The sequence below is a fragment of the Gossypium raimondii genome, chromosome 1, assembly GCF_025698545.1.
Source record: "Gossypium raimondii isolate GPD5lz chromosome 1, ASM2569854v1, whole genome shotgun sequence".
Taxonomy (NCBI): Eukaryota; Viridiplantae; Streptophyta; class Magnoliopsida; order Malvales; family Malvaceae; genus Gossypium; species Gossypium raimondii.
This window is the reverse complement of record NC_068565.1, coordinates 4,113,511-4,177,073: the sequence shown is the minus strand read 5'-3', so window position 1 is coordinate 4,177,073 and position 63,563 is coordinate 4,113,511. Positions and strand designations below refer to the sequence as shown.

The 63,563-nt window shown below is 33.5% G+C and overlaps 2 protein-coding genes and 2 long non-coding RNA genes across 9 annotated transcripts; 3 read left to right on the top strand and 1 right to left on the bottom strand.

The window, feature by feature from the left end:
- Window positions 1-13,692: 13,692 nt before the first annotated feature.
- Window positions 13,693-21,835, top strand: LOC105776882 (probable leucine-rich repeat receptor-like serine/threonine-protein kinase At3g14840). Of its 6 annotated transcripts, none has more exons than XM_012599830.2 (24): window positions 13,693-14,067; window positions 14,137-14,308; window positions 15,422-15,493; window positions 15,702-15,773; window positions 15,901-15,972; window positions 16,240-16,311; window positions 16,471-16,542; window positions 16,661-16,735; window positions 16,822-16,890; window positions 17,000-17,071; window positions 17,168-17,239; window positions 17,418-17,480; window positions 17,614-17,679; window positions 17,772-17,834; window positions 17,944-17,979; window positions 18,081-18,124; window positions 18,235-18,608; window positions 18,694-18,892; window positions 19,134-19,283; window positions 19,468-19,586; window positions 19,672-19,882; window positions 20,006-20,243; window positions 20,314-20,467; window positions 20,653-21,835. In XM_012599830.2, the coding sequence occupies exons 1-24, from the start codon at window positions 13,977-13,979 to the stop codon at window positions 21,082-21,084; spliced, it is 3,060 nt and encodes a 1,019-aa protein (XP_012455284.1). In that variant the 5' UTR covers window positions 13,693-13,976; the 3' UTR covers window positions 21,085-21,835. The 6 variants fall into 6 exon arrangements, with proteins under 6 accessions (XP_012455284.1, XP_052486184.1, XP_052486194.1 ...); XM_052630224.1 differs by having other exon boundaries at window positions 15,690-15,773; XM_052630234.1 differs by lacking the exon at window positions 13,693-14,067 and having other exon boundaries at window positions 14,170-14,308; window positions 15,448-15,493; window positions 15,927-15,972.
- Window positions 20,875-34,879, bottom strand: LOC105776920 (uncharacterized). The gene is made up of 3 exons (XR_001128133.2): window positions 34,625-34,879; window positions 21,507-21,656; window positions 20,875-21,208 (listed from the first exon to the last, which is right to left on the bottom strand). It is a non-coding gene; the product is annotated as an uncharacterized LOC105776920 (long non-coding RNA).
- Window positions 34,880-41,786: 6,907 nt separating this feature from the next.
- On the top strand, window positions 41,787-44,757 carry LOC105776849 (protein trichome birefringence-like 41). The gene is made up of 5 exons (XM_012599790.2): window positions 41,787-42,097; window positions 42,990-43,161; window positions 43,278-43,462; window positions 44,046-44,204; window positions 44,314-44,757. The coding sequence occupies exons 1-5, from the start codon at window positions 41,826-41,828 to the stop codon at window positions 44,624-44,626; spliced, it is 1,101 nt and encodes a 366-aa protein (XP_012455244.1). The 5' UTR covers window positions 41,787-41,825; the 3' UTR covers window positions 44,627-44,757.
- A 6,910-nt stretch (window positions 44,758-51,667) lies between these two features.
- Window positions 51,668-53,149, top strand: LOC128039247 (uncharacterized). Its single transcript, XR_008193744.1, has 3 exons — window positions 51,668-51,729; window positions 52,193-52,279; window positions 52,979-53,149. It is a non-coding gene; the product is annotated as an uncharacterized LOC128039247 (long non-coding RNA).
- The last annotated feature ends 10,414 nt before the right edge of the window (window positions 53,150-63,563 follow it).

Here is a 63,563-nt window from a genome sequence, read left to right as displayed (position 1 = left end):
CCTTGTGGAAAAAGTTAGAAACTCTTTATGCAACTAAGTCTCTGGCTAACCGTTTAGTGTTGAAACGTCTATTTACGTTTCGCATGAACGAATGTGGGCTTCTTAGAGATCACATCAGTCAATTCATTACTCTTTTAAATGATTTAAAGAATGTTGAGGTTCATATTGATGATGATGAAGATCAAGCTATACTATTATTGTGCTCTTTACCCCCTTCAGGGAGACCATGATTTATGGCAGAGACAAACTCTCGTTCGAAGATGTGAAGGGTCATTTGTTGAGTAGAGGCAAACTCGACAATGAGCTTCATTTGGATAGTAAGGCAAATAGGCAAGCTTCTATTTTGATAGCATCAAAGAAACGAGACAAAAGGTGCCGCTATTGTAAAAAGTTAGGTCATGTCAAAGCAGATTGTTATAAACTGCGAAATAAAAGAGCTGTTGAGAGTAATGAGGAAGATGTAGCTAGTGCTAATTTGACCAATGAAAGCGGTAATGATTTCTTATTAGTGTCAACGAACGATAACTCCAAGCTCACGTCCGAGTGGATCCTAGATTCGGGGTGTTCTTTCTACATGTGTCCCAATAGAGAACAGTTCTTCACATACAATTCGGTTGAATGTGGAGTTGTGCGCATGGGAAACGATTCATCTAGTAAGGTAATTGGTATTGGTACTGTTAAAATTAGGATACACGATGGGACGATTAGGGCACTCTCAGATGTCAGGTATGTACCTGATTTACGAAAGAATCTCATCTCATTGAGTATTTTAGACTTGAAAGGATGCAGAATCAACATCGAGTCGAGCGACATTAAAGTATCTCGTGGAGATCTCGTTTTGTTAAAAGGTAAAATAACTGGCAGTCTTTATATTCTGGAAGGTTCTACAGTGACCAGTGAAATGGGACGTCCCTCGTCTATTACAGAGTCGAAGTCAACTCGTTTGGAGCGGAGGCAACTTGGTCATAGGAGGGAAAAATGTATGATCATTTCGTTGAAGAGAGGTTCTCTTTTAGATGCAGGTTTTGAAAAGTTAGGGCACTGTATTCATGAAAATCAGACCCGGGTTAGTTTTGATTTGGCAATGTACAAGTCAAAGGCTAGGATTCTTCCAATTTCTAAGCACAGATTCGACTCAGTTAATTCTCTGCATAGTTCAAGATAGGCTCGTGGTAGGCTTTGGCAAATATGGCATTATAGAAATATGAGTCAATGTGAAGATTTGTTAAGTATGACTCATATTTCAGTCAAAATTGAGAAATAATCTTCTAGTTAAACTTTGTTTATTTGTTTCAATCAAACACTGATTAGTTTAGATTATTTTATTATTAATTGACATATGAATTTAGCCTATAAATAGGCTCTTTTACAACCTTAGAAAATACACTCATTAGAGATTAGAACTCATAACACATTTAGAGAATTTTGTGTTTACGTTTTGAGGGTTCTTTGTGTTCGGGTTTTTGGGGTTTAGTTTTATCTCCATCTTTTGTACTCTTCGTTCTTTTGTCATTATAGTAAAATTATCTTTGGCCGTGATTTTTTATCCTCTTTGGAGGGGTTTTTCCACGTTAAATTTGTGTGTTCAATTTCTCAATTTTATTCCGCTATTTTTGTTACTTGTTGCTTAATCGGGTTGATCCCTGACACAGACATATGATGATTTTTTAGGTGAAGATAAAAAAATTAGTGAATAAGAAAGATTGGTTGAAAGAGGAACCATGTCTATCACAATTAACCACCACTTAAGGCCACCATAAATCGACCTTCAACCACCATTAATGGAGCCTCAAGAGTGAGTTCGTCGCCTATCTCATTCAAGGTAATGAATTTAAATCCTATTGGATTATAACAGTTTCTTTTTCATGCAACCACTATTTGTTGTCTAAATAGTGTTGTATTATATTTTCTTTTATCTCCACTAGCATGAAAACAAATTTTTTCTCAAATAAATAGAACCACTAATTTAATTTAAATTTTTTTTTTGCGTATGAGTGATTCTTTCATTGATATCACCATTCTAGTTGAATTAACAATGTTTTGAAAAGTTGTCATATTATAAGGTGGAGTCTCGTAAGCATTATCTTAGTCAACTTGAATTTTATATAGTCCAAATGTGTTCATGGCTCCAACTATTCAAACCAACTCAATATCCAATCACATATTTGCTTAAGCAACCTTTCTTTCATTCCATTCACTTGAAACTCAAGAAGAAATTGCTTTCTTGAGATTCTCCTTATAATGATGCTTTTCAAGTTCTCATTTTTTAAAATTATTTTATTAACTTGAAACAACTGCAAAGTAACAAGCTAAATAATAACAAAAGTGTCATTGCCTGCCTAACACCCGTACTCGACGATCCCGATCGTCGAGTTCAAATTACGGGATGTCACATTCGTTGTTGGAGTAACTACAATTAAATAAAATTCAATTTAACCTTGTATACAAGCTATTAATTATATTACTCATTTGAATTATATTATATAATAATTTCCAGGTCTTATACAACTTCAGGGGTTCCTTGCTGCAATGCAACTCATTGTCAATTTCCTCATTACAATGACTAAGGTCTGACGTTGCAACGTGACCATCTATTTTGAAATGGTTCAATTGGTACCAATTTTGCAACACCTAAACAATCAAACTTATGTCTCAATTCAGCCGTTTCAGCAAGAATATCTTTCAAATATGCTTACTTAATTTAGCATCTTATATACATATGCATCACATAAAATTTGTCATTTCAACTTAAACATAAATGCCAAGTTCCATAAGTCTAACCATTTGATAGAAATATACACATATGCCACAAGTTATACAACGTCTCATTTAATTCAACCATATACCAATCTCAATTATATAAATCAACCATTTGGCCATATCGAAATATCTCATTTCTAGCTTTAAATATCAACATGACCACATATTATGTAAAACTGACTCAAACCCTAAGTACATGCCATATGTTAAAATGAAAAGGGACTATACAAACTTTGTTGAGTCAAAACTACGAATTGGATTTTGAGTTACTTCTCAGGACTTCGAGGTCCATCTACACTTGACCACGAAATAAACAAATTGTATGCTAAGCAATAAAGTTCAGTGGTACTTCCATTATTCAAGTTATAATCATAAACATTAATATGATAAGAATGAGAATAAGCATGTTTAAGTTGCAACCATTCTAATATCACCTATCCATATCACATGTATATATACACATATATGAGTTATATATTCTCAAAATCAACAATTTCATAGAACATGTCATTTAAACACATTTAAACACATATCAATGTAACATATCATACTTTCCTTTCTATTAGCATTAATGCATTTGATTTCATTTCAATTCAAACCATTTAAACACATCATTATCCCGTTTCCGTATTAAATCTATTGATTCTCTATATTTCCATATCGGTTCTCTAGGCTCGTATAACTAGTTTGCATGGTCTTTTACATGCTATGAATATTCACATATCACATATATGCATTTGTAATACTATTTTGTGCTATCAAATCACTTCAAATATCATTTAACTAATTAACATTTTATAATCCCTATTAACTTAACTCGGACTCGAATGGTTACACGGATTATCCAACCAACACACTAATACGACACCTAACGCTTCATCAGAACGTTCAAAGTAAATATTGCACTATACGTCTCATCGATATAATCGAAGTAAAATGTGATTCGCGCCTTATTAGACGTTCGAAGTATAATGCGTTCCATGCCTCATCGGTAAAATCAAAGTATAAATCCGTACACAAATCTAACCTTATGGCATGCCAACTATATTCAACTCTACCCAAACAGTTAAATATCCAATTACACATCATTATATATTCAATATCAAATTCAAAATTCATTTCATCAATTCGTAATTACTTGATATTATCAAACTCGTTTATACTCATTTACGATATATTCACATCTCAATTCAATTCTCAACATATCAAAATTTCATACCATATTCTTTTCATCTCAATTCACTATGTCTCATCATTAATTCATATATGTATCCAATATCATATAGCATAATTCACATAATTTTTGTATAAAATGTCATATACCAATAGTATCACACTCTTTTATATTATATACAATTCAATCCAAATTCTCAATATTCATTATCATTCCATATCCGTCAATATGAATCACTTCACGGAACAAGTTATAATCTTACCTTAATAGAAAGCATGCAATCAACATACATAGTTATATATGTTCAATGATCTCGAAACATAGAAATATAAATTGAATTTCTTTCGTCACTCATCAACGACTCTCACTTTTTATTTCTCTCGTGACAGCTCGTCATCGCCTTTAGTTACGATCAAGAATTCAATAAACAAAATAATATCAGATTTCATTCAATTTACATTTAAATACAAAGTCAAACATACTTTTTATTTTATTCAATTTAGTCCTTATACTCGAGATATGCATATCTTTTGATATCTAGAATCAGATCAAAATCTAATTTCACATTCTTTCATTAGGGACACTATACTTTCTATTCATAACATAATTTCATGAAAAATTTTAATTTATTCAATTTAGTCCCTAATGTTCCAAAGTTATCTAACAAGCTTAATTGGCTTTACAATTTAGTCATTTTCATGATCTAAGCTTAATATCTATCAAATTCAAGCCTAATTCACTCATTTCTCTACAATGACAACATGTTAAAAACTTAAAAATTAAACAATTTCATACATGAGCTAACTAAATCAAGCTTCCATGATAATGAAATTAGCTTAATTTTCCTTATGAATTTTTAATGGCCGAATGTACTTAGTTGTGGCATTTTCTTCTATTTTTTTCTTCTTTAGTGGACGGTGGTTGCTTGGGAAAGCTGACAACTTTGTTGTCATCCCAATTACATTATTTCTTATTATTAATTTAGCTTCAATTAAATTGCTTAATTATTTTAATTAAGGTTTAATTACAATTAATTAATTAAACTAAGTGTAATCATCATCAACATTCACCATCTCATGCTAAAATTTAGTTTATTTATCATTTTGATCCTTTCGATAATTGCTATCCAAGTCCTCAAGCATTTTCTAAACTAAAACTCAATAGCAATTGAACTTTTACAATTTAGTCATTAAGTTTTAATTAACTATTTTTTGGCTAAATTACTTGATTGATCTTCATTATAATTTCATGTTAACCCTGTAAATATTCCAATTCTATATTTGAGAACTCGGTTTACGAGAATGTGGTTCTAAAACCATATTTTCTAACACCACTAGAAACCGAGTCGCTACAACCTACGGAGGTTAGCACTTTCCCAAACATTGTGAAAAAAAAAAAAGAAAACAAGCGACAACAGAGTTGGTTTACACATGATGGATGTCGAATCCACCAAAAATAAAGTTCATACACCTAAAAAAATATAAATAGTAGTATAGGGAGTGGGGTCAATTTCATAGGGATTGAGATATCTAAAATTATTATTCGTTTTAACCAGGTTGCGCGGCAAGCATCTGTCGTGCCCATAACATGCGTCGATCTATACAAAAAATAGAAAAGGGGATTAAATTTGATTAAAATAAAAAATCAAAATTGCATTAAAATAAACAAAACAAAATAAAGATTGAATAAATCGATGAGACAACGTTCTAATTTCAGGGACAACTTAGGCTCATGTTTCAAATTGATCATTGACAACAAATATTCTCCTCTAACCGATAAGTCAATTATAGTGATCGAGGAAATGACTTAGACCACCAGTTCTTCCGTGTGTAAATTAACTGTGGGAATGCTCAACAATTAACTTTTACTAAAAGAACATCCCTGAAATCAACTTTCACAATTTAACTCCTTTGTAGCCTTAAGAACTAGAAGGACCTGACTCAAATCAATGGTCTCAATCACGCAAGATGTTTAAACTCGACCGTTATTTCCCTTGATGGATCCAATCACTCACTCAATTGGTCACATCAATTTTTTCTTTAGTAGATCGATTATAACATTTATAGATTGTATCAATTCTTCTAATTGTACGCCGCACAACACCAAATTAACGGACCGTTTTTTACTTACGAATTTGTGAGACAACTATATCTATCTTCTAAACCAGAGAAATAACGAATACCAAAATAGAGGATTTTGATATGATTTTGAGTCTCATTGATTTTCTCCCGGATCGATTATCTGCGTAAAGCTAAAATGGGAGTTTAGTTGCTTACGAAAAAGAATCTACGCAACAAAAGAAGGAATGTAATTTAAATTAAGGGTGTGTTTGTTTGGTGGAAAATGATTTCCATAGGAAAACATTTTACAAACACGGGTAAAATCCAAAGTAAAATTTTGGAAATTGTCTTACCGATTTCTAATCCGTAAGACATTTTCCCTTTCTCCTTTCTCTTCTAAGCAATCTCTTTTCTCTTCTAAGCAAATTTTCTTCCACATCCTCTGCCTCCTCATCTCCGTTTGTCACCTCACCTCACCATCTCCGTCGACCGTCGGCCTTACTTGTATTTTGAAGAAACCCTAAAAAATTAGCAGCCACAGTAAAAAAAAGAAGACTCAGAAACAGTGGTTCTCTCTCTGTCATCAACAAGTATTTTTTCTGTTTAATTCTTTTAAAAATCCAAATTGTTTGTTGAAGATTCCACAAAATATTTTTTCTGTTTAATTTTCACTGATTTGATTGGTGGATCGGGTCTGGTTCCAGAAAATAAATTCTTAGCCTAGTAACAACCCATGATCGATGACAGTTTTTGTTGCTGCATCTAGAGAAACCAAAAGGTGGATCAGAGAGCTAGGTAAATTTGTTTACTCAAAGTTTGAAATTTGTGGTATCTTTGACTTTTTTAAAACTGAGAAAAAGCTAAGTGTATCTTTGTCCGTATGTTAGTAGGAATAAATTGAACTGTTAATTCCAATAAGTTCAGGTTAGGAGTGAGAGATATATGAATAATGGGAAGTTAATTCAGGTTGTAGGGCGTAGAAAATTTGAAGGTTGAAATAGTTTTAGTACTTTTGGGATGATAGAGAGCTGCAAATTTGGTATAAATTCTTGTTGTGACCGTGACACACATTTGTTTTGACTTATCTATTCATGGAAACTGTTAATTTTTTTTTGTTGGTAAGCGGTTCTGGTTCAACACTTTGTTAGTTTACCGTTAAATGATATATATTTGAAGAGTTGTTCATATTGTCGTAGTGGATTTGAGATTTATAATTGGCCTTTTGGAGTAAGGCTTCCTATTTTATTTTGGACTAAATTTGTAATTTTGTATGATGAGCCTAGGATGGGAATGAAGTTTTCTTTAAGATCAAAAGAAGCACTCAACTGAAGAAGCTCATGAATGCATATTATGATCGACAATCTATGGATTTCAACTCGATTGCCTTCTTGTTCAATGGCCGCCGCCTGCGAGGCGAGCAAACTCCTAATGAGGTATCATTCTATTTTCTCTATTAGATGAGTGACCACTCGTGCTAATGTGCACATTGCGGAAGGGGAATGTGTTCTAATGCATATTTTCTCTTTTGTTTCAGCTGGAAATGGAGGATGGTGATGAGATCGATGCTATGCTTCACCAAACTAGTGGCACAAGCGCTTGATGTTATCAACTGTGTGAAGGCAAGTTCTAGCTTACTGTTTTTAGCAGTTGAAAGTAGACTTACTGTCTGATTGTGTAGATGTTATTATATACAGACTTATTGCTATGGAATCTTTATTTACCTATTTGGTTCTAAAATATCTAGCTTTTCTTTATGAGTTATAATGGCTTCAGTTTAAAATGAGATGGGATTCAGAGCTTGTTTTTTTCATTATGCCTTTGGTTTGATGGTTGTTTGGCAATTGCTAGCTATTTGTAAGTTAGTGATTTCTTGGTTCTCAAATATTTATACTGCGTGCATAGTGTATTCACTATATTATGATCCAAATTTGGACGAGGTTTTATTATGGATTGGATTTTATTCGTTGAAAGAAAAAAATATGTAAAAAGGTTAAATTTTGCTATTGGTCCCTATATGTAAAAAGATTGTATCACCTCCGGATGTGTTGAACACGAATATAGCACATGAGTACTTCAATTGAACCTAAAAGTAAGTAAAAAGGGATTGTATCTTACTCCAGATGTGAAGAATGTAAGTTCCTCCTCAATCTGAAGCAGTAGCGTTGTAAATCTTTTAGTTGCCTTTTTATGTACTGACATTAGTATGATGTTATTAGGCTAAGTAGAACTACTCTTTTCTATCAGATTCAATATCTGCAACTTTTACCCATTATCTCTTTGTTTTTAATAGAAGGGACATTAGTATTGGAGCATAAGGATGAGCGCGATTTGGGGCTCCATTTGTCTGCAGCTTCTTTGAGGTAAGAACTTAAGGAAAAAAAGAACAATCTATTTATTGTTTCTTGACTCAGGCTCGGTCTGACAAATTTTTATCTTGCTTTCAGGTTGTTGAGTAGGCTTGTACCAATTTGTTACCGAATGTTGTATGTGACTACCTCTATAATTTATCCGAAATTTTCTCCAAATTTTACAGCAACCTAAGTGCAAGGTATGATCAACAATCTAATTATATGGTTTCTTGGTAAAATAAACCTTGTTATTGCTTGTCACCTTGCCCTTACAAGGTCGTTCACCTAGTGTTGAAACTAGGAAAGTTGTAATGGCGGAGTGAATTCTAGGTAAAAGATGTTGCAATGAAACTTTAAGATGACATGTGGCATATATTGATGAAATGAGCAGGTTATCGGGTCAGATAAGGAAACAAGTAGACTACTATTATGTGAAGCAACCACAATGGTTATGAGAAAATGCTTCAATCTCCTGGGAATCACACCTTTTTACAAGATATGATTGTACTTTGAAAGCTTTACATATAACCTATTCTTGAGAAGGGTGGGTTATATATTACTTCATATAAAATCCTATGTACCGTGACAATTGTATTCAGATCTTATTACTTTATTTATTTGGACAGTTTTGATTGTGCTTATGTGTTTTAGCTATGAATTTATTCATACCTGCAGCAAGGCCTAATTAATTAATTTATCTACCTATTTAAAACACTAATCGCTTTCAGCTGTTGAAGGATTGTCATGAAATTTAAAGTAGACAATTAATAAATAATTTATATAACAAACAAATTAAAGAAAAATAAAAGACAATTTCTAAAAGCTTCACAAACACAACTTTATGTGTGTTTTATTAAACTTTCATTTTATAGATTTTTAAAATGATTTTGTGGATAATTTTGTTTTTAATTGTGGTTTGGAAGCTAATTTATAATTATTCAATCCTTGTTTTTTTATTTTTAACACAATTACAAATATTTATTTGACATTGGTTGTTTTCAATTTCTGACGGTTAATATTGTAGCTTAATAATTAAGTATTATTATATATTTAATTTGATTTATTTATTTATAAATAAATCATTGCCATATATGTAAAAATAATTTAAAATATAAAAATTTATTAATATGTATATAAATTTATTAATATATGTAAAATAACTTTTCCGGAAAATATTTTCGAAAATCGCCAAACAATGTAAAATATTTTACATAGATTCATCCAAACACAAAAAAATATTTTTAGTAAATCATTTTTCAAAAAAGTAAAATATTTTACAAAAATCATTTTCCAGTCAAACAAACAGTCCCTAAAAGAAAATAAAAGAAATTGAAATGACTTTCCTTCAGGAACAAAGAAGCAAATGGAAGAAAAATTGAAAGTTGGTTAATTTCAAAGCCAAAAGTGGAGGGACTAGGCGCACCCCTTTTTGTTTTTATAAAATAAAAAATAAAAAAATTATCTTTACAGATAAAATTCCAAAATAAAATTATCGAAAGTCTTTGTACATCCTTCAGTTTGCTTTCATCCCTAAAAAGACTTTCAGCAACCCATGTTTTTTACGTTTTTGACTTTCCTAGGTTTGCGCCGCAGCTAATTAAAAACTAGTAATAAGCACTATCTTCAAACATTAAAATCAGTGAACCTAGACATCATTCCCCTCATTAAATTCTCTCAAGAACATAATTTGCAAAAGCACAACACAAATATTTTACAATTAAATGTATTCTCACAAATAAAGTTCATCACAATAGGTTAAGTGCTCTTAATATTCGTTATAGTAATTTGTACAAGTCTCTCAATTAAATAGAGATTTTGAAAGTTGATATCATAGTGAAGTTCAATCATGATCCCTTCTAAATAGCAGCTAAAATAGCTAAAAATAATATAATAATAATCAAGGTAATATGGACTAATGATAGGTAAGATACTAAAGTTTCAATCTGATCTAACTTCCATGATCCAAGGAATTCGATAGACATAATCTGATCTAATCCGATTCTCCAAATATAATTTTTTTATGACATATGGTCTTCATTGATGGATTAGATATAATCCACGATCATAGCTTTGCCCAAAGATATCATTCGATAAATTGTCAATCTCTCATATATAGTAAGTTGTTGTCTGTGATAGTGGAGAATGATGTAGGCACTCCCTCAAGCGCATCTCAACAATTCCAAATATTCCAACAATTGCCCCCCTTTTAACAATTTGTTGAACAAAACACACACAAAGCAAAATGCTTGAATGTTAATTAACCTTAGCTCCCTCTTAGCATATTCCCCTTAAATACAAAAACTTAAGAAAATAAATAAGTCATGAAATAATTTATAAGATCGATAAAATTGAAGGCCACTGGATACTAAAGGAAGTTGAATCAAGAAGTATGACATGACAAATTAATTTAAGGTAGGGACTAAATTGTAAAAATATGAAAAAAGTTGTGACCTTAGTATAAATACTCAAAATTCATGAGGTCAAAATATAAATATGAAAATTTTGAAAGAGAAAAAGTGTAAATATCCAAAAGGAGGAAGGGACTAAAAGGGTAAAATAAATTGATGAGTGGGGATCAAATTGAATAAGTAAAAAATGAGAGGGACTAAATTACAATTTTACCAAAAGTGAGAATGACACAAAAGTGAATATTGAGATTAAAAAGGGGGCAAAATTAAATGTAACATATCCTTTACTTGAGCTAGTACCTAAACCCGAGTAAGGAGTGCTACATTTCAGAACAAATACTTTATTAAATAACTAAATTTATTATTCAAGTTCTTCTCTATCTTTTAGATCATTTTAAAGTCATTTAAGGCTTTATGGATCATTTCTAGGCTTTTTTTAAAGTTTGATTATATTCGGGGTTCGTTTGAGACTCTTTTAGATAAAAAATAATAAGTAGAGGAAAATAGGGATAATGTGGCGACATCATAGCCAGTGTCCTGACACTAGGTTCTTTGATTGTTCATGTCACGATATCTTGTGGCCAATTTCGTGACCTTGAGTCTACTTCATTTTTCCTCTTGCGTGCCTATAGAAATTCTCTTTTGGAGTAAATAATGAGATTTTCTGACAAAGGAACAAATTATAAGAAAGAAAAAGTTTCTTCCTGGCGTTGGTGGCTTCCATAAAAATATATCCACTTAATAAATTGATAAAATATTAAAATATAATATAAAAATCTATTAATAAAATAATAATAAAACATTTCACTAATCATATTTCAACTTGAAATATTCATCATGGCAATTCATGATAATTATCTATTATCTCAACATTCACTTTTGTGCCATTTTTCACTTTTGATAATATTGTACTTTAGTTCCTCTCATTTTTTTCACTTATTCAATTTGAGCCCCATTCACCAATTTATTTCACCCCTTTAGTCTCTTCCTCATTTGGGGTACTTGCACTTTTGGTCCTTCAACTTTTTCATATTAATATTTTGACCTCATGAATTTTAAATATTTACACTAAGGCTACAACTCTTTTCACTTTTTATGATTTAGTCTCTATCTTAAATTAATGTGTCATGTCATACTTCTTGATTCAACTTCTTTTAGTATCCAACGACCTTCACTTTCATCTATATTATATATTATTTTACTAAAAATATATTCCATATTGTTTACAATCAAGGAATTTTTGGATGTTACATAATCAATATCCATCCACCAAACAAAATCCAACATAAGTAGCCATTTATACAGTACAGTCCTTTAAAACCAGAGTTCCCAAAATCAATAAATGTTTCAAAAGAAAAGAAAAAAACATCAGTTGATCATTGCCATAGCAGAACAGTACTAGAAGCGTGTGTCTCCCCCTCAGCAGATGCATCACCCCTCAGCACTATCACTCCCCCTTTTTGGTCAACACATGGACAAGCTATACATCACCAGGAAGAGTTAACAGATCGCAATGCCTTAAATTTGTCTCGAATTTTCTTCACCACCTTGGCCTCCGCAATATGCCTATCATTAATCCGTTTTAGGATTCCAGTAGGGATGGCCTTGGGGCCTCAACTTAATTTTAACTTGCATTTAGAAAAATGGATCAATGAAGGCTTTCTATTTTTTAACTTAATTTTATTCTTCTAAGTTCAATATTTTAAGTCAAATTTCATCGGCTAAAAGTTGGGTAATAAACAAATCTTCTCAAATTTAAGCTTGCTTTCGCCTTCGTTTCCTTTCACTAAAAATTCCATTTACTTCACTGACCATATTTTTTTAATGCATTCAGGATGTTCTTTCCCTCAACTTTATTTGGCTTTAAATAATCATTGACTTTCAATAATGGCTGCTCCCCTACCACTTTTTTCAACATTATGTAAATTCAAAACTTTAAAAATTATGTTCTAATCCTGTAGTAACTTTTATATCAATTATGATTCACATGTGAGAAAAAATCATATAAAAATAAATATAATTTTAATTGAAATGAAAAATTACGATGTATTAAGTATCTTTTTTTTTTCTAAAATTTATATAAAATAAAAAACTCTCAAAATAATACTTTGTAAAAATAATGAAGTATTTTTAGTAATTTTACAACTGGATTAGAATTTAATTAATGTTTGACACTAACTCAGTCAAACTCTTCATAACAAGATAGATACAAACTTTTATTATCTATATACTATCTATTAAGCTCTTAACTGGGTTGGTATTATGAGTTAATTGAGCACCAACTTAATTTGAAGGGTAAACTACAAAAATAGTCACTTTTGTTTGTCTCAGATTACATTTTAGTCACTTATGTTTGAAATATTACATTTTAGTCACTTACGTTATCGTTTTGTTACGAAGTGATCACTCTATCGTTAAGCTCTGTTACCTCCCTAACGGCGGTCCTACGTGGCAGTCCAAATGAGTTTTAATTGTCAACTTGGATGTCCTACGTGACAGTCCAAATTGAATTTTATTTAATTAAAAACCTATTTTCATCCCAACAACTAGACATCCAAGTTGGCATTTAAAACCCATTTGGACTGCCACGTAGGACTTCCGTTAGGGAGGTAACGGATTTTAACAGTAGTGTGACCGCTTCATAACAAAACGATAACATAAGTGACTAAAATGTAATTTGAGGTAAACAAAAGTGACTATTTTTGTAGTTTACCCTAATTTGAATATGAATAAAATATTATATTATTATGAAAATATTTTAAACGTTTATTACTGAAAACTTTTAATAATTTAAACTTTAATTATAGACCGTGCATGGGACCAGATCACTTTTTTTTGTCGTTTTTTCTTTTGCCTGGTTTTCATTGGATGGAACTTCCCTCTTCCGTATTTAAACATCTTCATTAACATCCCATCTTTGTGTCCATTTTCTTTTCTTTTTTCCCTCTTCCATATTTAAACATCTTCATTAACATCCAAAAACATTGTTACAGGTCTGAAACAGTCTTTGTAATCAAAGAAAAAATAAAGCATCGCTGACAACAACATCAAGCAGTTCACTACGACACATCAAAATCCACAATCTCACCACCATCCCCAGCACATATTTGATCAATCGATCTTCGCTTTCGCCATTGCTTCACGCCTTCACCCATACCCTGGGCTTTGTGTCCATTTTCTATTTCTATTTTATTTTTTTAAGTTAAAATCTTTTCAACAATCCAAGATGTTTTCTCCCGTACTTGTTTTTGCTTCCATATTCAGTGCTTGCTGTCTTGCAACTTCAACTTTTGGAGCTACACTTGCAATAGACGAAGGTATACAATTATAATTTCGACCCTTTTCCCATTTGTAAATGCCTAATACTTTATATAATATGTGTATAGTGGAAGCTTTGAAAAGCATAGGTAGAACATTGGGGAAGACAAACTGGAACTTTAGCGTGGATCCATGCAGTAGCGGAGACGAGAGTTGGGCAAATTTTGCAGAATCAAATGCTTATTATGTTAATAATGTTACCTGTGTTTGCAGTTCCATCATCTGTCATGTTGTCCGCATGTAAGCATCTCTCTCTTTCTTTCTCAAAATTAAAAATTTTTCGATTCATCAAGTGCTTTATCATTTATCAAATTTCATAAATAAATAACATGCATGCATGAAGATTCAATTTCAAGATTAATGAATTACCTACCCTAGATACTTGTACATTTTTTTGGGGTCAAAACAGTATATACTTGTAACTGAATGCTACTTCCAATTACTTGAGAGTCATGGAGTCGATGGTTGGCATAGACATGTGGTCCAACTTAAATACAATTGTAATAATAACATGGTAAGACTGATAGCTACTTTTTGATCGGCAGACTAATATTTTTTTACAAAAATGATTAATTTACTCTTTGATCTAAGATATAAGGATTAATTTATCTATTTTTTAGTAAAAGGACAAAATATAATATAACTCTTAGTACGAAGCCTCCATAATACTTTTACTATGATAAATCAAATCACAAACCAAATTTAATCCCTAATCTTAAATATAATTGTAATACAAAGGGTCTAAATATTTGTTGCAAATTTTCATAAATAAAATTTTAAGAATGACATATTTAGAATATAATAAAATTAAAATTAAAACAAATTGTGATAGTATCTTAACTAATAGTTCATAAGAATCATTGTTAGTGAATAAGATAATAGCCCATAGTAAAACTTTTTACATTTTAAACAAAAATTAACTTTTACTTTTTTAGTTAAATATTTATTTAGATAAAATAAATTAAACTTTAAAATTTTTACATATAAATAGCAAAATGGTTGAATAAAAATAACTATCTTACTCACCACAAACTCTACAAGTTGATTTAAGATAATGCTATTTATTTATATAATATATTAAAGTGATAATAGAATAATTAGGATAAATTATCCAATTGATCATCCGATTTTTAAGATACTTCATTTTTAGTAACCAAAAATCCAGACAATTTTGTTTTTTCTTTTGGTGCAAAAAAATTGTTATTTTAATAAATGAGTAAATTTCCCAAATAAATTAAATAGGACACTTGAGATAATCTTGACCTGCTTGCTGTAATAATAATTGTTGAGTAACCTGATATTAAAAATAAGGACTAAACATAAAACACCTTTCTAAAATGTTGAAATAATCAGAGCGCTGAAGGGACAAAATCTATCAGGTACTCTCCCACCACAGTTGACCAGACTCCCTTACCTCCAAGACATGTAAGTACTTCCCTTAATTTCCATTTTCATATAATTTATATTTCTTTTTATGCCATCATCTTTGCCTCAAATTAATTAAGGTTCATATGTGAGTTTTATTTAATTCTTTTTGAAGTAATTTTATTTTGTACGATTTTTCACCCTATAAATTGATTCTACATTTTAATTGATGAGACATATTTACTGTAATATATAGCACTTTTTACAGTGATCTCACTCGCAACTATCTTAGTGGCTCCATTCCTCCTCAATGGGGTTCTATGCAGCAACTCGTCCAAATGTAAGATTTTTTTTTCCTTTCATATTTCTATGGTTAAAATAATAAAATAATCTATTCATTGTTCAATTTACAAAGTTTGGATTAATTCCTTCCCTGTTTTATTGGACAAATAAATACAATATTGCAGTTCCCTTCTTGGGAATCGTTTAACAGGTTTAATCCCAGAGGAGCTGGCAAACATGAGCAGTCTTACTAGCTTGTGAGTTGCTTTATATATCGCGAGTTTTAGCCTAGTATTCCCAGTTTCATTCTATAAGATCAAATTTTCACTAGATTATTTTTATTAACGTTATTACAGCATCGTACCGATAAAACAAAAGTATTGTTTTCTATGTATTCATAGGGAACCACCTAGATCCTCCTCATAGCAGCGAGTGAGACAACATCTTTAGCGGCATCTAAAGAGCACATTACCTTTGCTTTATCAATATAATGCTCTCATTAATTGTTTTGAAAAATTGTGTAGAGTCCTTGAGCACAATAGCTTCTCAGGAAATTTGCCTGCTGCACTGGGGAATCTACCAAAAATTGAGAGACTGTGAGAGGCTCATCTTTCTAAATTTGTTATATAAAGTGATAGAATTTTTTTATGAAATCTTCCATTTATTTCCATCTTTTCATACCCGAGTTTATTTCTTAGGTTTGTTTAATATCTTTCTCCTCTTGGTATTGCTAATTGTTATTGCTTAATTTGCAGGTTTCTTAATTCCAACAATTTTACTGGTGAATTGCCTGAAACATTTGCTAGGCTGACTACATTGAAGATTTTGTAAGCTTCATATTCACCTATTCTATATATTTCATCCAGAATTGATTCATGGTCTTAACTTCATGCCCATCCCTAAATTGTTTACATTCTAATTATGATTATTATGTTTATTCAACAGCCGGATCGGTGATAATAACTTCACAGGAAAGATTCCCGGTTTTATTTTCCAGAATTGGACAAACCTTAAGGAAATGTGAGAACTTCAATTAAATTTTTTTTTCATTAGAAATATTGTGCCTTTATCAATGATTTAAATGAATCCAACTTTGATAATGACAGACGTACTCTCGCAAGTGGTTTGAGTGGACCAATTCCAGACATTGGTTCTTCAGGAAACTTAGAATTTCTGTAAGTAATGAATCTTACCTTTCGAAGATTTCAACTATGCATATATATATATATATATATATATGGTATAAACACTTAGGATATTGTTCGTTGAATATTTTGTTTACAGAATGATTACGGACTTGAATGGAGTTGAATCAACTTTTCCACGACTTAGTAATTTGTCTAAATTGGAATATCTGTAAGTAAAGCTCTGCTATAAGGATGAGATTGATTAAATTTAAGAGCATTATATTTGCTGACTTAAATAATGGAGTGTTGTTTGATTGTATTATAGGATATTGAGGAGCTGCAATCTCGTTGGAAAGCTACCTACTTCTCTTGAAAATATGCCGAAGTTGGAGACCTTGTGAGTAATAGACCAATAGGTTTCATTTCCTAAGAAGAAAATTATCTCTTTCAATTTGTTTCAACCTATATCAGCATATATGCTTTATCATGCATGCATATATGTTGGTGCATTGAAATGACTATACAAATATTGTTGTTGTTCTAAGTTCTAATTGTACTTAAATATTTTCTTGCAGAGATCTCAGCTTCAACAAACTCAGCGGAGAAATTAAAATCTCTCTTCCAGATGTGAAACAATTGTGAGATATATATATATATATATATATATTTACACAGATAATTATCTGAGTTGTAAAAAAGGTTTCATTTTAACTAATACTCTTCCTATAGGACATCATCTCATTATAGAAACTTCATGATGCTCTTTCTCAGGTTTTTAACTGGAAACATGTTTACTGGAGCAGTCCCTCAATGGATTCTTAATACAAATAGAAAAATGTGAAATTCTCTTCCAAATGTTCAGTGACAACAACTTATATGCTCAAGAAGCTTGATCATCACACTAATATTCTGAACTATTCTGTTTGCAGAGATCTTTCATATAACAAGTTCACAAGTACAGGTGGTGTTGATGACTGTCAGAAAAGTGGCCTGTAAGAAAAACCTAAGCTATGTTTTTGAGATTTTTTTTTCTTTCTTATTCACAAGTGGATCTTCGATACACTAGCTATGGTTTATGTAATATGTCCTCATCATTTATAGGAACTTGTTTGCAAGCACTTCAAGGATCAATAATTCGTAAGTGCTAAAAAACTATCATTTTCTTTGATCCACCTACAATTTTGCTCTTATAAATACAATGCCTAACAATTTTTTGGGGCCTATAATTATTTTAATAGCGGAGTTGTTTCATGTTTGGGAAACCTTAACTGTCCAGTGGAACGTAAGTGGAAATTTCATATAATGCTTAACGATGTTAAGTTCTAATGGCTATTTCACTTTGGTTGAATTTTCCTGCAATACTTATTGAATTATGGTTTCATTATACCTCAGCTTTGCACTCTTTTTATATAAACTGTGGTGGAAAAGAAGAAACTATTAATAATATCACCTATGAAGCTGATCCTGATAAAGTTGGGACTTCAACATTTTATCGGAGTACTACTCATTGGGCATTTAGCAGCAGTGGTATCTTTTTGGATGATCACACAGAGGAGGATGTATTAGTTTTGGAAAATAAACAACTTTCTTCCAGTATTGGTCAAATTTACAGCAACGCACGTCTTTCACCAAGCTCTTTGACTTATTATGCGTTCTGTCTGCACAATGCAACATACAGCGTGAGCCTCCATTTTACGGAGATACAGTTCACTGATGGTAAAAATTATGGCAGCTTAGGAAGGCGGATATTTGACGTTTACATTCAGGTATTTCTGTTCATATCTTCTTAGCTTTCCTTGCGTGTGAATGCATATATGGGAAGTTTGGTCAAATGGAATGGATAATTTGCAGGGAAAGCTGGAGCTGAAGGATTTCAATATTAAGGATGAAGCAGGAGGGGCTGGCAAACCAATTCTAAAGAATTTCACTGCAAATGTTTCGGATGGTACTTTGGAGATCCGTTTGCAGTGGACTGGAAAAGGGACAACAGTTATTCCCATGAGAGGAGTTTATGGTCCACTTATCTCTGCAATATCTGTCTTTGATCCTGGTAGGTTGATAGCTAGAGTCTAAATCTCTCATATTATTGGAAACTACCTATTCTTGTTCAACACCCTACTACTTTAGTGGCTTTATCACATATACTGTTATGTGTGACTGTATGAACTAATTCAATGTTTACTATACTTATGCCATCTCAAGCTTGTAACTAACCCTTTATATAGTTTTCTTCAATTAGAGTGTTATCTCATGTTCATTGATAACATTTATATAGTTTTCTTCGATTTTAGTTTATAAACCTCAATCAGAAAGTAGGGGAGGTATCAGCGCAGTTGCGAAGGTTGCTATTGTGGCTGCAGCAGCATTTGCTACTTTCTTGCTTGTGGTTGGAATCCTTTGGTGGAGTGGATGCTTAAGACGGAGGAGTACATTGGAACGATGTATGTATAGAGAAATTAATTATGTCCGAAATTCGTGAGACATGTAATGACAATAAAATATACCTATCCCCTGCCTATTTTACCATTTATGCACCAAATAAGATTAGGAAAACAGAGATGTTAATTAGAAGCTATATTATATAATTAAATGTTTCTTATGTATTTGGCTTTGGTTTTTCGACAGATCTAAAAGGTATAGAATTGCAGACTGGTTCCTTCACCTTAAGGCAAATTAAAGACGCAACAAACAACTTTGATGCTGCTAATAAGGTTGGAGAAGGCGGTTTCGGTCCTGTTTATAAGGTATCTATCCTGTTCTAGCTACACATTCATTTACTGGTCACTTTTTTTTATCACTGAACCTGGTGTAATGCTTTTCAAAATGTAGGGCATTCTAGCAGATGGCAAAGAAATCGCTGTCAAGCAGTTATCGGCTAGATCAAACCAAGGAAATCGAGAGTTCGTGACGGAGATTGGCATGATTTCAGCTGTACAACATCCTCATCTAGTAAAGCTATATGGATGTTGCATTGAAGGAAATCAACTGATGCTTATATATGAGTACTTGGAAAACAACAGCCTTGCTCGTGCATTATTTGGTACATCTCGTTCACCTGATTTACTTTAACTCCCTTTGGTATTATCGACACTCACAGATATATAAGGACAAGTATGTTAGCATATCTGAGCTTTAATCTCTTTTATATTATGGTTATTGAAAGGTCCAGAAGAATTTCAGTTGACATTAGACTGGCCAACCAGACGGAAGATCTGCATTGGTATAGCGAGAGGTTTAGCTTATCTCCATGAAGAATCAAGGTTGAAGATTGTCCATAGAGACATTAAGGCAACCAATGTGTTGCTTGATAAGAATCTAGACCCTAAAATATCTGACTTTGGTTTGGCCAAGCTCGATGAAGAAGACAATACCCACATTAGCACCCGAATTGCCGGAACTTAGTAAGTTCCACTTCAGAGTCACTGTTTGCATTTTAGAAGCTAGATTTGATTTATCTTCTTAACTTTGCAGTGGCTATATGGCTCCAGAATATGCAATGCATGGACGTTTAACTGATAAAGCAGATGTATATAGTTTCGGAATTGTGGCCCTTGAAATTGTTAGTGGCACATGCAACACTAAACACAACCGCGTAAAGACAGAATATTTCTATCTTCTTGATGTGGTAACAGAACTCTCTTTCCTAATTCCATTATATATATCCATGTTGATAATTATGTTGTCTTAGCAAAATATACTGAAAGAGGCATGTTAAATAACAAATCTGACAATGATGTTACAGTTGTTATTTTGCAATTTCGGTTGATTTTCATAACTTTTGTTTGTGGCACTTAAATTTTTTGTTTCTAGGCTCATAGGTTGAAGCAAGAGGGGAATTTGTTGGATTTAATTGATCCAAGGGTAGCCTCTCATTGTAACGCAGGAGAGGCAATGGTGATGGTCGATGTAGCTCTCTCATGCACAAATCCTACTGCAGCGGCAAGGCCTTCCATGTCTATGGTGGTGAGCGTGCTCGAAGGCAGGGCATCTGTTTCTGACATACTCACGGATTCAAGTATTTATGCAAGCAAGTTTGATGCAAAAAAGTTGTACGGAAGAGTAGAAGGAAATGATGCGGAAAACAATAGCCAGGTAAAGAGTATGTTAAGAGATGGGTGTACAGACCAATTTATGCCAGGGCCCAACAACCAGAGACCCAAAACTCAAATTAATCATACCCCAAAACTAACCCAAATGGCCCAATACAACTGGCCCAAACAACCCAATGACCCAATAACCTAAAGCTATCAGAAAACCCTAATCCCCCTAACCCCATGTGCGCCGTACTCTGCCACCACCTACCACCGCCATTCGCCTTGTCACCTCAACTCTCTGCCACCGACCCACCACCATGCCCATTAAATGCCTGCAAAATCCAGAGAAAAGAGAGGATAGCAAGAAAAGAGCAAAAATAGAAACAAAATATGGTGAAAATCAGCTATAAAGAGCCGAATACCAACATTGTAACGCTCTCTCTTTTTTTTTAAAAAAAACACCAGTGAATAAAAAATAGATCAAAAATTAAAAAAAGGTTGATTCCGGTTCCTTTTTTGTTCTTGCGTTTTTGTATTTTCTTTATTTTCCTTTCCTTTCCTTTTATTTTTGTTTTTGTTTGTTCCTCTACAATCTTTCTTAACGAAAAACGAAACTAAAAAAGAAAATACCTGTTGGTTTCGAAGGCCATAACCTAAAGCTATCAGAAAACCCTAATCCCCCTAACCCCATGTACGCCGTACTCTGCCACCACCTACCACCGCCATTCGCCTTGTCACCTCAATCTCTGCCACCGACCCACCACCATGCCCATTAAATGCCTGCAAAATCCAGAGAAAAGAGAGGATAGCAAGAAAAGAGCAAAAATAGAAACAAAATATGGTGAAAATCAGCTATAAAGAGCCGAATACCAACATTGTAACGCTCTCTCTTTTTTTTTAAAAAAAACACCAGTGAATAAAAAATAGATCAAAAATTAAAAAAAGGTTGATTCCGGTTCCTTTTTTGTTCTTGCGTTTTTGTATTTTCTTTATTTTCCTTTCCTTTCCTTTTATTTTTGTTTTTGTTTGTTCCTCTACAATCTTTCTTAACGAAAAACGAAACTAAAAAAGAAAATACCTGTTGGTTTCGAAGGCCGGAGTCGGAGCCCTCCTTCGCCGTCATCGAAATCGAAGGGAGGGCGTCTCTTCCTTTTCTCTTGGTCCCATGATCGAGAGGGCCTAGCCTTCGAGGATGCCTGAAGGGAAGGCCGAGAGGCCCTTCTCATGGCAACTCCGCCACCGCCAAGGTGGCGGCGACGGTGGTCTAAACTTGGGGGCTGAGTGGGGAAAAAGGAGAGAAAAGGAAGCTTAGGGTTTTATTTCAGATTTAAAAAAAAAAAGGGGCTGAAAATGGATAAAAAATGTTTTGGGTTTAAATAATAAAAGGAGAACGGCGCCGTTTTGAGGCCCTTTACCAAGACGCCGACCCGACCCGCTCCTGGGGTCCAGCGTTCATGAATGGGTTATTTACAACCCTAGTCCTTCCGCGTTTATGGTTCTCTTAATTTACTCCCTTTTCGTTTGTTTCATTTTTTTAATTTGGCCCCATAATTTTTTTTTTTCAATTTGGTCCACTACAACGCAGCATTTTAGAGCTTTGGTTTATTTACCCTGTTGGTCCCCCTCTTTCAGCGCGCGTTACAATTTGGTCCCTCTTATCTTCTTTATTTCGATTTAGCCCCGTTTTTTTATTTTTATTTAAATTTAGTCCGGGTTTTAGCAATCTTATTATTTTGTTAATTATTTTAATGTATTATCATTTATTATTATTATTATTATTATTATTATTATTACTATTATTATCATTATTAATTATTATTAGTTTTATTTTCCTTTTATTTATTTGGTACTATTATATTAATATATTAATTAGTTTTATATTATTTTCTAACTTTATTTTATTCCATATGAATACATATATACATTATGCATGTACATATTTTTATAATTCATTTAATATATACATACATACTCATATTTTTCATATTTTATAATTTATCTACATATATATATATATATATATATATATATATATCCATATACATTTTTCTTTCACGAATACATATATATATATATATATATCTTTTTATTTTATTTATTTATTTATTTATTTACATGTCTATTTTGATACTTTAGTTTTTATTTGTTTATTTATTTATTATTGTGTATACATGATTGACTTGTCTTTTATATTTATTTATTTCATTTTGATGATCGTTCGTATTATTCGTACTTACATTACCGAATTCATTATATTAACATCGTGTTTTATTTTTACTATTTTGCGTTAAATTGTCTTCGTTCAATGTATAAATTATGACTTTTTGAATAAACAAAATTTCGTGTTTAGATTTGAGAAAGTCGTACCCTAACTTACTGGGTTTCGATTTTCGCAATAAATCTAAATGCCCGAATCTTTTCAAACTCAAGTTTTTAAACGATCTCGGGAATTAAGAAAAGATCGTGTCCTAACTCACTGGGCATGATCTCTTTTCTAAACCCGAGATAATTAAAAGTCTTTTTAAATAAGTAAATTTTTCGGCATGTATTCTCGTATCGGGAATTCGATACGTTGTGTCCTAACGCATTGGATATGACATGTCGTTTTCTCGAGATGAGGATTTTTTCTAAAAAATAATAAAGGTAATGTTTTGCATTTGGAAATTCGAGAAAATGTGCCCTAATGTGCTGGGTTTTGATTTCTCGTTTGACTAAATAGCCAAATATCCTCTTAAATCTTAATCCATGTTATTCAAGTGTTTTTTAGGATCGTATTTTAAATTTCTTTAAAGTTCTCAATTTTCGACACCTAGACATTAAGTAATCAATTAGGTACCAATTTTGGGCGTATCGAGGGTCCTAATCCTTCCTCGTGTGTAACCGACTCCCAAACCCATTTTTCTGAATTTCGTAGACCAAAATCGTTGTTTTAATAAAAATTGGTGGCCCGATCACACTTCATCAAAAAAAGATTGGTGGCGACTCCTACATTTGATTTCATTTTTCAAAACCCAAGTCGGCCCCGTTTTTATCAAAAAATGGTGTCAACATCTTGGCGACTCCACTGGGGAACAAACACGAGAGTCAAGCCACGAGTTGATTAATTTTTGTCTTTTGTTAAAAATTGAAAATTTAGTTTAAAAGTATGATCCTTTCGTTGCATTTTGTCTATCATTTTTTTGGTCTTCAATATGTTTACTTTTTTGTTTAAGCCTTTTGATAGTATTGCACATTGCATTGCATGACCACGGGTCACACCCTTTTAAGTGGGAGTGAGAAACTACGCCTTCATGAGGTTTTCACCTCCGCATGGGATAGTGAATTGCTTCCGAGATACATCCGTACCTATATCTTCATGAGATTTTCATCTCCGCATGGCCATAGGGAAATGTATTCCCCTGAACTGAACTCGGTCCATATGAGCCTATAATGGGTGAGGATCGAGGAATCTGCTGGTTCAGGTACCCTTACTTTAGAACCGAACCGCATATAATGAGCCTTAAGAGCCTACCCTAGGTAGAACCACACCGAATGCCTAGAGGTCACCCGAAAGCTTGGTTCAAATCTACGGTCATTTTGTTGTATGTTTGTCCGTTTTTGTTACGATTATCATTACTTCGGTTTGTAATTGCTCTATTGGTTTGAATTTTGATATATTTCTGTATATTGCATTACATAATCGCTCGATTATCCCCTTTTAAGTGGGAGTGAGAAACTAGTCCTTCGTGAGGTTTTAATCTCCGTGCAGAATAGTGGATCGCTTCCGGAATACATCTGTACCTATGTCTTCGTGAGATTTTCATCTCCGTGCAGCCATAGGGAAATGTATTCCCCTGAACCAAACTCGATCTGTATAAGCTTATAATGGGTGAAGATCGAGGAATCTGCTGGTTCGGGTACCTTGACCTTAGAACCAGCCCTTATATAGTAGACTTAGGAACTTAACCTACGTAGAGCCACTCCAAACCCCTAGTATCTACCTGATTAGGTACTTTTTGTTTTCTGTTTTCCTTGTTTATTTTTGTACTAACCCCTCTTATTGTGCTTTGATTATGATTACATCGCATCTGCATCTTAGGAAAGAGATATTAATTCAAGTTCGATTACTAAATTAGAAAGCTTGTCATGGAATATGAATTCCTTGATAAAGTGAAAAACAATACGACTTCCCGAATATATTCTGAGAAAGACGAGAATGGCGATGGAAGAGTTCGTGACCCTGCTTCGTGGCCTGAGAATTCAAGGCAATTGTCTAAGAGCCTTCGACGTTCCAACTCCCTTAAAGAAGCTGACAAGCTTCAGGAAGATGGGCAGATGATGGATTGCGACCAAGACCAGGAAAGTGAGCTAGCAGTGGCATCTATTGGAAATTTGTGAGATTATCTCAAACATGCGCATGAAGAAGAAGATAGATATTGTTTCTTGGAATATGAGGGTGAGGCCGTACATGTATCCGTTTTATGTAAAGGAATTTACTTTCTAGAAAAGTTTCCTAAATGTAATTGAATCAAAATCAATGTCTCTTTAGGCATGCATTTCATACATCTACATCGTATGCATTTAAATCCATCGAAAGAGTCTAAACGAGTAAATTTCTTTCAGCTAACCTGGAAAACCAACCAACCAAACACCCTTACGATATCCAAGCAAAGGCTAGAGAAATGGAACGAAGGTTGGAAAAATTAGAGCGAATGCAGATCCAGATGCAGGAGCAATTGATTAAATTTCAACAGGAGATGAGAGATCAAATGCTAGAATTATGGAGATCTATGATAAACCAGTTCAACCAATTGCTAGTTGGAAAGTCAAAAGAAGTGCAAGACCCGGTGGTTTACTTTGGGGTTAAAAATGAGGATCTTGTCTATTCCTTAGATTGTACTCCGACAAGTGCCCAGATCCAGCCAGATGGGCGCCCACAAGGGGTACTCTTTACTATCGGATCCCAATATTATCAGACTAGTACATCGACACTAGTGAATTGCCTGACAGACGTAGGATCCAATTTGAGGAACGATTTAGTTAATCTTGTTGCTAATCTAGCCTAAATAAAGCAGATAAGGGTAGAGTACCCAGATACTATAAAGGCCCCAAGGAAGAAGAGGAATAAAAAGGATAACGCAGGCGGATATAACAAGGGCCACTCAAAACCAATCACTTTGGGCAGACCAAAGACGGAGACCACTAGCCATCAGAGTCCTTTAAAGTAAGAATCTGGAGTGAAACCAGGTACTGAGAAGTCTTAATTTGCACCAATCCCAATGTCATACCAGGAGTTGTATCAGAATTTATTTGACACACATGTTGTCTCCCCTTTCTACTTGAAGCCTTTACAACCTTAGTATCCCAAATGGTACGACACAAATGCGCAATGTGACTATCATGCGAGAATTATGGGGCATTCTATAGAAAACTGCACTGCCTTTAAAAAGCTAGTCGAAAGGTTTATCAATATGGGCATTGTTAAATTTGAGGATTCAATCAGTACAGAAAACCCGCTGCTCAATCATACGGATAATGAAGGGAATTCGATGAATGAAGAAATGTTGGGAAATGTTCACATCAGTGCCAAATATGAAGAAACAACTGGAGAAGAGATCTTATTAGATGTTCGCCCTTCTAAACTTGAGAGTGTTCTGAATAATTAGACTGCAGAAGAGACACCTGTAGTATTTAGAGCTTACTCAGAGTAATATTCAGAACACACTTGTTGCTTTTAGCCTAGAGGCAATAAGAACTCTTTTGTGAAATAGGCTTATGTCTGAACGTCATTATGGAATGCATCTTTGCGATCTTTTTGAACAAATATTCTTTCATTTCTTATCAATGATTATTTTTATTCTTTTATTCTTCTTCCAAATTACCATTGCATTCATAAACATATTGTACAACTTCATATATTCTTTGTATATTCTTTTGTACTTACAATGAGTCCCCAGATATCAATGACATGGGTGACACTGCTACAGACTTAGAATCTCCTTTTGAGCGAGATATGTGTTTAGATGGATCTCATGATTTTGGAAATGACATAGATCGTAGCTTATCTCCGGACTTAGTGAGGAGGTTAGAACAAGAAGATAGACAAATCCTACCTCATAAGGAATCGTTAAGAATTGTGGGCTTAGAGAATATTAGAATTAACCTGACCGCAAAGACGAAGCAACACCTTATTGAGTGACCTCTAGGGTTCAAAGATGTCTTCGTATGATCATACCAGGATATGCCCCGGGTTAAACACCGATAATAAAACCTGCACAACAGTACGATGTCAGAAACTTGCAGTATGAATGATGTAATTCTTTGCCGAGGCAACGCCTTTCTCGTGGAGTCAGCATAGCTTTGCCCATTTGAAGTCGAATTTCCACCTCTTCAAGTTGTTGTTGGGTCCATCTTGATTAAATAGGAAGATCCAAAGTTTTTTTGTCAAAGTTGTGGCCCAAAAGGCTCAGATCAAAAAGGGAAGAAAAAGAAAAATCAAAATCAAAGTCAAAATGAAAATGAAAAAAAATAAAAAAACAAAAAGAAGAAAAAAAATCAAAATCAAGATCAAAATGAAAATGAGAAAAAAGAAAGAAGAATGAAAAAAGAGAAATCTAGATGAAAAATCATGATGAAAAAGAAAAAGAAAAAGAAAAGGAAAGGCCAAAGCGAAAACCTGCAAAGGGCCTTTGTGACCAAATGAGGTTTTGAGTTGAAAACCTGAGAAGGGTGACTCAAATTTCGAGCACAATGGGGCATGAACATCACCATTATCGAAGACTTCTAATGGGCATTGCTTCACTATTGAGATCATTAATTACTTCATCAAATGGATAAAGGCTACTGCATGCGTCAATGTCATCATATGCTGATATAGAATTCCAGAGTGGATGGTATTGAAAATTGCATTGAACATGAATGTCAGGACGATAGCTGAGGGCTGTAATCAGTTCAAAATCAGACACCACGATTTTTCACTGTACTGCAAGACAATGGATTTCAAAAAAAATGAAAAATGATGAAAAATGAAAAATGAAAATAGAAAATGAAAAATGGAGAGGCTAAGGGGAAAACCCGCAAAGGGCGCCTTAAGCCAAAGGGGATTTGAGCTGAAAACCCGAAAAGGGCGGCTCAAGTACTGATCGGAATGGGGTATGAGGTGATTTAAGCTGCCCAAATTTTGATCATATTGGGGCATGTGGTGATCTTGCTATACTTGAATCAACAGGAAAGGATAGGCGACATCTTGGGGCATGGACAGACCACTGTAGATCTCTTAAACACATATCTAACTCAAAGCGGTCTTCAGAAAGTTTGTACAGAGAAGTTCAAGCTGCGATATCTGGGGCTCCTGATTCTCATATTATTTGTTATTCTTGGAATACCTTTTTCTTTTCCAAGATATTACATTCCCAATCAATTTCTTTGTCATCATTCTTTACTATTTTCGATAATTTGTTCTTTCGAGCTATGCTCAAAACCAACTTTATTCTTATCCATTGTTATGACCTTTTTGCAAACATGTTGCATTGGAATAATGATTAATGGACTAATAAAACTTTCACAAAGGAAGTTTTGTATATTACTCTGAAAAGTTTCTAAATAATATAGGAGCCTGAAACAGGACCATTGTTTAGAGCACACCAAATTTAAAGGTTGGAAATTTGAGAAGAAATAGTCTAAATTTAAACTTTTTCTTTGGATTTTTGTTGCCAAATGCGTTGATTGATAAGACGCCATGTTGGCAACAAAGCTTACATAAGCAAGCAAGCAATGATCACCAGGCAAGAGGAAGAGGTTACCTCGGAGAAGAGAGCCCTCATCTGTGCATAAGTTTTTGGTACGACACCTTAAGAATGGTGTAAGAAACCAGAATGATTCAAATCCTGCATCCTTGAATTGTGATAAGAGAGGATTGAGGAAAAGCCATATTTTTACCCTTGGATTATAGTGGGAGAATGATGGTATAAGTTTTGCGCCCCAATGAATCAAACTTGGAGGTTTACAATGGGGGCAACCTGGCTAAATATTTCTTTAGAAAAGCCAGTCGAGCAAGAAGGTGTTGTAACAACGTAGTCAAAAAACCTTAATAAACTTCGAGTAATGACAACCAAAGCGGGATCATTCTCGGAAAAATAAAATTTTGCATTCATGCAAACACCATTCACACATGTCTAGTTAGGAGCATTTGATTCATTTTGATCATGCCATCCTAATCATTAGGTATAATTAGGTTCATTGTACATGCCATGTTCCCCAGAGAATAGATCAATGAAGTAGCAGATCTTGCCTTCCTACATTAATAGCGAAGCAGATCAAAAACAAAGTCTTGCCTCCATCGGTTGCAGTGGAGCTGGTTAAAGAAGCAGATCTTGCCTTCCTGCGTTAACAGCGAAGCAGATCGAAAACAAAGCCTTACCTCCATCGGTTGCAGTGGAGCTGGTTAAAGAAGCAGATCTTGCCTTCCTGCGTTAACAACGAAGCAGATCAAAAACAAAGCCTTGCCTCCATCGGTTGCAGTGGAGCTAGTTAAAGATAACAGATCTTGCCTTCCTACGTTAACAGCGAAGCAGTCGCAAAAACAAAGCCTTACCTCCATCGGTTGCAGTGGAGCTGGTTAAAGATAGCAGATCTTGCCTTCCTACGTTAACAGCGAAGCCCAGCGAAGCAGATCGAAAACAAAGCCTTGCCTCCATCGATTGCAGTGGAGCTGGTTCAAGATAGCAGATCTTGCCTTCCTACGTTAACAGCGAAGCAGATCGAAAACAAAGCCTTGCCTCCACCAGTTGCAGTGGAGCTGGTTAAAGATAGCAGACCTTGCCTTCCTGCGTTAACAGCGAAGCAGACCGAAAACAAAGCCTTGCCTTCATCGGTTGCAGTAGAGCTGGTTAAAGATAGCAAATCTTGCCTTCTTAAGTACTAGCGGAGCAGATCGAAGACGGCGAATCTTATCTTCCTAAGCAGTAGTGAAGCAGATTTAAACCACTAGTCCTATCTCCCTAAGCAGTAGTGGAGCAGGTCGAAGATGGTAGATCCTATCTCCCTAAGCAGTAGTGGAGCAGGTCAAAGATGTTAGATCCTATCTCCCTAAGCAGTAGTGGAGCAGATCGAAGACGGCAAATCTTATCTTCCTAAGCAGTAGTGAAGCAGATTTAAACCACTAGTCTTATCTCCCTAAGCAGTAGTGGAGCAAGTCGAAGATAGTAGATCCTATCTCCCTAAGCAGTAGTGGAGCAGGTCAAAGATGTTAGATCCTATCTCCCTAAGCAGTAGTGGAGCAGATCGAAGACGGCGAATCTTATCTTCCTAAGCAGTAGTGAAGCAGATTTAAACCACTAGTCCTATCTCCCTAAGCAGTAGTGGATCAGGTCGAAGATGGTAGATCTTATCTCCCTAAGCAGTAGTGGAGCAGGTCAAAGATGTTAGATCCTATCTCCCTAAGCAGTAGTGGAGCAGATCGAAGATGGCAAATCTTATCTTCCTAAGCAGTAGTGAAGCAGATTTAAGCCACCAGTCCTATCTCCCTAAGCAGTAGTGGAGCAGGTCGAAGATGGTAGATCCTATCTCCCTAAGCCGTAGTGGAGCATGTAACACCCCTTACCCGAGACCGTTTTCGGAGTCGAGTACGAGGCATTACTTAGCTTATACATCACCTAGGTACATGCCACATTATCAAACAAAGGTACATCACTAAAATTTCTCTGAGGTCGGGACTACTTTGGATGCTGGACCGAACACTGGATTTCTACTAACTGCAAGCGGAAACAATCAGATACCGAGCATGGGAATACTCAGTGGTATTACCATAATTCAAATTAATAACTTTAATCGATAATTTATATACATTTAATTTATGTCTACAATTATTCGTTAATTGCCTCATACTTTAAATCAACTTGATCATTAATAACAATAAGCAATATTTCAATCTTATATTTAATTGTATTCATACCTTGTTTCACTATCTAAATTTTATTGGATTTTTCAACATCTCATTCTAATAACTCATTCCAATCCATACAAACTCAATCATTTCATCAACTCATTCATTATCATTTCTATTTATATTCAATTTTACACTTATAATCTTTTAACACTCAATTTACACATTAAATCCATAAATAAAATTCAATAACTTGTATTCAATTAAATTCACATATTATTTCACTATTTCAAATCATTTTATTTTCACTTGTCATTTTTACATCATTTCATATTACCAAAAACTATTTCATAAAATTTATCATTATTTGTTTCTTGAACCATAATTCTCACATTCCATTTTCACATCTCAATTCAATGTCTTATTTCAAATCAATTTACTTCAATTCAAATTGCTTTTAATTTCCAATCCATATACCTTCAAATATTCACATAATTCATAATTCAATATCATTTCTTTCTTCAATTCTTTTATTTTCCCCCTATTAACATGACTCGGACTTTGGCGGATACACGGATCCAACCAAACACACCAGTACGGCACCCAGTGCCTCATCGGATAGTTCGAAGCAATAGTTGACACCCAGTGTCTCATCGGCAAAGCCGAAGTAAGTTGGTACCCAGTACCTCATCGAATCTATCCGAAGTAACAGTATGACACCCAGTGTCTCATCGACTCAAGGTCGAAGTATCCCTGAACACTTCCAATCCTATGGCATGCCAACTATATCCGACTCATTAACTAGTTAATAGGGTTTCCGAATCACATTTCAATTCAATCACTTTCTCATACTTTCAATTCAAATCATTATACAATTTAATCACCATTTGATTCAATATATTTTTCTATTTCAAATTCACTTCCCACTTTCAAATCAATATACAATTCAGCACCAATACATATTTCACAAATCATACCTCGATTCAATCAAACCACTTTTCAGGTCAATACTCAATTCACGTATTCACACTTATTCATAATTTAATTCACTTTTATTCAATTCATATTTTTAATTCATTCAATTAAATATCGATATTCTCCTTATTTTTATTTACTAAACATATTATTCAAAATTCAACAATTACTATCAATAAATTCAATATCAATATGTATATATATATATATATTTTCATTCGATTCAATCATGATACTCACCTCAATTTTCTTATCATGTATATTAATTTAAATTTTAACAATTAATAATTAAATTGAATTATGGTAATACTAATCAAATTTTCTCGAGTCACTCCTTGATCACCTTCCCTTTCCTTTCTCGGCAATGACTCTTGCACGATATTAGCTACGTAATTAAACAATTAAAATTATTAATACACAATTTCATCAAAACATTTCCATTTATACCTAAGCTTTACCTAAATTCTAATTTAATCCCTTATCAATACTAATTTTATTTTCCCAATCTAACTCCATATTCTCTCTTAATTCTTACTAAAACTCATTTTAACTCTTCATTTTCACCATAAATCCCTAATTTCGGGATTCTTTCAATTTAGTCCCTACTATTCAAAACTTACACTTTATTTTACAAATCAACCTTTTACTAACTTTTAACTTGAAATTTAATCAATTTAACCCTAATTCTTTCATTTATTCAACATAATCAATGTCTAGAAATATAATAACTTCTCAAATTTCAACATAAATCCAATAATACTTTGTTCTAGAATACCAAAACTAAAAATTATAAGAAAAGGACTTAATTTGACTTACCAATTAAGCTTGAAAGCTTGAAATCCCAAATTTTCTTCCTTTCCTTCCCTTTTTCTTCTTTTCTTTCCTTTCCTTCTTTCCTTCTCTGCTTCGTTTGCCTATTCTGCTTTCTATTCCTCTTTTCCATCTTTTATTTCTTTTATTTAATTAGTTTAATATAATAACAATAAAATAATAATATAAAATTACTTACTTAAATAATAAGTAAATATGTAATCATTAATAATATGTATGTATTTCATTCTTCCACGTGTCATCATATACACCATGCATTTGTCAACAATTTTATTTATTTGAAATATAATAATATAATATAATTAATATAATTTACAATATAATAATATAATAATATACTTAAAAAAAATCTCAGATTTTTACCATGCATATGCCGCCTCATTTATGGGGCTTGGCATATTTTCCTATTTAGTCCTTTTAACTTTTCTTTAATCTATAATTAAACTTTTACCCTTGTTGCAATTTAGTCCTTTTTAATCAATTAATCATCGAAACATTAAAATTTCTTAACGAAACTTTAATATTACCCTAATGACACTCCGTAAATATTTATAAAAATATTTACAACTCAGTTTATAGTATCGAGGTCTCGATACCTCGTTTTTGACCCAATTTACCTAGTAATTTCTTTTAAATCACAAAATTCACTCATTCAAAAATATTTCTAAAATCACGCTGAACTTATAATTATTAATTAATAATTTTTTCTAACGTTTTCATCAGATTTAGTGATCTCAAATCACTATTCTGACACTACTGAAAATTGGACTGTTACAGAGCAGGTCAAAGATGTTAGATCCTATCTCCCTAAGCAGTAGTGGAGCAGATCGAAGACGGCGAATCTTATCTTCCTAACCAGTAGTGAAGCAGATTTAAGCCACCAGTCCTATCTCCCTAAGCAGTAGTGGAGCATGTCGAAGATGGTAGATCCTATCTCCCTAAGCAGTAGTGGAGCAGGTCAAAGATGTTAGATCCTATCTCCCTAAGCAGTAGTGGAGCAGATCGAAGATGGAGAATCTTATCTTCCTAAGCAGTAGTGAAGCAGATTTAAGCCACCAGTCCTATCTCCCTAAGCAGTAGTGGAGCAGGTCGAAGATTGTAGATCTTATCTCCCTAAGCAGTAGTGGAGCAGATCACATCAAGTCTTATCTCCCTAAGCAGTAGCGGAGTAGACAAAAGAAACCAATCCTATCTCCCTTAGCAGCAGTGGAGTAGGTTGAAGATTGTAGATCTTATCTCTCTAAGCAATAGTAGAGCAGATCGCATCAAGTCTTATCTCCCTGACGTTGCAGTAGAGTAGACTAAAACCACAAATCTCGTCTCCCTGAAGTTGTTATGAAAAAAATTGAAGCTACAAGCCAGATCTCTTTGAAGTGCATTGGAGTGGATCAAAGTAACAAGACACGGTGGACTGGTAGGAGGCTACCTGAAGAAGAAAGACATCAAGAAGTCAAGACTCGACGAGACCGGGCAAAATTGGTCTTTCTTAGTCTTTGCTCTGTTCTCGTTACACGACAATGAGCAAAGAGGGGCAACTGTACAGACCAATTTATGCTCGGGCCCAACAAGCAGAGACCCAAAACCCAAATTAATCAAACCCCAAAACTAACCCAAATGGCCCAATACAATTGGCCCAAAAAACCTAATGGCCCAATAACCTAAAGCTATCAGAAAACCCTAATCCCCCTAACCCCATGTGCGCCGTACTCTGCCACCACCTACCACCGCCATTCGCCTTGTCACCTCAACTCTCTGCCACCGACCCACCACCATGCCCATTAAATGCCTGCAAAATCCAAAGAAAAGAGAGGATAGCAATAAAAGAGCAAAAATAGAAACAAAATATGGTGAAAATCAGCTATAAAGAGCCAAATACCAACATTGTAACGCTCTCTCTTTTTTTAAAAAAAACACCAGTGAATAAAAAATAGATCAAAAATTAAAAAAGGTTGATTCCGGTTCCTTTTTTGTTCTTGCGTTTTTGTATTTTCTTTATTTTCCTTTTATTTTATTTTATTTTTGTTTTTGTTTGTTCCTCTACAATCTTTCTTAACGAAAACGAAACTAAAAAAGAAAATACCTGTTGGTTTCGAAGGCCGGAGTCGGAGCCCTCCTTCGCCGTCATCGGAATTGAGCGGGGAGGGGCGTCTCTTCCTTTTTCTCTTGGTGCCGCGGTCGAGAGGGCCTAGCCTTCAAGGACGCCGTGAAGGGAAGGCCGAGAGGCCCTTCTCGCGGCAACTCCGGCCACTGGCCAAGGTGGCAGCGACGGTGGTCTGAACTTGGAGGCTGAGTGGGGAAAAAGGAGAGAAAATGAAGCTTAGGGTTTTATTTCAGATTTAAAAAAAAAGGGGCTGAAAATGGATAAAAAAATGTTTTGGGTGTAAATAATAAAAGGAGAACGGCGGCGTTTTGAGGCCCTTTACCATGCAGTGACCACCCGCTCCGTGGGTCCATGACGTTTTCATGAATGGGTTATTTACAACCCTTGTCCTTCCGCGTTTATGGTTCTCTTGATTTACTCCCTTTTCGTTTGTTTCATTTTTTTAATTTGGTCCCATAATTTAATTTTTGTTTCAATTTGGTCCACTACAACGCAGCGTTTTGGGGCTTTGGTTTATTTACCCTGTTGGTCCCCCCTCTTTCAGCGCGCGTTACAATTTGGTCCCTCTTGTCTTCTTTATTTCGATTTCGCCCCGTTTTTTAATTTTTATTTCAATTTAGTCCGTGTTTTAGAAATCTTATTATTTTGTTAATTATCTTAATGTATTATCATTTATTATTATTATTATTATTACTATTATTATCATTATTAATTATTATTAGTTTTATTTTCCTTTTATTTATTTGGTACTATTATATTAATATATTAATTAGTTTTATATTATTTTCTAACTTTATTTTTATTCCATATGAATACATATATGCATTATGCATGTACATATTTTATAATTCATTTAATATATACATACATACTCATAGTTTTCATATTTTATAATTTATCTACATATCTATATATATATATATATATATATATATATATATATATCCATATACATTTTTTCTTTCACGAATACATATATATATATATATATTTTTATTTTCTTTATTTATTTATTTATTTACATGTCTATTTTGATGCTTTAGTTTTTATTTGTTTATTTATTTATTATTGTGTATACATGATTGACTTGTCTTTTATATTTATTTATTTCATTTTTATGATCGTTCAGTATTATTCGTACTTACATTACCGAATTCATTATATTAACATCGTGTTTTATTTTTACTATTTTGCGTTAAATTGTCTTCGTTCAATGTATAAATTATGACTTTTGAATAAACAAAATTTCGTGTTTAGATTTGAGAAAGTCGTACCTAACTTCTTGGGTTTCGATTTTCGCAATAAATCTAAATGCCCGAATCTTTTCAAACTCAAGTTTTTAAACGATCTCGGGAATTAAGAAAAGATCGTGTCCTAACTCACTGGGCATGATCTCTTTTCTAAACCCGAGATAATTAAATGTCTTTTTAAAGAAGTAAATTTTTCGGCATGTATTCTCGTATCGGGAATTCGATACGTTGTGTCCTAACGCATTGGATATGACATGTCGTTTTCTCGAGATGAGGATTTTTTTCTAAAAAATAATAAAGGCAATGTTTTGCGTTTGGAAATTCGAGAAAATGTGCCCTAATGTGCTGGGTTTTGATTTCTCATTTGACCAAATAGCCAAATATCCTCTTAAATCTTAATCCATGTTATTCAAGTGTTTTTTAGGATCGTATTTTAAATTTCTTTAAAGTTCTCAATTTTCGACACCAAGACATTAAGTAATCAACTAGGTACCAATTTTGGGCGTATCGAGGGTCCTAATCCTTCCTCGTGCGTAACCGATTCCCGAACCCATTTTTCTGAATTTCGTAGACCAAAATCGTTGTTTTAATAAAAATTAAATTGTTTATTAAAAACAACCACTTTTCGAGGTGACTCGATCACACCTCATCAAAAAAAGATTGGTGGCGACTCCTACATTTGATTTCATTTTTCAAAACCCAAGTCAACCCCGTTTTTATCAAAAAATAGTGTCAACAATGGGCAATGGACTTCATTTTTTGATCTATATCTGGCCAGCTCGATATCTTCGTATTGGCAGGACGACAATTCAACTTCAACAAATTAAGAGAACTGTTGGAATACCTTAATTAGGAATCACATATTGTATGCTTTGAAGATGCATTTGTAAACTTTTAATTAGCATAGCATTTAATATTTTGTCGAACATGTAACTAGATTGGAATTTGTTATACCATTTCCATAGACACTTACGTGTGCCCTATTTATGCGGATGTCATATTGGGTAGACCTCCAAAAAATTACCTTCGTAAAAAGTGCATGGAACCTCACATCCATTGATTGTTTAGTCATCTTAAGATGTCACGTCACTAATGTAAACAGTTAAATCGTCATCCTTACAAGGAGACAAGATATAACTTTACTGCTAGTGAGACTTTGACACATGACGCACCCTTTATCGCATATATAAGTCTTCTCACTACACTAGTAAGGGATAGATCATTCAGACACAAAAGAACATTCTCTCCCCCAGCTTACTTCCTCATTTACCCTCAAACCATTTCCTCTACCACTCCTACCCACCAAATACAACAGCTTTCCAGCCTGCTTGGGTGAACCACCACCACTGTTCCCCTTTGCTTCTCCTGCTAGCTCAAGTGGTACCATCTACCCCAACAAGTGACCTATATGATATAGGTCAAGGTTCAAACCCCATCAAGGGTGAGATGCTCGTGACGCTTTGGTTCTCAAAGGTGCTCAATTGGTATTTGCTCAAAGGTGCTCAATTGATTACCCTACTATCAACTAGCATTTGGATAGAGTTACATCTCTGTTTGGCAGCGACCATTATATGGAAAAAACTTGTATTTGATCACCCTCTTTTAAACATTTAATTCTAGATTTTTTCTTAAAAAAATTCTCATCGACTCTTTACAATTCGTGAAGCTCTTGACTAAGATTTCTTCCTAGTTTTGCTATTTTAGTATTATTAGGATTAAACAACATAGCAAGCTATGCATTGTACACTTCTAATCTCTTATTTTTCCTTTTTTCTGAAATATTGCTAATATGCATTGAGTTGGATTGTTTCAATGCTATGTCAAGACTTTTAAGTTTAGCACGCAACAAGGCCATTGGGTTACCAGCAGCAGGGACTCTACAAGAGTTTGAGATGATACTAAAAAATGCATCATGTTTAGTCCAAAAGTTAAAAAACTTGAATGACCTTGAAAGGAACTTACTAGGCACATCTATCCTTACTATAGCAGAGGTAATGGTCCTAAACTTCAGGAGCTATAAACTCTACTATGAAATTGCTGGAATAAGTAAACCATGAATGGTTAATCAACATTCTATCCAGCTTATTATACAGTGTGTGGTTACTCCAAGTGAATAAGGGACCACTGTAAGGATGGTCTAAAACTCCAATCTCCAGTATACAATCCCTGTAATCTGTCATATCTCTAGTTACAACTTGTAATGAGTTAGAGCTTTCATATGGATTGGCAATGACATTAAAATCACCATCAAGGAGCCAAGGAGAATCTATACGAGAATAATGTAAATCACATAGATGAGACTATAGTCTTGTTCTCTCTCTCACTATTGCTCCCATATCTAATTAATAAGATGAAATGTTGATTTGCATATGCAATTGTACAGCTAAAACTTTGATCAGTAGCTGCCACAAAACTCAAGTTCACTGGAGACTTCCAAAGAACCCATATCCTTCCATTTTGAGCATGAGAATAGTTGTTTAGAATATTCCAATCACCAAAATTATTATTCAATATGTGTTGCATGTTGTCCTACTTAACTCTAGTTGCCTTTCCCAATTTGCAACAACTCTATCCATCTAAAGCAGAGAACCCAGAGCACTTGCTATGTAGCTTAAGCCATCTTTTGTAAACAACTCAAGTGGCACATTACTCGGATAAATCTACACAGGAGTTCAACGATGTTGAATTCTAATGATGGGAGGCTTGGCTTCGACTTCCTCACAATGTGAGATTTGTTCTGTATATGCCAAGAACCTATTTCCAAAACTCTAGTACGATCAGCTTCAGAGGAAATTTGTGCAATGAATAGATTTGATCCAGCAAACTTCACCTCAATAATGCCATTTTTTCCCCAAAGCATTCCTGCTAATCGCTGAAATTGCCCAAGATTAGATATTTTCCCAATGAATTGAACAACCAGTGCATTTTGCAATTGTTGAACCCCTGCTTCAAATACCTCCACCCCTATTTTTAAATAATGTTTTTTAACAAAGTTGATGTCGAGTTGAGTTATAAGACCAACTCAATTAAACATTTATATATAATAGAGATATCAAATTTTAATATAATTTTAATTTTTGTCCCAATTTTTTTAAAAGGATTTAATATATATTAATGATTAAAAGGTTCCATATATCTCGGGTGGCTTTTAATGGCCATAGTATGTTTCCTTGCTTTGTGTTGGATTAATAATTTGTTTGTACTAAATTATAAAGTGAAAATTTGAATGTTAAAGTAGGCTCTAAATTTTTGTTTATTTTATACATTTGAAATCTAGTCTCCTTATATTTGAAATTTAGTCTTCATGTTGTAGTAAACATATAACTATTTTCTATGTATTTGAACGATAAATAAATAAATAAAATTAATTTCACATTTCAACGTTATATCTTTTGTATTTCTTTCTTTCATGATTTGCCCGCATGACAAAATTGTGATAAGCAAATATTAGTTCATTGATTGTTTAAGTTCAAATTGATGATAAGTGACATTGTAAGAATGTTTACATTGCGAGAAAGGCAACTTACTTTAGTAAATAAATATCTAATCAAGTCTATAATCCCGTAAAAGAATCAAAGTGGGTGTTTGATTCAAATACCTAAAGGGATTATTATGTCGTTTACAATTTCAGTTTGAGAGATGACTAGTCTTTACTATCGGAGCTATTGACTCCACGGATAAAAACATGGATGTACTCATTGGAAGAATGATATATTAAACTTGACCCAAGTTAAATTAATTTTAAATCTATTTGTGAATTAATTCACTTATGACATTTATAGTGTGATTTACCTAAATCCTGAGTTAGTCACTAGCCATGCATATATAACTCATGGTGCTTTGATATAAGTGGAAGCTTATACTCTAAAAATGATTGAGTCCATAGTTGGTGTGTTGGGTACATGGATTGTGTATGGTATGGCTTTACTAGCAACAATGAAATTCGTAACTTGATTAAAGAGTTAACGATATTCTCTCATTGGTATTATGTGGATTGATAAATATGGAATATGATCACTGTTTACTTGTTCTCGAACGAGCAATTTATCATAGTAATTTGTTAACAATGATTATAATAATCATTAAGAAGGCACAATGGTGACAATAAGATCAAATAAGATTGTATTAAGTGAATAGACTTAACTTCAAGGAATTAATTATATCATATGAGGGTAACTCACACATGATGAGGTTATTATTGGATAAAGTAGTTGAATGAATTGCTTTCGTGAAGAGTATACATTAAGGAGTTTTCAATCATATTACTTCTTTTAGACTGACTCCATGATTTAAGTAAATTGTGAATTATCGAATGATACTTCTATACATAATTGCAATTACTAGAGTTTAATTGTATATATTCGATTGGTCCCTCCGCTAACTCAATAAAAGCTAAATCGAGTTCATTTGAATCGGAAGAAAATTCTACAACTTTAGAAATAATTTAATTTAATCAATTTACTCGATGTGAAATTAAATTGGACAATTGCAAGAATTGTTCAACTAGAGAATTTTATTAAAGAATTTTAATAAAAAATAATTTTGGAAAATCTCGGTGACTTTTGGGAAAAATTAATTCTAATCAAGTAAAATTAAATTAATCAAATTAATTAAAATAAATATAATATTTTTGAAAATTAATTTTCAAGTCAGACAATTGGCTCAATTGGTAATTTGACTTAAAAATTAGACTTGAGATTAAAAATTAGAACCAAGAACCAAAAACCGAGACCGAGACCCAAAATTGGTCGAACCAAGTGCCAACAATCCAACCGGTGGCTGAACTGGATCAATCGAACTGTCATTTGCCCGAACTGAACCGGTTCAGGGGTGCCATGAGGGTGTCGCCTTACTATTACACCATTGGGCACAGCGGTGTCGGTGACTACAATACTGATATTCTGGTGGTCAACGACAACGATTCTTCGACGGTTGAGTAGTGGAAGAATCACACTCCTATTGAGACTCTATCATATAATTTGATTTCAAGTTAACTATTTCAAAATTAATATTATTTTAATAAATTTAATATTTAATTTAATTTAATTTAATACTTATCTTAATAATATTTTATTAATTTAATATTAAAGTGATTATCTTAGTATTAAATTGGATTTAATATTTATCTTGTAGATAGATATTTTATTAATTTAATAGATTTAATGTTAAATTTAATCTAATATTTATCTTGATAAGTATTATATTAATTTAATATTAAAGTGATTAAGTTTGATGACAATTAAACTCTCTAAGCTTTCCCTATATGAAGAGAGGCATGAGTCATTATTTTTTATTTCAAAATATTTCTGGAGATATTTTTTTTATTTACAATTTGGTTCAGAAGTTTAGAGAAATTATGAAGTTACCCTATTGATAATTCTGTGAAAATTTTTTTGATTCGAACTGAGCCTACACTTAATAACATGAGTTTAAGGATAGCGGAGAAAACTACTCAGTCGAAGTATTCATTCTAAGCTAATTGAAAAGGTACAATTTTAATTAAGTGTTTTTACTCTATAATTTTAGATACAATTGCTACGAACATTAAAATTTGTAGTGTTGTAAAAGAAATAACTTGAAAATGCCGATAAAATTTATTTTTCTTAAAAATATTCATTCGAATCTTTTATGATAAAATATTTTTTATTATATAAGTAGATATCTTGAATTAATTAATGTTGGCTTTTTAACTAGGTTAAGCTGAGTTGACAAAGAATCCACCATTTAATAATACGTTAAATATCCTTTCCATAACGAATTCAGCCTAAAATGGTTTATATCTCTAAAGTTAAACCCCCCAAAGGAAAGAAATCAAGACAGAAAACGGCAATAATTTTATTTACAGCCCTCTTACAGACACTACCAAAGGAGTATATATATTTAACTCTTTGTGCTGCAGCACCCTTACGGCTTTTTGTCTCTAAAAAAGTATGGGGTACCGCCATGGATATCAAATGAGCTTTTGCAGTATTGCTTTTGCATTGATTTTTCTGGTTTCATGGCTCAACCAAGTTGAGTTATCTGAAGTGGATGGCGGCTGTGATTTTTTCGAAGGGAGTTGGATAGAAGATGATACTTACCCTCTTTACAACACTTCCAATTGTCCCTTTATTTCTAAAGGATTTGATTGTCAAGCTAATGGACGACCTGATCAATTCTACCTCCATTATAAATGGAAGCCTACTGCTTGTTCATTGCCAAGGTTTTTTTTTTTTTTTTAAATTCCCTACATTTACTTTTATTACCTTGTTATTTTTGCTTAATTTGGGATATCTTTTAGTTTTTTTTGGAAAACTAAATAATAAACGACGAAATTTCTTAAGATGAGTTAGCAGCATCAGACAAAATATATACCGACAAGAAAATGACGAATCATAAACAAAACGACAGGTTCTTGCTAGGTATCCAAAGATAGAGGAATATATATATATATATATATATATATATATATATGTATATGTATATATGACATATCAGAATGTATGGGGACGAATTATTGCTGCCAGATTATCCACTTTTATGAAAATAATAATAATTATTATATTGATAAGTTATGAAAAGTTGTTCTATTTCTTGACTATAAGTATAAAAATTTATTTCAACAATTAATTTTAATTTTTAATAAAGTTGGTTTTATAAAAACATAGTATACTATGTTTTAATATATGAATTAGTAGGAAAATATTTTTTTTTGCTTATTTTGAAGAGATTTTATTTTTATAAGAGTTTTTTATTCATCTTTCTAATTTCAAGTTTAAATTTAGACTAATTTCAAGTTTAAATTTAGATTAATCATTCTTTATTTTATGCCTAATTATTTTATGTTATTACATAAGTAACCAAACGAGTCATTAAGGCATTATTCTTCTCTACAATTATTTTATTTTTGTATTTTTATCAACTAAGAAAAATTTTCTTACAAGGACTATATGGGATATTTTCCTAAGCAATGTATGAGATTCAAAAAATAGTAAATGGTAGACATAATGGACATTTTTGGGAAAAAGAAAACCCATAATGGATATTTCCTATAAAATAAATAAATAAATATTTATTTATTTTTATTATAACATTGCTGCTGAATGATAATGCAGATTTAATGGTGAGGATTTCTTGAGGAAGATGAAAGGGAAAAAAATTTTGTTTGTTGGGGACTCAATAAGCTTGAATATGTGGCAATCACTGTTATGCATGGTTCATGCATCTGTGCCCCTATCCAAATACAGTTTAATGAGCAAAGGCAACCATTCTACTTTTGCTTTACCGGTGAGTTCCACTATTTGTTTAATTAATAAATAATTTTTAATATATAAACATTATTTTAGCAGTTTAACGAGAGTTATAATTAAAATAAAAATAATGGATATATATATATATTGCAGGAGTATGAAATATCGTTGGAGTATTCCCGCAATGTGTATCTTGTTGATCTCGTGAAAGAAAAGATAGGCACTGTATTAAAGTTGGATTCAATTGAAAATGGGGATTATTCATGGAAAGGATACGATGTCCTCATTTTCAATACATGGCATTGGTGGCTTCATACAACCAAAGGACAAAATCAACCGTAAGTCTCCTTTTCTTTTATGTAAGAGTACTATAGAGACCATTATATTAGGAGTTATATTATATTTTGTCCTTTTTTTCCTCAAAAAACGAGTAAATTAGTTCATATATATTAGATTAAAGATAATTTGTCCTTTTATTAAAAATTTTACTCATTTGTATTGTTAAAAACTAGTCCTTGTATATCAACATGAGGTAAACATTGCACTGTCTGATTATTTCATCAACCACGCTAATTTTATAATAGTATAAATGGAGAAATTTTTAACAGAAATGGCTAATTTGCTCTTAACATATAAGGATTAATTTACCCATTTTTTCAATAAAAGAGACAAAATACAATTTAATTGTAGTACAGGGGCTCCACGGTACTTTTGCCTTTCTTTTATCATTTTCCAAAATTTAATTATGTTTTGTCTCTCATTCCATTTTTAACATGTTTATGATGAGCATCTATATTAGTACTATATAGGAAAGTGCTGTCCCCCTTGGCCAATTTCAAAACATCTTTTAAAGTGATATTTTAGATAAATTTTGACTCATTTTTGTTCTCCAATTTTTATGGGTATGGTGTGTTGAAACAGATGGGATTTCATTGAATGGAGCAGAAAGATATTGAAGGATATGGATAGATTGGAAGCCTTCAAAGTGGGACTAACTACTTGGTCCAAATGGGTTGATTCCAATGTTGACCCTCGCACGACACAAGTCTATTTTCAAGGCATCTCTCCAACCCATTACGAGTAAGCACTTTAGCTAATGTCACTTCACCTGAAGTTCAGTCAACATAGTGTTTCAATATTTCGATGAATCACTTCTAATTAACAAATATTGGGGGTGAATTTGTGACAGTGGCAGGCAATGGAATGGTTCAATTTCAGCAACCTGTAAAGGCGAGACAACCCCGTTAAATGGAACAACGTATCCAGGAGGATTGCCACCAGCAGTGGACGTAGTGAAGCAAGTGTTGAAAAACATGTCGAAGGGTGTTACTTTGCTGGATATAACAACGCTTTCGTTGCTGAGGAAAGATGGGCATCCTTCTGTTTATTTCGGAAAAGAGGGAAACGATTGTAGCCACTGGTGTCTTGCTGGAGTCCCTGATTCTTGGAATGAAATCCTCTACGCATTACTTACAAATGCCCAGGGAGGGACGTTGGTGTAATTAATCTTTCATTGTTTTATAAATTGCTTTCTTAGCTAATAAATTGTGTTGTAAAAGGAAATTTAACATTTACACAGCCATTTTTCTCCCATTCTACTATTGCATATGTCAAAACCTGGGTACCACCCCGACAACACAAGTTAAAAGATTTTATCAAACACTTAAAATGATACGGATCCAAATTTTGTTACCCTTGTCTTGCAACGACACTTGTATGTTTGAAATTGAATAATTTACTCAAACCAAGTCCAAAAAATAACACGAGTAGAGAATCAAATTTGGGACCAGCAGCGCACACACAACATTGATTAGAGCTTTTATTAGTCCAATTATATAGAATTATCAGTTTTTAATCCAATAATATAAAAAATATCAAATATTACCAATCTAATATACTTTTTCCAGCCTAAATAGTACAATTATATTTTTTCTCAAATAAAAGAGAAATTGGCCGATTTAGTCTTAGCTTGGTTGGCCAATGCAAAAAGACGTGAGTTTGAGTATACTGAATTGTATTTATCCTCCTATTTAATAATTGGATAAATTATAGATAATTTTAGGTATTGTATAAAAAATAAAAAAAATATTAGCGAGGCTAAAGCGAGGAGAGCTAGTGATAAATTGAATGACTTTTGGATGATGAGACATGGATTAGGTGTTAATTTGGTAAGGTCCAAATGTTGAACAACTTTTTGGAGGAACAAACAATTGGTTGGGAAGGTAAGAAATTCATTGATTAATTGAAGCTTTTTACCTTCCCATATGATTTAAATCTAATTCATTTAATAACTTGTAATCCCACTTTTATATACAATTTAAATCACTTTTCTATTAAGATTGTTTTTGTGGCAACCTAAAAAGTAAGAACACCTTGCTTAGAATAAATTTACACAAAAATAAGTTTCTCATACACATACGGTACCAATAACAAACCTTCACTTAAATAGACGTTTAATGACTTGCTAAAGTGCCATTAATGTGTATCACTATCTTCTCAAAAATAGCTTTTTATGTAACTTTTAATATAGAATAAAGTGATAAAGATCTTCTCAACATGAACTTCTAGTGGTAAATAAATCTTTTTTTTATAAGGAATCAATGATCGCATTGAAGGTCATCAAAAGAGTCCTTCCTTAACTTTAAGTTCTTCAAAGTTACTATCATTTCAACAAACCCAAGTAGGTCACACTAGGACTCTTGAGAATCAACATTACTTAATCTAATCTCTTTTCCAATTATAATTTTGAGATTTATTACTCTAAGTCCATAAAAAGATATAAATAAAAAATCAACATTCATCAGTTAAGCATGCCAATAAATAAAGTAAATTATAATATCCTATTAGTTTTTTCTTAAGTTACAATTGACGATGTACCTAACAATTAAAAGTGACACTAAAGAGATTTGATTTTAGGTAAGTCCCATTAACAAAAAAAAAAAAAGACTTAGCTAAACCATTAGGAATTAATGGATAAATGGTTTACAAAGAAACAGAAATGGTAAAAAACCATTAAGGTGAAGAGTCGTAGAGCTTGATAGCTTGCTTGGGTGTACCTACATGCATGGAATACCTCCCCGAACATTCCAAAACATGGGAGAAATATCGGGAGAGTTCATTTTTGGAGGATGATAGGACATTACGACCAAGTTCGTCCATGAGGGGAAATGTACAAATGATTACAATTTACAAGTTGTTTTGAACATGTCTAAGATGTTGTAGAATTACATGTTGGCAATGACGTTGTCTAGAGTTGTCAACAATCTTCTTTTAAAAAAAACAAAATTTTCAATAATTGAATCTAGTCATCCCCATTCTTTTCTTTTGATTCTTAATTCTAAAAGATCATCTTCAATCACAAATTCTTCCAAGGATTTTTAAATTAGAATCAAATCTGACTTTGCAATTTTCTTTTTTTGTTTTCTTCATTTTCATTTTCCTTTATCCTTCTTTTTGTTTCTTTTTAAGGATATCTTTCTTTAATTTTCTAAATTTTTGAGGCAGTATCCTTAAACTCAGTTCAAACTCTTGCTTTTCATCCATGCCTACTAAAAATTTAAGTTCTTTATTTTGATATGAAACAGGCTGTTGTAATAATTAGGTTTCATCTTTTTCTTTTCCTTTGCAAAGAAATAACAATAAATTTATAATTATATAATTATTATATTATTAAATTAAAAATCTTTTAGCAGAATTTTAAAATTTATAACTATGAACATCATAGTTGAATTTTTTGTGCCGGTTCACATATAAATTTAGTTTTTAAATATACTAAAGCATTTAAATATTATATATATCAAAATTGGATTAAATGTTTCATTCAATTAAATAAAAGCATTACTATGATTGGCATGTGTTTCAAAATATTTAACATGTTATTGATAACTTCACCAACATTGATTCTATCCATGCCTAATGTTGCTTATTACATATAAAATGCTAATAAACCGACTAAACCCCATGAGCCAAATGACCAACCCAATCATGGAAGACACCCCCGATCGAAGCAGCGCAGCTTGTAATATTCACGGCCCCATCACAATTCACCTTAGTACAACCCTCAACCGGTGCTACCCAACCAACGTCAGCTAACCGCTGACCCCCGAGCTCGATCTCCAAAACCTGCAGCCATAATACTCTTAGCCCATGATAAACTCCTTTATAACATCACATATACAGCCTCGACCAATAGCAGAAACACACTGGTTCTGCTGCTTCCAGAGACGCCACAAGACAACACCAGACAACACAGTCCAGTTAACCCCCGCCACCAACACGTCCTAAAGGGTACACAAGTTTCGAACAATCAAGTCCACCAAAGGAAGCGAAAAAAAATCCCAAGCCACTTGACACGACAAAATTCTATGTCACGACACAACAGCAACGGAACTGTTGGGTTTTTGACAGCAGCAAAAGAAGAGAATAGAGAGCACAAAACAATGAAGCAAGATGCAAGAAATATTTTTACTTGCTCACAAATGTGCAGCAAGGGAGCTTATGGCTGATAGCTCATTTTGCTCATTCATTCAACTAGAAAAACAATACATTTATAGTCAAATACATCACCAAATACTACCTACTACCACTAAGTAGCCTAGTAACTTGATAAACATTGCTTGTACACATAAACAAGCCACCTAAACTAGTCATTTTGTTTCTTTTAGTTCTTTTATAACTTGATCAAGTTGGCTTGTAACTTGATATCTAAAGTTAGTAGATTTTTGGATTTGAATTTGATGGATGTAATAGCTGACATTATCAGCTTTGTTTTTATGTATTTCATAAGTTAGCTATTAGACAAAGTAGTGGGAGCAGTTAAGTGTTTAGGTAACTATTCAATTAACTTTGTAACCTCTATATATTTTCAAATTTTGAATGAAAAAGTGTGGATTCAAAAAAAAATTTGGTGAAAATTGGTCAACCATGCTGCTATGATGTTTTTGGTTAAGTGCATGCAGCTTGTAAACATGCTGCAACACGTATGCTTGCTGTAACAGCAAGGTTTTTTGTTTAGTTTCATTGTAATCAAACTAGTTGAAAATGAATAAGCTGATGACAACTTGATGCATTAGGTGTTGAATGACTAGTTTAGGTGGCTTGTTTATGTGTACAAGCAATGTTTATCAAGTTAGTAGGCTCCTTAGTGGCAGTAGGTAGTATTTGGTGCTGTATTTGACTATAAATGTATTATTTTTCTAGTTGAATGAATGAGCAAAATGAGCTATCAGCCATAAGCTCCCTTGTTGCACATTTGACTATAAATGTATTGCTTCATTGTTCTGTACTCTCTATTCTCTTCTTTTGCTGCTGTCAAAAACCCAACAATTGGTATCATGAGCCTAAGTCTTAGAGGGCCATTGATTTTACTTCCGCTGCTTGTTAAAAAGAAAGAAGCTGTCAAAGCACAAGCATGTCATTAAGGACTACTTGTAGAGAAGACAACAACAGCTCAACCCTGTGAGACTCCCAAACAAGCTTGAATAGTTGAAGGAGGAGTTTCAACGAAAGTATGTGAGCTTTCCGATGTGCAAGCTGAAAGCTTAGCAAAAATATGCAAGCCGCAAGCTTAAGCTGCGAGCTTAGCGAGAAGTGTGAGATATGAGCTCAGCAAGTGGTGCGAGCTTATCTAAAAGTGAAAGCACTATATAGTTGCGAGCCTATTGAAGACACTAGCTAAAGACAGCAAGCAAAGTGTGAGCCTGTCAAAGTGTGAGCCTATCAAACTGCAAGTCGAAGTGGCAGACGGTCTAAATGCAAGCTCGAGTGGGTGCAAGCCAAAATGGCAGAATGAAGGCAAGCAAACTATACTCACGAACTGTTTGTGCAAGAAGAAACAGGATTGTAGTGAACAAAGGAACAAGGCAAGATGTGTTGTCAACTAAGGCTGTGAATGAGGAGAATACATCATTTGATGAACAAATCTTTGGCACAAAAGACTGGGATAGTCAAGTGTGTAAGTCAGATTTGGTTGAGAATGAAGCCAAGGTTGAAAATGAATTGCTTGAGCAGAGCTAGCTTGAAACAAAGAATCTAAGGACTACCAAGCTTAAAACTTGATGAATGATTTGTATTTGCAGCATGGAGTCCAAGGAGGAGTGGTGAAAATTGGCCAACCATGCTGCTGTGATGTTTTTTGCTTATTGCTGCTACCATTGTTCTAACAGGAACAATATCTTAAAATAATAGTCTCTTCATCACCCCCCATTGACAGCAGCTTAGGTCACTCATTTAGCATTCGTTAGCAATGTCCCCTTCACCACCAATCATAGAAAATGCTACAAATATTGCAGTCCCTGCAACAACTATACCACCTTCTAAATAGGACCTTTCGGACCCTATAAGTATCGAGTCAACTACCTATACGTCTCAGCTACTGCATTAGGAGAACGAGGCTACATAATACTATGCTTTAATAGGTAAACCTAATTATTTTTCCATTTTCACATGAATTTTTTTTAATTTATCTAAGGTTTTACTCTTGTGGTGTATTAGGTACACATACTCATTTGAAATAATCATCAATAAATGTTACATAATACTTATAACCACCTATTGCATTGATGTTTATGAGGCTACATATGTTAGTGTGCAAAAATTTTGGAGGTTTCAAGGCTCTCGTTCCTTTTTCATTACAAGATCACTTATTCATCTTACCTTCCAAACAAGATTTACATTGTGAAAGATCAACTTCCTTAAGCGAATTTAAGGTGTCATCTTTCACAAATCCAGTGATTCTTTTTTGGTTAATATAACAAAGTCTCAAATGCCAAAGGTACGTCTTATTAGAGTGAAAAATTCACTAAAGGAAATTAAGCTTTTAGCGACGTTTTTAGTGGCGTTTGGACCAAAAATGTTACAAATATTATACGTTAGTGGCGCTAACCGAAAACGCCAATGTTTGTCTTGTTTGGTTTTGGTTCATTTTTAGATATGTATATGTTATCGATTTTATGCATCTATGATAGTTGGATAATGCTTGTATTGATGTGCCATTTTGTATTTTTTAATTCATTGATTCCATTTTATTTCTGTTCAAGCTTCCTTTTGTTGTGTATAATTTTTACCTCCTTGCCTATGCCAAGTTTAAAATTGTTGTGATTAGAGTGATGCTAATTTTTGGCTTTCATTAACCTAAGAACAAATGATATATCCTTTGGTGCTGAAGTTCTGTTTTTATTTCTAAGGTTTTTTATACTATGTTGGTCGAATGTGTTATAATTTGACTTATCATTCATTAATGATATCTTTAAAATTGATAATTTTTTTTGCCAATAAGAATAAGGTTTTAGAATTGTCAATTTGTTTTTTTAAGGGTTAGTAATTAGTCTTGGCTGATCTAAGTTTAAGTTCTTAAGACATCCTTGCATCTCCATTAAATTGGTTTTGTCAAACCTTACCCACTGGCCGCTGTGTCTGTATTGTCTGTTTTTAGATTCCTTTGATTTGTATTGTTAATATAGATATTACCTCATTGTTATTTTTTGGTCCATTCATGTGGAAATTATTTAATGTTATTTGTTCATTCAAGTTTTTCAAAATATTTGGTGTGGTTTTTCTTATTTTGTACTGGTCCTTCTATAGTATTTTTTTTAGTTGGTTTAGAAATATATATTTGATTTGATTACAGATTTAAGTGATATTACCAATGAATATTTTTGGATTCAAAATAAATTATGTTTCACTTGCCTAGTAATGAATTATCTAACATGGATTGTTGATTCTTTGTGTTTATGGGCATTATCTTTGCTTTTGGTTATTATTAGTTTCTCTGGACCTTTTTGTTTTCTTGAATCTTGCGATTTGTTCATTATCATCTTTGTCATGGTTCATGGATTCTGGTAAGCTTTTCACTTTGATAAGGTTAGCTATTTTGATTGCACTTGCATGAGTTATTGTGCTTGTTAGGATCGTCCCGATTAAGCAACAAGTAACAAAAATAGCGGAATAAATTGAGAAATTGAACACACAAATTTAACGTGGAAAAACCCTTCCAAAGAGGATAAAAAACCACGGGAAAAGATAATTTTACTATAACGACAAAAGAATGAAGAGTACAAAAGATGGAGATAAAACTAAACCCCGAAAACCCGAAAAACAAAGAACCCTCAAAACGTAAACATAAAATTCTCTGAATGTGTTATGTGTAATGGTCCAAATTTGAGGTTATCGGAACAGTGGTTTCGGGACCATAAATCCGATGAGAAAAATTTTATTTTTCTTATATTTTTATGGTCTACAATTTCACAAAATGATTTCGTGAAAATTTCGTTCGAAAATTTCGACGTTTGGGCACTCAATTTAGTCAAAAGGACTAAATTGCAAAAAGTGCAAAAGTTGAGTTCTACATGTTAGAGGTGTCCAATTGTTATGAAACTTTAAATTGGAGGTCCTTATATGGTAATTATACCATTGGTAACTTGGTAGACAAAAATGGACATGAGATAAGTGAAATAGAAAATTTTTAAGTTAGGGGCAATTTGGTAATCTAGTAATTAAAATGAATTAAAAGGGAAAAAGATGGCAAATTATGCTCATCTTCTTCATATGAACGAAATCAGCAAGGGGGGAAGCCATAGTTAGGGTTTTCAAGCTTCCAAGCTCCATAGTAAGTGATCCCAAGCCCCGTTTTTAATGTTCTTTACGTTTTTGAGATCCCGGTAGCTTAATTTAGCTTATTCTAGCAATAATTTAACCTAGGGTTTATATTTGGAAAAATACCCATAGGTGAAAAGTGTTTATTTTGATTTTTATGATAGAATATGAAGCTAGAAATTATGTTAAACAATTTTGCTAAGCGATTTTAAGTGAAAACGAGTAAAACGACATAATCGGTAAAAATACCTAATGTTCATAAGTACATGTTAGAGTGGGAATTTGATATTGCCATAGAAGGAAAATTGTTCAGAATGTTATAAAACATAAGAATAAGAGATGAAGTTTAATTTCCGAGCCTTGGGGCAAAAATGTAATTATGTAAAGTTTAGGGCAAAATTGTAATTTTGAAAAGTTAGAGTCGAGGGCTGTTTTGATTAATGTGATTATTAAATAAGTTAAATTTACTATTTTAGATCAAGAAGTACGAAACTCGAGGTTAGACAAAGGGAAGAATAAAGTTGAAGACTAAGTTGGTGAATTTGGCTATAATTGGTACCGAGGTAAGTTTACGGTAAATAAATACAATATTTCAATAATTATTATTAATATTGTTATTTTCCAGAAATTATGCATTTATTTTATGAATTTATTTAATGTTGATCCAAGTATGAAATGATAGAGAATTAAAATTAAAAAATCCCGTTGATACATAAGGATGGTACTGGATGCGAATGTCATGACATTTGGGCACCAAGACGAGAGGTCCCATGTAAGACCATGTCTGGGACATGGCGTTGGCATCGAGATGAGAGGTCCCCTATAAGACCATGTCTGGGACATGGCATGGGCACCAACATGAGAACATCCCATGTAAGACCATGTCTGGGACATGGCTTTGGCATGTTATTATCAGAAGAGACCCGAGTATCCTTATTGTTCCAATGTAGCTCAACGGGCTAATAAGCGAATCATATTCATGAAAGTTCAGTTTAAAGCATAAATAGCAAGCTCAGGTAAGTTATAAGAGTTAAGAACTTATTATACTATCAATTGATGTTCAACGATGCAGCAAGAGATGAGTAAGTTATGCACACAAGTATTCTAAGTAAACAAGTAAGAGAACTAGTATGAGATTAACTAAAGAGTAAACTAGAGATATAGACATTGAGTTTAATTATTTAAGTTAAATATTGTTATTTATTTGCTAGTAAACTTACTAAGCTTTATGCTTATGTCTTTTATTTCTCTTTCTCTTATAGTATTACAAGGCTACTTCAAGGATCCTAAAGAAGTCGGAGATCGTCCACACTATCAACCACAACTGCTCGGTATTTTATGTCGAAACACGTTTGAGTTATGGCATGTATAGGGATTTAGTTACTCTAAATGTTTGTATTTATGATCTTGCTAAAGAATGATGTGTAAGTATTTGATGATGAATGGTTGCTAAAATGGTTAAGTATGGAAGTGTTTGTTGTTATAAAAGTTTAGGTGATAAACTATGAATGGAAATCATAAAAGGGTAAAATTTTGCAAAGAAACAGAATTCAGACAGCACTGTGACATGACTTTGAAAAATCACCTAGGATGGTATAAAATGAATTAGAGGATGAATGATATTTGGAATTAAAGCTTGTTGAGTCTATTTTCATGGAAAAATAACAGTGTAGCAAAAGGAAATTTATATTTTAAGATATGTGAATTTTAGTGAGACAAGGTCAGAACTATTTTTGGAGTCCCCTGTTCTGAGTTTAGAAAATAATTAAAAATTATAAAAAAATGGTTATGAGTTGAAATTTATATGCTTAGATTCCTTAATGAGTCTATTTTCTGTAGGAACAAGTGGGAATAGCATATGAAAATTCTACAGTGAGAAAACTTATTTTTAGTAACAAGAGGTCAGAATAGTCGAATGGTGAAACAGGGGAGATTTTAACTAATAAACTGTACTAATTGGCTGAACCAAAAATTCTAAAAATTTTATGGTAGGAAGATATATGAGTCTAGTTTCAAGGAAAATTTACGGAGTTAAATTTTGAGTTCCATAGCTCAAGTTATAATTAATTTAGTGACTGTTGCGCAGTTGGACAGCTTTGCTGTAAATAGTGAAAATAATTTGCAAAAGTAAATTTTTATGCTCCGAATTAGTAAGATAAGTTAAGTAATGCCTCGTGCTCGACTCCGGCAACGGTCTCGGGTAAGGGGTGTTACATTATGAGTTCTAATCTAATGGATGTATTTACTAAGGTTGTAAAAGAGCCTATTTATAGGCTAAATTCATATGTCAAATAATAATAAAATAAATTAAACTAATCAGTGTTTGACTAAAACAAATAAACAGAGTTTAACTAAAAGATTATTTCTCAAATTTGACTGAAAATAGGAGTCATACTTAACAAATCTCCACCTTGACTCATATTTCCACAACGCCATCTTTGCCAAAGCCCGCCACGAGCCTATCTTGAACTATGCAGGGAATTAACTGAGTCGAATCTATGCTTAGAAACTGGAAGACTTCTAGCCTTTGACTTGTACACTACCAAATCAAAACTAACCCGGGTCTGATTTTCATGAACACAATGCCCTAACTTTTCAAAACCTGCATCCAAAAGAGAACCTTTCTTCAATGAAACGATCATACATTTTTCCCTCCTATGACCAAGTTGCCTCCGCTCCAAATGTAACAACCCGGTTTGACTCTAATTGGAATAGTGGTTTCGGGACCACAAATCTGAATTAGAAAAAAATATTTTTATATTATTTTCTGTGTTTATTATGTGTGAATTTACTAGTGTGAAAATTTCGTGCTTTAATTTCGCCGTTTGAGTGTCCGATTAAATAAAAGGATTAAATCGCATAAAATAAAAATTTAATGGTTAAATATGAAGGTGCCTAATTGTTGTTGTCTTTATAATTTAGAGGTGTTATGATGCAATTAGCCACTATGTAAGTTAGTGGGTGGCAAAGGACTAATGTAACCTTATTATATATGTTTTATATATATATTAGTAAAGGTTAATATAGTAAATTAATAATAATGTTAATATATGTTTAATATAACAAATTAAAAGCCATGTTCTTCATCTTTTTTTTGGCCGAATTGGGAAGAAAATAAAAGGGTTTAAAGCTTTGTTTCATTCGGCACTTTCAAGCTTGGATTAAGGTATGGATTTTGTTCGGTTTTTGATGATTTTTATGTTTTTGAGATCGTTGCTTCGAGTACTATCCGACCCATGCTTGAATTTTTGATTTTGATGAATATTTTGAGCTATGCCATTGATGAATAATTGTGTTTTGTGATGTTTGATAATGAATAATGAATGATATGCTTTAGATTAATATGTTTTGTATTGGAAATTTTGGTGAAATTGAGTAATTAGGGTTAAATTGCAAAAATAATATTTTTAGAGACTAAAATGTGAAATAAATGAAATGTGTGGACTTTTATGAAGACAAGGAGCATTCAGCCCTAGCTTAGTGTGGGCAAATTTTGTGTATTTTGTGTTTTGTGCAAAAAGGACTAAATTGCAAAAAGTGTAAAATGTTAGGGGCAAAATGGTAATTTCCCATTTATGTATTTTTATGTTCTTCATCTTTTTTTTGGCCGAATTGGGAAGAAAATAAAAGGGTTTAAAGCTTTGTTTCATTCGGCACTTTCAAGCTTGGATTAAGGTATGGATTTTGTTCGGTTTTTGATGATTTTTATGTTTTTGAGATCGTTGCTTCGAGTACTATCCGACCCATGCTTGAATTTTTTATTTTGATGAATATTTTGAGCTATGCCATTGATGAATAATTGTGTTTTGTGATGTTTGATAATGAATAATGAATGATATGTTTTAGATTAATATGTTTTGTATTGGAAATTTTGGTGAAATTGAGTAATTAGGGTTAAATTGCAAAAATAATATTTTTAGAGACTAAAATGTGAAATAAATGAAATGTGTGGACTTTTATGAAGACAAGGAACATTCAACCCTAGCTTAGTGTGGGCAAATTTTGTGTATTTTGTGTTTTGTGCAAAAAGGACTAAATTGCAAAAAGTGTAAAATGTTAGGGGCAAAATGGTAATTTTTCCATTTATGTATTTTTGGACTTAATTGACTGTTTTTATGAATAAAAAGGTTAAATTTGATTATGTTTAGATCAAGAAACGAAGAAAACGGATTTGGATCGGGGAAAAACGAAAGTAATCGAATAGTCGATCGTGTCCGCTGATATCCGAGGTAAGTCTATTAGCAAATTCATGTTATCAAATCAATATATATATATAAGTATATTTATTTTATAATTAATGAGCTATAACTAAAAGTATAAAATTGATGTTAGTTGATGTGTGAATCTTATACATATATATATGATGTTCGAATAGGTATGTATATAAAAGTATAAATTTTTGGATTCAATTAAAAGTTCAGATGTTATGGTTGTGTTTATATAATGTACGAATATATATATGTGTGTAATATATATATATTTAAATTCTTGATCTTAATTGAAGTATGAATGTTATATAAGTTCATAAAAGATTCAATATATTAAGGTAAATGCATGTATAATTTTTGGTTTTAATCAAAGGTATATATATATATATAATATTTATATATATATATATATATATGTGTGTGTGTGTTTGGATCGAACAAGCACGCATATACATGTATGATACCTTATATGGAGTTGAGTATGAAATTAGGGATGTATATATTAGATTCAATATGTATGAGTATACAAGTATAAATTCATGTTTTGATTATAAGTATGTAATTATATATGTAGATGATAGACTCAAATATATATAAATGTATTCGGTTGAATCATTGAATTATCAAGTTTGAAATTGGTGATTTGAATCAGTTATAAACCTAGCAGTGCTAAGTGCTATGATCCGAATCGAGCTATAAGCCTAGCAGGCTAAGTCTTCGGTGATCTCAATCAAAGGAACAAAGTTATTAGCTTAGATTATTTTAATATGTTCGAATGTGAAATGTATATTATTTAAGTATAATGGAAGTTAAATATTATGATGGTAGTAGTTGAATCTATAATATAAAGATATATATATAAATGTATTCGGTTGAATCATTGAATTATCAAGTTTGGAATTGGTGATTTGAATCAGGTTATAAACCTAGTAGGCTAAGTGCCGGTGATCTGAATCAGGCTATAAGCCTAGTAGGCTAAGTGCCGGTGATATGAATCAGGTTATAAACCTAGCAGGCTAAGTGCCGGTGATCTGAATATGTTAAATTAAGTGATTATATGCATTTGATATATATAAATATATAAATGATTTTGGTTTATTTTAACTTAATGATGGAATAAGTATAAGTATATATATATGAATTTTTGCTTATGACTTACTAAGCTTTAATAGCTTAATGTGTGTTGTATTTGTTTACCTTTGTTTTATAGATTTTGGAGTCGCGTTAGGAGCTCGGGGATCGTCAGCATAGTCTATCACACTATCGACCGTCTTTGGTATTTTATATATTTTGAATTCGAACCTATGGCATGTATAGTCTAGTTAATATGTTTAATTTTGGGATATGTGATTATGAGCCATACGAAAATGGCTTACTCATTTTGATTAAGCTTGGTTTTATATTTTTGATCTAATTGGTATATATATATATAATGTTTAAGCTTATGCAAATTTCGGTTATTTATATGGAAGTGTGATGTGTTTAGTATATTTGTTAATAGTTGTATAAAATAGTTATATTTAAGCCTATTTCAAAATAATATGTGTATTATATGTATATGATGTATTGTGTATATACTTGCCCAATTTTTGTGTATAAGAGTCATCCAAACAGGTAGATTACTTAAGTTTGTAATATGTAGTATAATTAGTAAATTAAAATGAAATAAATGCTTGGATAAATGTTTGATTTATGATATCAAATTTTGATTAGGTAAATGATAATGAGATGGATGAATTGTTGAAACGTGGTTAGTAAATGAAATTTGATTAAAGGTGCATGTTTGATTTTAATTGGTTATGTGATAATATATATATGGAATGGAATTTTGTGGTTGAGTTAAAAATAATAATAATAATAATTTTGGGTAAGATTTTGATCGGTAATGCCTCGTAACTCTAATCCAGCGACGGACACGGGTCGGGGTGTTACACCAAATGAGTTGACTTCGACTCTGTAACGGATGAGGGACGTCCGATTTCACCGGTCACTGTAGAACCTTCCAGATTATAAAGACTGCCAGTTCTTTTACCTTTTAACAAAACGAGAGCTCCACGAGATACTTTAATGCCGTTTGACTCGATGTTGATTCTGCATCCTTTCAAGTCTAAAATACTTAAGGAGATGAGATTCTTTCGTAAATCAGGTACATACCTGACATCTGAGAGTGTCCTAATCATCCCATCGTGTATCCTAATTTTAACAGTACCAATATCAATTACCTTACTAGATGAATCGTTTCCCATGCGCACAACTCCACCTTCAACCGAACTGTATGTGGAGAACCATTCTCTATTGGGACACATGTGGAAAGAACATCCCGAATCTAGGATCCACTCGGACGTGAGCTTGGAGTTATCGCTCGTTGACACTAACAAGAAATCATCACCGCTTTCATCGATCAAATTAGCACCAGCTACATCTTCCTCGTTACTCTCAGCAGCTCTTTCATTTCGCAGTTTATAACAATCTGCTTTGACGTGACCTAACTTTTTACAATAGCGACACATTTTGTCTCGTTTATTTGATGCTACCAAAACGGAAGATTGCCTATCTGCCTTGCTATCCAAATGAAGCTCATTGTCGAGTTTATCTCTACTCAACAAATGACCCTTCACATCTTCGAACGAGATTTTGTCTCTACCATAAATCAGGGTCTCCCTGAAAGACTTGTATGAAGGGGGTAAAGAGCACAATAATAGCATAGCTTGATCTTCATCATCAATATGAACCTCAACGTTCTTTAAATCATTTAAAAGAGTAATGAATTAACTGATGTGATCTCTAAGAAGCTCACCTCCGTCCATGCGAAACGTAAATAGACGTTGTTTCAACACTAAACGGTTAGCCAGAGATTTAGTCGCATAAAGAGTTTCTAACCTTTTCCACAAGGCGGATGAGGTCTTCTCTATCAATACCTCCTGTAATACCGTATTCGCGAGACACAACTGGATTACAGACAAGGCATTTTCATCAAGCTCTTCCCATTCTGTTTTATTTAGATTCTCAAGCTTTTTCCCAGTAACAACCTTTTTCAAACCGGATTGAACTAGAATTGCCATCATCCTAACTTGCCACAGATTGAAATTTGTCTCACCATCGAACTTTTCAATTTCAAACCTTGTTGTTGCCATATCTGAATGGGCTGATTTTTTAACTAGCTCTGATACCACTTGTTAGGATCGTCTCGATTAAGCAACAAGTAACAAAAATAGCAGAATAAATTGAAAAATTGAACACACAAATTTAACGTGAAAAAACCCCTCCAAAGAGGATAAAAACCCCGGGCAAAGATAATTTTACTATAATGGCAAAAGAATGAAGAGTACAAAAGATGGAGATAAAACTAAACCCCGAAAACCTGAAAAACAAAAAACCCTCAAAACGTAAACGCAAAATTCTGTAAATATGTTATGAGTTCTAATCTAATGGGTGTATTTACTAAGGTTGTAAAAGAGCCTATTTATAGGCTAAATTCATATGTCAAATAATAATAAAATAATCTAAACTAATCAGTGTTTGACTGAAACAAATAAACAGAGTTTAACTAAAAGATTATTTCTCAAATTTGACTGAAAATAGGAGTCATACTTAACAGTGCTTGTATCTTTATTAGACAAGAATGTTTGTTTTTCCCCCTTGTATATGGAGGGTTAAAACATTGTATCTTTGTGTCTATGTTCATAGGTTTTGATGCGTCTAGCATTGGTACGTTAGGAAAGCTGATCATCCCTATGATGACTTTCTGTTGAAGATAGTTCCCATCCAACCAGCTTCCCATGCAAAGGTGACCATACAGAGAACGTACTTCAAGCAGCAAACTAAAGCTCTCTTGTTCCATTTAGTTTCTTTAATGAATGTTTTGTATTTTTAGTTTGAATCAAACTTAGTTGGTAGCTGCATTTTGATGTAATTAGGTGATGAATGACAAGTTTAGGTAGCTTGTTTTTGGTATTCAAGTAAGTTTATCAAGTTACTAGGTAAACTAGTGGTGTTAGGTATAAATTTAGGTAGTAACTTGTTAATTTTGAGAATGTTAACTCATATATGTAATGACTTTATGTCTTTTGTCAAGTTAATGAAGAATTTAGTTCATTTTCATCATCAAATTCTCTCTTCTCTTTTCTGTTTTTCCACTTGCAATTTTTCTTTCTTCTTTGATTGTTTCTTGAGCAAGGCTCGACACTTGCTATCCAAGCAAGATCAAACCAGCTTACTCCTGCCCTCAAACACCAACAATTGGTATCTAGAGTTGTATTCTTAGTGGACCTATTGTATCAAACCAAGAAAACTGAATGGCTTCCTCAAGTTTTTCACCAGCAGCCCCACCAGTCTTCAATGGAGAAGGCTTCCACATATGGCTGGTAAAGATGAAGACTTACCTGCAGGCCTTTGATCTGTGGGAAGTTGTGAACACAAATGCTGAGCCAGCACCACTGAGGGCCAATCCCACAGTAGCTCAGATCAGACAAATGCTGATGAGAGGACCAAAAGGCACAAGGCCATGTCCTGCATCCAGAACTGTGTGTCAGATGCCATCTTCGCCAGAATTATGGCCTGTGAGACTCCAAAACAGGCCTGGGACAAGCTTAAGGAGGAGTTTCAAGGCACAGAAAGAACAAGGCAACAGCAGTTGTTGAATTTGAGGAGAGGCTTTGAGAATCTAAAGATGAGGGAAGAAAAAATAGTGAAGCAGTATGCAGATAGAATCATGGCAGTGGTTAACAGCATAAGGCTCCTTGGTGAGCACTTTGATGAGGCAAGAATCGTGGAGAAAGTCCTCTCCACTTTGCCTGAGAGATATGAGGCAAAGATATCCTCATTAGAGGACTCAAGAGACCTTGCTAGCATCTCTTTAATTGAGTTGATTAACACTTTCTATGCTTAGGAACGAAGGAGAGCTAGCAGAACTGAAGATCACTAGGAATGTGCATTTCAAGCCAAGGCCAGAGAAGCCTCAAGCACCAATGCTCATAGAGGCAAAAAGCTTTGGAAAAATAGGCCTAAGCCTGATGCTACAAGGAGCAGTGACCAGCCCTGCAGATATTGCAAGAGGCCAGGATATCCAGAAGATAGATGTTGGTTTAGGCCAGATGCTGTGTGCCAACACTGCAAGAAGAAGGGTCATGTTGAAAGGGTCTGCAAGAACAGAAACAAGCCAAGGCAGAACCAATTTCAGCAGTCAAAGGTTGAAGCTCGTGTGGCTGAAGATAGCAGTGATCAAGAAGAACAGGTTTTTGCTGTTTCTTGCTTAGCTGCTGAGAAGAAATGTTCAAAAGGTTGGTTAGTGGACAGTGGTTGCACTAACCACATGTCACCAGATGCCTCCTTGTTTAAAACCTTGGATAAAAGTTGTAAAACCAAGGTCAAGGTTGGAAATGGTCAGTTCATAAGGGCTGAAGGAAGAGAAGAGGTGCTGATATGTACTCCTACAGGCAACAAAGTCATTCCAAATATGCTATTGGTGCCTGAAATTGACAGAAACATTCTCAGCATAGCTCAACTGCTTGAGAAAGGTTATTCAGTTGTGTTCAAGGACAAACAGTGCCACATTGTTGATCCAAGTGGATTAAGCCTTATGACAGTCACAATGACTGACAAAAGCTTTGAGGTTCATTGGCCAAATGACTCAAAGTCAGCATACATAACCTCTACAAATGATTCCAAGCTCTGGCATCAAAGGCTTGGACATGCCAACTTCAGGTCAATGGCTCGAATGGCTAGTGAGGGCTTGGCTGAGAACTTCACCAGCTCAGTGGAGCATGATGATGTGTGTAAAGTTTGCCAGATGGGGAAACAGACAAGACTGCCATTTCCTACAAATGCAATACGGAGAGCTACTGAAAGACTACAGCTGGTGCACTCTGATGTATGTGGCCCGATGAGGACTGAATCACTTAGCAAAAACAGGTATTTTATCCTCTTTGTTGATGATTTTACAAGGTTTTGTTGGATTTTCTTCTTGAAACACAAGTTTGAGGCAGCTCAAGTGTTTGTGAAGTTCAAAACTACTGTAGAAACAGAAATAGGTTACAAGCTGAAATCGAAAAGATCAGACAATGGCACTGAATACACTTCAGCTCAGTTCCAAGCCATCTACAATGATGCTGGCATCAAACACCAGCTTACGAATGTGTACACACCTCAGCAGAATGGGGTATCTGAAAGGAAGAACAGAAGTCTGATGGATATGACCAGATGCCTTTTGTTTGAGAAGAAACTGCCCAGGAACATGTGGGCTGAGGCAGTAAACACTGCTGTCTATCTTCAAAATAGCCTTCCCACCAAAGCTCTTGCTTCCAAGACACCTTTCGAGGCTTGGTTTGGATTCAAGCCTTTTTTGGCACATCTAAAGGTGTTTGGTTGCCTGTGCTATGCACAAATACCAGCAGCAAAGAGGGACAAGCTCTCAAAAAGGGCTCAACCAGGTGTCCTAGTGAGTTATAGCTCAGTCAAAAAGGGTTACAGGATTCTAGATCCCTTGACAAGCAAAGTTCAGGTAAGCAGAGATGTTATTTTTTATGAAAAGGCTTGCTAGAATTGGGAGAAGAATGAGCCAGAAGCAGTTTCAGAAGACCTGGTGCCTAATCAAGCTGAACTTGAGCAGCTTGGTCCTGAAATGGATGTTGATGATGTGCCTGTGAGAGGCACAAGGTCCTTGGATGAAATCTATGAAAGGGCACAGGTTGCTATAGCAGAACCTAGCAGTTTTGAAGAAGCTGAAGCAGCTAAAGGCTGGAAACAGGCTATGGTTGATGAAATCAACATGATTGAGAAGAACCAGACATGGGAGTTGGTTGAGAAGCCAGCTAACAGAAAGACCATTGGTGTAAAATGGGTCTATCGAGTAAAGTACAATGCAGATAGAAGCTTAAACAAACTGAAAGCCAGATTGGTTGTGAAGGGTTTTAGTCAGAGATATGGTCTGGACTACATTGAAACATTTGCTCGAGTAGCCAGACTCGATACAATCAGATTGTTGGTTGCTGTAGCTGCTCAGAACCAGTGGACAATCCATCAAATGGATGTGAAGTCTGCATTTCTCAATGGTTTTTTTGAAGAGAAGATATACATTGAGCAACCTCCAAGATTCACAATGCCTGGTAAATAACATTTGGTGTATAGGCTAAGAAATTCCTTGTATGGCCTGAAACAGGCTCCTAGAGCCTGGTATGCTCGAATTGATTCATACCTGGTCAGTTTGGGATTTGAAAGGAGTTCTAGTGAGCCAACACTCTATGTTAAAAGGAATCAAGCTGAAACACAGCTCATTGTGTCACTCTATGTTGATGATTTATTGGTGACAGGAGGAGATAGAATAATGCTGCAATACTTCAAAAGAAAAATGATGGAGATGCTTGAAATGTCTGATCTAGGTAGAATGAACTACTTTATTGGAATGGAGGTGAAGCAAACAGCAAAAGGAATCTTTCTCAGTCAGAGTTCCTTTACTATGAAGGTTCTGGATAAGTTCTCTATGAAGAACTGCAAGCCAACAAGCACACCAATAGTTGTTGGAATGAAGTTATCGAGACAAGGGAGTGGTAAACCAGTTTGCGAGACAATGTACAAGAGTCTCATTGGCAGTCTGTTGTATTTGACTGCAACAAGACCCGATATCATGTTTGCTGTTAGTGTG

Coding starts and splice junctions, on each gene's coding strand:
- LOC105776882 (XM_052630224.1), top strand. CDS start 13,977: ATGTTTTCTCCCGTACTTGTTTTTGCTTCCATATTCAGTGCTTGCTGT. Junction 14,309..15,421: donor ATCTGTCATGTTGTCCGCAT/GTAAGCATCTCT, acceptor TGAAATAATCAG/AGCGCTGAAGGGACAAAATC. Junction 17,240..17,417: donor ATGCCGAAGTTGGAGACCTT/GTGAGTAATAGA, acceptor ATTTTCTTGCAG/AGATCTCAGCTTCAACAAAC.
- LOC105776849 (XM_012599790.2), top strand. CDS start 41,826: ATGGGGTACCGCCATGGATATCAAATGAGCTTTTGCAGTATTGCTTTT. Junction 43,162..43,277: donor ATTCTACTTTTGCTTTACCG/GTGAGTTCCACT, acceptor TATATATTGCAG/GAGTATGAAATATCGTTGGA. Junction 43,463..44,045: donor ACCAAAGGACAAAATCAACC/GTAAGTCTCCTT, acceptor GTGTTGAAACAG/ATGGGATTTCATTGAATGGA.